The following is a 72,089-nucleotide window of genomic DNA, read 5'->3' on the forward strand; positions in this document are numbered from 1 at the left end:
TGTATTATATTCCTGAAACGATTGTTTGAGTTGCTGTTTGTGTGAATGAAAACCGCATCTGCACCTAATAAGTAGACGTAGTTGCGTGCATGGGAAGATTGCATGTTTAAATGTGATGGCTGTGCATATATAAGCTGTAAACTCTTTTCGTGGTACTTTGGTGACAATTAGGCTGTTTGTTACATAAAATAAACATATGTGCTTGAAAAGACTCTTTGAGTAGCTGTTTGTTTGATGAATGACAACCGCTACTAATGTAAACAAATGGCAGCACACATCAGAGGAAGATCGTGTTTGATGTATTGACTGTGCGTATAAGGGCTGTAAACTTTTTATTGTGGTACTTTGGTGACGAGTTGGATTTATGTATTTAAAATAAACTTATTCTGTGGTTTAAAAGACTGTATGAGTAGCTGTTTGAGCGAATATAAATTACAGACGCTTGACCAGAGCAGCCTGTGTCGGAGCGAAAGATGATTTGAATCTGGCAGCTTGTAGCATAACTGACTTTGCAGAAACACATGTGTGATGCTACTCTGCGGGGCACAGTTATTACCCGTCAAATATGTGTGACTGTACGTATGAAAGGGTTAACCACAAATAGTTCTAAACAAACATAACTCATATTGGAATTATATTCATTCATTCATTTTCTGAAGTGCTATACAAATAAATTTGACTTGACTTGAAATGCGACATGACAAGCACATTTTCTGAAGCAACCACGTCATTTCGTGTCACTGCTATGACACGTTCATCTCACATGTCAGCTTGCGTGTTTGGCTGAGCTTCCATGGAGGCTAATCACATTAGAATATATGTGTAAATGTAGGTACAAGTGTTAAATGTGTAGTTTTTTAAATGATGCGTTATAGTAAACTGGTTTCGATGTCAGAACATACCAGTGTGTGAGTAATAGTGCGAAAAATAAATGTTTATAAAGTCATAATCAGCCGTTGTAGTTTTGATTTGTGTGAAAGTGAATAAAATGCACAGTTATTGTAGAGCCTCTACTTTTAATTTCATCTGGAAACTGCAACAAAACATAGAACATGGCATGTAAAATTCAGTTTGCAAAAATGTAGTAATACTAATATGTATTTTATGAGACTAGGTTGCACAAAAACATGTAAGATGTAAACTTTAGACAATGACGACAGTTGGACCACTGATTTTTTTGAAAATGAATTCAAACCCTGTGGTGGTAGCAAGGTGATGCGGCCTTTACACCTCAGGATGTAAATTAATTTTCAGTAATTCAGTGATTGGAGTCTGCTAATACAGCGGTTACCTCATGTAGGACCCTATGATTTCCGTGATATGGAACACACAGATGGAGGTTTGAATCCGGTCAAAAAAGTGGCATTAGCTATAAAAATAGAAAATATATCTTAGTTCAGTAAGTCCTTACAATGCAAATGGTTGGTGAGCTGACTTTTGAAGCTCCAAAAAGAACAGACAGTCAGAAGAAACGTCATCCATACGACTCCAGCGGTTAAATTAATGTCTTCTAAAGTGACACGATCACTTTTGGTGTGAAAAATATCAATATTTAAGTACTTTTTAAATAAATAAATACTTACTTTTTGGGGTTTAATACTTAAATACTTTTTAAATACTTATGGTCAGCAGCGGTATGCGCGTGTGACATATTCACTTTGGCATGTGGGACATGCGAGAACTGACACAGGTGTGACAACTGAGTAGGAGGAACGCTGTACTGAAGCTTTGTTGGTTTTGGTTTAGATCTGCATTTATCTGTTTCTGTACTCAAAATGGTTCATTTGTGTGCTTATCCTGGATGTCTAAACCGAGAGAAGAACGTTAGATTACGTCAGTAACATGCCAACGCGAATACGTCACACAAGAGACCATGTGAACTGGAAGTGATTGTAAATAGATAAAAAGTACTTAAATATTGATCTTTCTCGCACCAGAAGCAATCGTATTGCTTTAGAAGACATTCATTTAACCGCTGGAGTCCTATAGATGACGTTTATGCTGACTGTCTATGATTTTTGGAGCTTGAAAAGTCTGATCACCATCCACTTGCATTTTAAGAACCTACTGAGCTAAGATATTTTTTCTATTTTTCTACAAATGTGTTCTGCTGAAGAAAGAAAGTCATATACATCTGTGACATCAGGGTGAGTAAATGATGAGAGAATTTAAATTTTTGGGTGAACTATCCCTTTAATGCACAATTAATCAAATGAAAATCGTGATATGTCCAGTGTGATTATTAAACCGCAAAAGACTGCCATTTAATAGAATAAATATATAATCTGCATGTGCTGAGCACTTCAAAATGAATGTGTGAAACCAGCCTCTCATACACTGAAAACACCTCATCATGGCCATCACGTGCAATCTATGTGTGTGTAATAGATGACAGAGAACAGAGGACTCTGAAGCACGCAGCACATACATACTATATATATTTAATTAAATCACAGCTTTCTGGGGTGTAATAATCACACAGGGCCATTTAGCGAACTGCTTATCTGGAGGTGAGAAACTACCGTCAAAAACACAGAAATGCCATAAAATTTAGATTTAAATGGACACGTAAAATTGGGGGAAAAAGACAATATATAACTACTATATAGTAATGTAATTTTTACTGTAATTAAATAATAATAATAATAATGTATTAAAGCAATATTTAACATTTAGGATGTTCTGTTGTGCCCTGGAAATATCCTGGAAATGTTTGTCTTTAGAAGTCATGAATCAGTTAAAGAAATACTGTAAATCTGTCTGACCACTGCAATTACAATTAATTTGATTATTATTATTATTTTCATAAATCATTAAAATCTTTCACCCATGTCGGGGCATGTAAAACTTACAGCTGCTCATGAGGTAAAGATTTCTATTAGAAATAGTTTCTACTGGCACTATGTGACAAGGAGGAGGGCGTGGCCAGGCCGTGAGGGTGCACGACCGGCGCTGAGTCAACTAATCAGCGGAAGAGGGAGATAAAGGGGAGCCGGAGACGTCAGTTTGAGAGAGAGAGAGAGAGAGAGAGAGAGAGAGAGAGACATGAGGTCGTACCGTGTGTGTGTTTATGTTTGTTTTATGTTGTTTTAAGTTCAGTTATGACATTTAAAGTTATGTTTACTGTTCAGCTGGTTCCCGCCTCCTCCTTGCCCAACCTTTACCTGTTACACACTACTATTCCATTCCATCTAATTCCACTCTGTCAAAATTACAATTAGAGAGACATGTTATGATCTCTGTGAGATTTTGTTCAGTTCTTAGAAGTAGAACTGATTTTGTATTTTTATGAATTTTACACTTACAAAATAGTTAATTAAGTTGGTTAAATACATTGACTGTTTTAGAAATCCATTACAGCTTAATTAAAAACCACTTACTTGGTTAGTCTGGGTAACTCCATGGTAGAGTGTGGGTGCTTCTCAAACGGAAGGCTGCAGCCTATTTAGGCTGTGTCCTTCCTTGACCAGTTAATCTGAGACTGTAGGCTAGACTCCTCCTCAGCATTCAGCGCTAGAATGAGACGGTCTAGTAGTAAGCATGGCAAACCATAAGAGTAGAACCATGTGATATTTTACTTTGTTTTGAAAACCCATATACTTCAGAAAATAAGAAATATGTCCTCAATCTCTTAATTATTTGAGAAAAAAATGTTATTCTCAAAGCTAGAGTCACTCCAAAAAAAAAAAAAGCCTTTATATACTACATTTTGCAACACTGATCTCAGAATTTATATTTGAACCCTTTCGAATATGAAACAAATGGAGCCTGAGACTTTTAAAGCTTTTAAAATTCATATAACTGCCTTTTATTAATTTTACTCATTTCTTATTTGTACTTTGTATCTTCTAATTTGTTGTTTTGTCTAAACTACTTGTATTTTTCTACATATTGTCATTGCTGCAAATGCAAATAAAAGCTTGAAGAGAGAGAAAAAAGTAAACTGCGTCATAAAGGTTTCCGCCTCTGTGGTCACACTGCTTTTTTTTTTTTATTTTTTTTTTTTATATGTAATTTGGGACATGTGCAAGGGATTGTGGGTGATTGAAGGCCACGAAGGATACACCTGATGCATCCTTCAAAATACGGCAAAGAAGGCTGTGAAATGAGGCTGCCTTCTAAAGCTGCGTTCCACTTCACTTATAACATCCACTTGCTAACTCCCCTAAGCACTTCCCCTTGGGGGAATCCCCGCCACCATTTTGGAAGTCCGTTCCACTTGTTAAGTGAGCGATGGAAGTTTCTGTTGACAGACCCTCAACCCCTCAATTTTGACCGAGGGAGCATTATGCTTCAGGCAGCTCCATATCCCACAATGCAACTCGATTGTGACGTGACAGCTGATTGAACTTCATCAACCCCACCAACACACAACTCTAATGTAGAATGGAAGTGAAGTTAGGTCAATTAAGATAATTTAATTGTAAAAAAGTTATATTGAGATTTAACAGCATAATACTTGTAGCTACCTTAAACTGTTCATCACACAGTTATAGCCTGTGTTCATTGTTATGTTAACATTTTTGCTTGTGTAAATCTTGATGAATTCTTTCTAACAATTCATTGTAATAAAAAAAAAAAATTAAACATATGAGATTTATACATAAGCCTCTGAAATCAATCTCCAAAAACATTGTTTTCTCAGATGCAAAAATAACTAAATAATTCCCCTAATTGACATCAGCCTTCAACATGTTCCAAGTGATCAAGGGTTAAGGGTGTTCCAGTTAAACCCACTGCACATGCAACATAACAGTGACGTACATCTGAGTCCATGAGACGGAGTGAAGTTTACGAGGCAGAAATCAGGGCTTGAGAAGGGTTATAATGGAAGTAAACGTATGCAGACAACAGGAAGGACACAAGTTTATGTTCTGCTGATTTAAGACAATACACTGGCAATATGTCGCATGACAACAAAGTTGAAATAGTGGATATAGCTGTACAAAGACAAGGTTAATAAAGTTCAAGTAGCCTACTGACAAAGTACTTTTACTGAAAAAAAGTTCACTTCTGTTGTAAGTGCCATTTTATATAATAAAAAAGAGTCAAAGTTATATTTTTTGTGGTAATAAACCTATTGGAACAAATATTGTTCTGATTGAGCTTAACTTGTATTTATCCTGGAACATTCCTTTAAAGGGGCTTTTTTCTAAGACTCATAAAAAAATTAAAAAAATAAAAATAATAATAATAATAATTATTAAAAAAAAATGCTTGGAAAGGTTTTATTTTAAGGCCTTTTAATCTAATAAAATGGTCATACATGGAATTTTCATTCTACTGATCAACAAACAAACAAAAAAAGCACGTTTTATAGATAAAATGTTTACAGATTTCAGAGCACATTCTGTTGGGTTGAAGTGGCTGTTTAGAAGGAATGTGTAAATGTGCAATACGTTTACTACAAGTTTCATGCATAACAGGAAGTCACATTTGAATATGCTTTAAGAGAAAACATCTGAATACTCTTTCTGTTCAACAAGCCTCTTACATTCCATTTTAGTGTCAAAAATTCCATCTCTTGTGATCAACCAAAAGGATGATCATGATGATTTGATGGGTTGCATGACTTTGATGGAAATATGAATTGACAAAGGAAAGGAAGCTTTTTGGGTTCTTTGAAATCTTCTTAAGTCATTGATGTATGCCTTTGTTTTGTCTACTCCATTTGAACAGTCAGAGGTCCCAGAGTCACCAATTCTCTAAACTGATTTATTTTAATTCAGCACTGAATATGAGTTTGTAAAAATAATAATAATAAAAAAAAATAATAATAATTTAATAAATAATAATAATAATAATAATAATAATAATAATAATCACATAATGCTGAGTTAAGGTTGCTCAAATTCTGTTTGATATAAAATTCATATTCTGTTAAAATATTTAAAGTCTGTGTCCGTGAAGGTATCACATGTCCTCGCCCAAAAGGAGTGGCTGCAAGAAGAGTCCAGCTGTACCCAGAATGCACACAAGGACAAACACCCACAGGAAGATCCTATCAATCACCATGGCAACATACTTCCAGTCATCCTGGACCTTTGAAGACAGGTTAGAAGAGCAAAACATTCAGAGTGTGAGAGTGCATGAAAAAGAAAGAAAAAATTTCACTCCAGCCATGAATTAAAGTCTTACTAAATAAGATGATTTTATTTTATTTTATTTTTTGCTAAAAGGAATAATTTGAAAATTCTGTAATGATTTACTCACCCTCATGTTGTTCCAAACTTGGATGAACTTAGTTACCATTTACTTTTCTTGAATGGAAAAAAGATGCAATGACATTAATTGGTGACTGAGGCTAACATTCTGCCCAACATCTCCTTTTGTGTTTCATGGGGGAAAAAAAGAGTCATACGGGTTTGTAACAACATAAGGATATAGTAAATAAAGACTCTTAATTTTTGGGTAAACAATCCCTTTAAGGCTATAGCTTAAGAACAATAAACAACACAGCAATGTTAAAAATAATTTGCAGAATGCAAATTCATTTAAACATAGGCAGTTACAATGTCCATTTTGCTAACACATAAAATAAATTCCCTCTCAGCTAATGTTGCTAACCGGATACGAAATAAACTCTTATGCCCACCAGCCACAGTGGGAAATTCTACCAGCCACTTTGATTTTTCAGTATAATAGATGTACTGTATAAATTAAACCTGCAGTTACGTTCACAATGCATGTAAAATACAAACTGCTCTGTAGAAAAAAGTGAACTAAATTCAGAGCACCTCCTGTGATGGTTTGAGATCATTTGGAGCATTCTCATAGATACACTATTCTTGCAAGCTGTTTTCAGACGACTGAAACTGTCACAGTCTGTCTCCCTTATGTTTCCTATGACTCTTATTTTGAAGTGTTTTCCCGGACTACATTTCCCAGTATGCACTGCCCTCATCACTGACATCTGTTCCTGATTGTTCTCACCTGTTTTCCATTCACTCATTAGCTCTTGTTTGTATAAATAACCTTTAGTTTTTGTATTCCTTTGTCAGTTCTTGTTTGTTGTTGTTTTGAGTTCCCATTTGTTGTTTTACTGTCATCATTTTTTATTAAAGCCTGCACATAGATCCTATGTCTCCTGTCTCATCTCAGCAACCATTCGTTACAGAAACTACGATGAAAAAGTGAGAACTCTTCACATGCGTGTGTTTTACGAGACATTAGCATGCGCTGCATAGTCCCTCTGAACAAACAGCGAATAAGACATGAGCATCGCTGGCTTTTCTTTTGCCAGTTCTACAAGATATAATAAAGTGTGCTTCTTCAACTGCGGGTCTTTGTGTCTATATGATACTTGTCATATATCATTTCTTGTCATATATCACTCTGAGACGTCTTAGAGGTTGCCTGCCACTGTTGCAGGTAGATGAGCAAAATTACCTGCCACTGTGCACAAAATAACTGTATTTGGTGGGTGGCGGTTTCTAATTTCATACCCTGGCTGATTATAAATACATGTATTCCATTAATAAATATGGTGTGAACTCTTTTACCTCCTTGGCCTCATTTTGTAATCGCATGTTTTCGGCAATGTACTTCACACTCTCGATGGCCTCTCTCACTTCGGGTGAGAGACTTGGCATACACAAAAACCCTCCTTCCAGGGATTCTGAGCTGGAGCAGGGACTCTCTCCACCTTCTCCTGTTCCCATAATGGCACCAGCTCTCCCCTCTAAGGACAGTTTGGTGCTGTGTTGCTTCCAGCAACATGAACATCGTCCTTCTCTACACAGGAAGCTGGACCCTCTCTTGGACATCTCACCCAGGTTGTTGAGCTCTGTGCATAGGAATTGATGAGGGTGTGGCGGCAGGCTTCCTGGGATACTGTGCTGCTTAGTGAGGTGTTGGGGAATGGACCCTGGAGCCTGAAGAATGCAAGATCGTGGAGGGGCTCCCACACAGCCCGGTCTCTCTGGGTCTTTCCCAGGCCGGGTCATGAACATGACCCGAGGGAGCATACTAAGGAAAACATGCCGTACCCAACATGGCATAGTGTGCGTTTTAGGGGTGCGGTAATGTACATTAAGTACAAAGACCGTAATAACGATGGAGAGAGTGATGAATATCATGGTGAAAAGAAGATATTCTCCAATCAGAGGGATGACGAGAGAGGTGGATGGGATTGTCTCCGTGATGACCAGGAGGAAAACAGTAAGGGAGAGGAGAACAGAAATACACAACGTCACCTTCTCACCACAATCAGAAGGGAGATAGAATACTAGAACAGTCAGGAAGGAGATGAGAAGACAGGGTATTATCATATTTATGGTATAGAAAAGAGGCAAGCGGCGAATGTAGAGAGAATAAGTAATATCCGTGTAGATCTCCTCACAACAGTTGTACTTGATATCATGCTTGTACCCAGGAGCATCAATTATTGTCCACTCTCCACTTTCCCAGAAATCCTTAAGGTTTATAGTGGAACCAATCAGCACCAGGTCGATTTTGGCCTTGTCATAAGTCCATGAGCCAAACTTCATAGTGCAGTTCTGGTAGTCGAAAGGGAAATAAGTAACATCGATCTTGCAAGAGCTCTTGAAGATGGCTGGTGGGATCCAGGTTACATCTCCATTGTAGCGTAGAAGAGCTTTAGTTTTATCATCCACCTGGAAGTCTCCAACTGCACTGTGGTTAAAAAAAAAGAACAGATCATGCATCATTTGTTTGAGTTCAGGAAAATGGACTGACAACGCTCAAATGTCCATAAGAGTGAAACAAGTGTCTATAGTTTAATGGAGCTGACCAGCAGACTTACTTGTTGTACAACACAATGTCTGGCTTCCAGATCTTGTTAGAGGGCACACGAATAAATTCCACCCCTCCAAAATCCTTGGGATCCCACCTGAGCTTATAATCATTCCATATCTATGAAAAATAGACATAGTTGAGAGGATATATATTCACACAATTGAATATAAAGCTTAACATGGGTTTCATGAGTTGGCCTGCCCACATACTCATTTGGTAATAAAGGGTAAACATATTTGGCATGCTGTCCACAAAGTAGGGGCTCTAGTCACTAGAATAAGGTAAGCGGTGGCTTATATATTCTTTGGGTTAATTGGCAGATTAGATGAGCAATCTACTCTTGTAGTTTAGTTTAAGAACTCCATATTATGAAAAATGCTTAAAGGGATAGTTCACCCTAAAATGAAATTTTTCTCATCATTTACTCACCCTCATGCAATCACTGAGGTGTATGACCTTCTTCCTTCAGCTGAACACAAGCAATGATTTTTAGAAGAGTATTTCAGCTCTGTATGTTCACACAATGCAAGTGAATAGTGGCCAGAACTCTGAAGCTCTAAATATCAAATAAAGGGATCAGAAAAGTAATCCATATGACTCAGTGGTTTAATCCATGTCTTTTGAAGTAATCCAATTGGTTTTGGGTTAAAACAGACCAAAATGTAATTCCTTTTTTACTATAAATCTTGACAGCAGTCTCCTTGGCGAGGGTGATTTCAAGTTTGATTACACTTCCAATAGCGCTATCTAATACTCTGTGCATGCAATAAGCACTAGGAAGTTTAATCAGCTTGAAATCATAATCATAGAGACTGCAATGGCAAGATATACAGTGAAAACGTTTTTTCTCACCCCAAACCGTTTGGATTGCTACAAACGACATCAATTAAACCACTGGAGTCTTATGGATTACTTTTATATGGATATATTTTATGCTTTTATGTGATATTTGGACATTCAGGGTTCTGGTCACCATTCACTTGCATTGTATGGACCTACAGAGCTGAGATATTATTCTAAAAATCTTTGTGTCCTGCAGAAGAAGTCATACATCTGGGATGGCATGATGGTGAGTAAATGACGACAGAATTTTTATTTTTGTGTAAACTATCCCTTTAATGTTAAATTACATTTGCAATTCAAAGATTACAGCAAGCACAAACACAAAGACTAAACAAATAGAGTTTGTTGTATCTTTCAAATACATTGGCACATGGCTTTAAGCCATGCTCTCATTTGTTATTCTCCAGGCTGTCTCAGGTTGAGTCTGGCCATGGAGTCTGCCCACAAACTGAAAAAAAACAAAACAAAAAAACACAGCAAGGCTCTGTTGTTGCAGAAATGAGAGATGACAGAGGACAGGAGTGACACAGAACAGGACAGATAGATCTGACTCTCCCTTCTTAATACTGTATATTTTAGGGAGACAATGTCACTTCAAGGGGCATAGATTATAACTATTGTCAATAGATCCAGATATGTTTCTGTTATCTAATGTCCATGTCAGTTGATTACTATTTTTTCTTTCACTTGCTGTCTAGGTTACTTGATTAGCCATTAAATCTGATTAATTGGCTAAACTTGATTAGGCTGTTGCCTTATCTTTTTTGTTTGTTTGTTTTTCTGGACAGCCTTCCTAAAAAATAGCCTGCACAGCATCACCTTCATAACACATTACAGTATAAGATATTGGTTTGCAATACTAATATTAATATAATTCTTGAGTGTTTCCAGTATATATATATATATATATATATATATATATATATATATATATATATATATATATATATATATATAATTTATTTTATTTATTTAAATGAGCCCTTTGTGCAGTGCTTTATGACTTGGAAGTTTTGTGATAATATATAATGGTTCTGAAGAATGTGAACTGATACCAAAAGAGATCATCATTATACCCATAAGAAAACACATAGCCCTAGATTTACCAAAAAAATTCCTTTAAACTGGTACACTGTAACAGGGCCTTATCTGAAGCATTTAATAGCAATGGCATGAAGTCCATACTGATTACCCCTTCTATTTCAGCTAGTGCATATGATTTGTGTATTTTTTAACTGCTTCTTTGTGGGGCTGTGATGGTGCTGACCATCGAAGCTTTAAATAAAAACAATTTTAGATGTATATTAGTGTACAGTAACTGGATTTTGTTGGACTTAATGTTGCCTATTGCACTGATGTCCTTCCATGGCCCAACCAGTAAACATGCTAAAAGATTACAGCTGCCCTTAGTGTCATATTAATGTTTATTGTTGAGCAACACTTAAGGGATAGTTCACTCAAAAATAATTCTGACTTGTGCGCGATACAACCGTAAGTTCTCGCAAGAACATGCAATTGCTCATGCGTCAAGCGCGAGGACATGTGAACGAGATTCTCTCATGAATGTGTATAGGAGTACTGGGTGTAAGTGAAGACTTTTGGTGAATAAGGACAGCATTTATGCTTTATTTCTCACCCAAAGCTATTATATCGCTTTAGAAGACATGGATTAAACCACTAGAGAGGATTACTTTTATGCTGCCCTTATGTTTTAGAGTTTGAAAGTTTAGGACCCCAATGACTTACATTATATTTGACAAAAACACATCCTACATCCTTCAAAATATATTTGTTTGTGTTCCTCAGAAGAAAGAAAGTCAGAAAGAGGTTGAGAAAGCATGAGGGTGAGTAAATAGTCTATTTTTTAGTCTAATTTTGGGAGAACTCCCTAAAAAGTCTTAAAATATCTCCCTTTAAACTCCCATTAAGGCTTCTCATATTGTTTCATCCCATCTATAGCTCCTTACCTATCCATATCATAATATATTATAAAGCTGCATGAAGATTTTTTTTTCAACAAGTAAAACACTGAAAACATAACACCATGTATATTTGACTCAAACAGTTAAATATACATGAAGAACACGTGTATTCCATTGATGTTCTATGAAATCCATATGCTGCACCAATTGTTTTAAACTGTTACGTCACAGATAAAAAGGTTAAGCGCTAAAGGTCTATAAACCTTGTTTTTGATAAAATGTATAAAAGGTTCACAAACATTCAGTGTTTGCAATTATCTAAATGAATCAGTAACCTTTGGACATGCATGAACAATGTATGAGCTTACATGTCGCAGCCAAAGATTGGTCTCCATAATCTGGTTCACCTCATCCTGTGGAAGGGACAGAGAGAGTCTGTGAGAGGGGCAGATAGATCACCTGTGGGGGAATACCACACTTTCCTAAATGAATATTTCAAAGCTTTAAGAAGAAACATGCTGTCATAAGTGATCATTCTCCAGGCATCAGTCTGAGGCAGGCCAGCGTCGACCTCCATGTCTCACAGACAGGCTGTGCTCCGATAGAGACTGAGGACCACCTGAGTCCTCTCGCCTAAAGGCACTCCATGAAGCACACAGGGACCTCTAGGGTGTTCGCAAATATACTAGCAAAACAGCTAGCTGTGTAGACTTGGCAGTTTTAGATTATCATTTGAAGTGCTATGTTTGAAGTTGAGGATTTTCTTGAATGCCAAAATGAATTGGACACTTACATCAAATAAACAATTTTGATTTGTTGAAACTAAATTACTTCATCCATTATACTTTAAATGTAATGTAAGTGAACACTTGTAAATGGTATTTGTCTCCAGTGCAATATAGTTTCATTACAACCACTAGTTTGTCAACAAGGGTCAGAAAGTGATGCTCATAGCACTGCTTGTATAAAACATGTTCATTATAAAGGCTCTGAACACATTCTACATGTTTTAGCAGTGAAAATGTTACAGTTGATAGTCAAAGATATAAAGCTCTAGATAGTTTCTTGTGAAACATTTTATTTGGCCTTTGAGATTCTGAGGGCCTTGTCTAGTATTTCAACAAATCTGAATGGAGATACAGATGAAAAATAAAAAGGTTTTCTGTTGAAAGCAAATTCATAGGTTGGCTATTTTGAGTGGTATTTCAGACTGCTAGTAAATAGATGCAAGAGAGAGAGAGATGGAGGTGTGTTCAAATACATTGCAAAGGATAGTTTTAATCCAATCTAAAGATGTTTGCAGAGAAAGAGGATGATTTTAGTACACGGTTTACTTCTTATTTAAAAATTCCTCTGCAAAATCATTCTCAAATTGTTACTTGTAATGGTCGCTTTTCTGTTTGATTTGTTATTTGTTTGTTTTAGACCAAAGTCTGCGCTTCCACACAAAAAAAGCATCAAATTACCTCCCTAAACTTTAAAGTGTTACAAATAGATATGGTTGGATGACTAATTCTACAGTATAGCAGATTTCTTTCTTGCTCACTCCATTCTTCCTTCCATCTAAACCCTGCAATCAGTTGAATTAAATGATACAAAGAAAACAAGCGAGAATGAATGGAAAAAAATATACAGTATTTATTAAAAGAGGAGTGAGAGGTTCTCAGCAGCTGGAGTGGGGGTGAGAAGTCACTGAAGAATAAAGGGAGAAGGATGGAGGGACATCAGAAGAAAAATGAAAATTTGCAATTTGGCAAATCATATGCGTACACAGTCATTCACACTGACAGATCCATTTATGTCTCAGAGGTCAGAGCTCAGAGAATCAGCCTGACTGTGCTGAGCCTTTGAAGCTACAGCCAATGAAGCTTAATCATGCTGGACTGAAATTCACATCTTCTTTGAAGATGACCCAGACTCATCATGCGGCTAATACATAACTGATAGAAACATGGAAAGTCTTGAATGGTGTTATGTGCATGTGATGTGTATATAAAGTACCTGGGCAAAAACAAAGCCACACACAAACATACACATGGCTAATTATCTAAATAAATAAGGGCATTCCCTAGACTTATATTGCTTTTATTTAAAGATAATTATAATTACTACAGACTAACCCGAGCCCTACCCCTAAAAGAAAACATTTTGCATTTTTAGAATAGAAAACAAACATTATTTACCTCATGTATTAATAATTTTTCCAAATGAGCATGTCCCCATATAGAGGTTTTGTCAAATTTATCTAACTTTTGGGGACAATTTTGTCCTCAATATATAGCTAATGAGACACAAATAGTTCCCCCTCTCTCTTTTTTACACACATTAAAGAAACAAGAAGGACAATAGGATCTGTCCCAACTGTACACAGTAACACTGAAATACCTCAATGACAATCTGGAGTCATACTCAATCATAAAATCCAATATAATCAAGCCAGGTATTAAATAATATCTGTCTTTGTTCCGCAGGCACTCACCACTTTGACGAGTTGTGACATGGAAACTTCAAACTGAACTATGACTGGGTCAGACACATTTTCCACTGGTCTGATGTACTGGTTATAACTGGAGAAGATCACAGAGAACAGCCTGTGCTCTGCTTCAGAACAAGTAACCCCTAAATCAGAAGGGATAACATATTTACAGACAATGCCTGACTGTGGTAACTTTTTACACACCATTTAGAAGCATAAATGCAAACATTAGAGGATAGTAAACTGGACAATTCATGTACTGTATATTACTCATACACTGGGATCTTCAGTTATACTTAATGAGAGAGGAACCTGTAATTAAACAGGTTTGACTATAAGCACCAGAGCATTAGGCTAATGTTTACAGTAATTACAGCTCACCATTCATCTGCACTCATTATCTGCATTTTGACAACTTTTCTTGGCATAGTATTGTTTTCGATAACCCTTGATAACCCTGAAGTCAAATGTCACCTTTGACTAAAATATTGTTTGAAAGATGTCTATGTCTTATATTCATCCAGAAGGAAAAGCACATAAAAAACAATTAATTTGTTGGCCTAAATACGTATATAACAAGCAGTGGGATTATGATTGCGCAAACATAAATAATCTTAATTTTATCTGTAAACCTACAGCTAATTAAAATGGATTATAAAATCAACTGTTTCATGTCTTGTTCTTTTTTCATTTTTATGCTGTTAGTATCTTTATTGCAATGAAAAGATTTGTGTTGGACATTGTGTTAAAAATAAGTATGTTGCATGTTTATAGTTTTTTTTTTTTTCTTCTGGAAAGACCAGAAAGAGTATATTTTATAGAATTCGTTCCCCCATTAATTCTGTCTGTACACTGAAGAAAAATAAATAAATATGGAATTTACCCCCAAAAAATGAGGCAGCAATTTGCACCTACTTTCTTTAAATAAATTATTTTTTTTATTTTTTATTTTTTTAGCATGCAATATAGATTAAGGGTATATTTTAACCAAAGTGTATGAATATTAATTAACATCCCCCAAAATCTTTTTTTTTTTTTTTCAGGGTACATATGGTAAATCATTTATTTATAAATATTATTTATAAATTGTCTGTCTTGCTCATTGCCCCCTTGAAAAGCTTAATATTAAAATTTCTCTGTATTGCTAAAACACTAAATCCCATTCTCCGAACCAAATGCTCAGTGGCCTAAACCCATTTGTCAAATCAATCACCCTTTTTGCAAAACTCTAAACACATTCTCACTCACTAAAACTCGCTGTCCTTTTCTGCATATCGCTGCCCCCTTCGGCATATCGCTGCGCCGTTTTGTGGCCCGTTCTGCATAAGGCGGCGGCCCATTTCAGTTTATCGCGGCCCATTCGGCCCGTTTCGCGGACGGCCCACCGGCCCACCCGGTTCTCCCAATGGCCAGTCCGCCCCTGATCGGCCCCAAAGTGGGGAAAATGCCCGGTATGCCAGATTACCAATCCAGCCCTGTGCACTTGTGTTGCAAAACGGTAAACACCGGCAGCAAAAGATAAACACAACTACAACACAGTTGTCATAGTTTACACACAACGACTCAAAATTGTTCACACTTGTTTCTAATGATGTGAAAACGTGATGCTGAGTCAAAATGAATCTCACATTGACTTTGATTTTGCAGCTGCACAAAATTTTTGAGTGAGTGTACAGTAATGTGTTTTTCATTTAGAGTGTTCTTAGTTCTGTATTTTTACAGTATTCAGGTGCTGAATATACATACATTCAATACTGTATTACTTGCAGTACTTACATTATACAATATATTCACTGTACTAATGTAAGTTGTGATTACTGTGCTTTCTTTGACAGTAATTGCAAAATGAGCTTACTATATGCAATACATTTTATATTCTGTAACTACATGCCCTGGACGCTGTGTTCTCCATTTTCTGATGTAGTGTCTAATGAAAGCTCTGTAGTGTTTATATATTGACTTGCTGTGTGTATGATCTGAAAGTATTGTTTGATTTTGAGCACAGAGGAAATGGTTTTGAGGCGATTGTTTGATTTTGCCAGAAGAGTCAGGGGTTTTGTGAATGTAGTTTGAAAATTTGGTTTGGTGTTTAAAATTGTGAGAAAATGGGTGAAGGCTTCAAGAAATGTGTTTTAGCAATTCGGAAAAACTGTAAATCATTTGTAAACAACATACAAAAATATTTCAGTAAATAGCAACAAGTAGCCGAAGCTTTGGGTCAGCCTACTACCAGTATTTTTCTACTTACCCGACAGGATAAAAATCAGAAATTGGCAGATGTAAAAAACTAGAAGAGCCCTGATTTGCATTATAAAATCCAGAGAATTCCTCTTGAATTAATCCAAAGGGGTCCAAACGGGGACGGAGGCAAGCGAGAGCGAACCGGTAAGCGACAGAGAGAAGCGCAAATGGGAATCATGCAGTGCGCGGATGGAGAGAGAGAGATAGATAGAGAGAGAGAGAGAGAGAGAGAGAGAGAGAGAGAGAGAGAGAGAGAGAGTAGGATTGAAATGAGCTTGTGGTCGTTTCGAAGAGCCCTCTGAGTTTAGGTTTGACCAACAGGGCAAATGTACTTGATTATATGCACCAGTAACAACGACATTCGTTGGAACAATTAACTAGCCTATAATTCAAAGGTAATCAATAGGCATGTCCTTAAACAGAAGATCTAAGAGAGCAAAAAAAAAAAAAAAAATAATAAAAATGTTAGTGGTAAACCAGCTGATTTAATTAGCATTATGAGAAAATATTTTTTTCCTATAGTTTTCCCCATGCACAATAAAGATACGCTCTAAGAATTCAGCACCTCGGACAGCGAATAGCTCTCCTTAAAGGTGCTGTAAGGGATTTTTTTCATGGGAAATTATGCCAAAAAAAAAAAAACCCTTAAAGATATTAACGAAATAAGTGTCCTGAGATATCTCACAGGTCTCTGTGACAGCTGTAGACTGTGTAAACAGAAAACAAAAATTTGACATTGAGGCTTTTCACCTGTCAATAATTTTACTGGTTCTCATTTGAAGCGGATCATTGAGGCTATGATTCATAATATTTGTCAGTTGAGGGCGCGATTGTGCCACTGTTGAGCCATAGGAACAAAAAATGTTGCTCTTCTGCTCCGTTTTGGTCTCAAAATTATCTTTTTAGGGCAGGGTTTAGGAATGAGGGGGCGTGGCTAATTCAAAGGCTCAGTCAAGCCAAAGCTTCAGAACACTAAAATAGCTTGCAGCAGCTTTAAACGATTAAGGGTTGTCAGATAGGACATCTACTTGCATTAAAAAACAATAAGACAATAAGAAACTGTTCATGAAAGCACATAATAATTATTTACTTTTACTAAAAAAAGACAACATTTAATATTGACTGAGAGTGGAGAGTTGGTACCTCAGAGCAAGGTCCAAATATTTGATTATATTTGTCTAAAAGCTGTTTACCTTGAGTAACTAAACATAGCTAAGGGCTGCACTGATGCGTTCACATGATCTAAAAGCATCCTGTAATTCACATAATTTAATCGGTTATTCAAAGCTTTTCAAAAGTATAATTTTATATGTTCTTCAAGAAATGAATAAATGCAAATTAAGAAAAAAAAAAAGTTATTCTGCTGGGATGTAACAACTTTCACTACAGTCGGCACTGTGGAAATGGGTAAACTAAAACCATGACACACTGCACTATGAATAAGAGTGATCGTTGTATTCTGGATTAGATCTTTCACGTATAAACTTTCAGATTTAGCAATTGCTGGATTCTCTATGTGAGAGAGAGAGCGAGAGAGAGAGAGAAATATTAATAGCATTCTATAACCAGCAGGTGGCACACCACATAAAATAATTTTGCTGTGTCACATTATGTGTTCCCATGAGTCCATTTCAGGTCAGCTGTGATTCTGTGAATGTAGAGTTGGCACTAAGATATGCGGAGGATTAAAAATGATTATTAGGAACAGCTGACAAACACTTGTTTACAAACATCTAACATGTGGCATTTAACAGAAGACTGATGAAAAAGAGCTTTAAAAAAAGGCCACCCTTCCTCTCAAACAAACTGAAATAACATATCCGGGCAAGTATAAGAAACTTTCAGTCAAGAGACAGTTATGTGTTTGCAAGATTAAGACTTTCTAAAACGGACATGAATAACTGCAGAGCAAATTATATACCACATATACTTTAAAATTCAATCGTTTACCTATCAAGATTAAAGTTTAAAAAGTTCTCAAGTTTGCTTGTCATTTTCTGGGTCAACTTATTTCTAATCTGTGGAAAAAGCTCTATATTACCTCTGGATTGCTATGATATATTACAATTTTGTTTCAGTGACTATGTATCTATCTGTATCAGCTTGTATCACAGTTTACAGCTGGTTTTACAGTATCACATTACAGTGGTGTTGCATGCTCAGATAATCAGTTGGAGCATGGTGTCTTTGAGTTGGATTATATAAAGTAGCAGTTCAGTCATTTGAAGCTGGTATTGGTGGCTCTGACTCGAGGGTAGACCTTCATAGCCTCACATTCCATCCTGTCTCGGTGGCTCTGTGCTGGGCTGTTGGACAGGAACAATCTGGTTCTGGAAAAGGGGCTGGAGGAAAAGTCCCAGGGTGCCCACCACACACACAATCACAAAGATCCACAGAAACAGTCGGTCCACCACCATGGCAACATACTTCCAGTCTTCAATGACCTATGGAGGGAGATGAATTGCAGAGATCATCAAAATGTTATTTTTTCTTACTTTAGGGGTGTTTGGAAAAAATACAATAATGCCCAGGCATGTTCTTGACAGGATTCATGAGATTTTCCCCATTACAAAATCTACTGACCTGTTAGCAGGCCAGTAATTGACAAGGGACAGTGTATTTATCTAAAAACAAAATGAAAAGTGCTCTGGGAGAATGGGTTCGAACACAGTGTAAATAACTTTCTGTTTAACAAGTGCTGAGCAACAGCTATTGACCATGTACCATCTTTCGAACTGCTGTCCACTGCACTTTTTGATAGCCACCATTAATCAGCACTGCTCCATCTCCTCCAACATTGATTTAAGGAAATGATCGATAGTCTTACAATGTGATTTGGCTAAGTGTAAATGTAACCTCCTCTTTATCTCACCTATTTCCAAATTGTGTGTCAACTGGAAAAGATGCTAAATGTTTTTGTTAGATTTAGATTTACATACAGGTGCATCTCAATAAATTAGAATGTTGTGGAAAAGTTCATTTATTTCAGTAATTCAACTCAAATTGTGAAACTCGTGTATTAAATAAATTCAATGCACACAGACTGAAGTAGTTTAAATCTTTGGTTCTTTTAATTGTGATGATTTTGGCTCACATTTAACAAAAACCCACCAATTCACTATCTCAAAAAATTAGAATATGGTGACATGCCAATCAGCTAATCAACTCAAAACACCTGCAAAGTTTTCCTGAGCCTTCAAAATGGTCTCTCAGTTTGGTTCACTAGGCTACACAATCATGGGGAAGACTGCTGATCTGACAGTTGTCCAGAAGGCAATCATTGACACCCTTCACAAGGAGGGTAAGCCACAAACATTCATTGCCAAAGAAGCTGGCTGTTCACAGAGTGCTGTATCCAAGCATGTTAACAGAAAGTTGAGTGGAAGGAAAAAGTGTGGAAGAAAAAGATGCTCAACCAACCAAGAGAACCGCAGCCTTATGAGGATTGTCAAGCAAAATCGATTCAAGAATTTGGGTGAACTTCACAAGGAATGGACTGAGGCTGGGGTCAAGGCATCAAGAGCCACCACACACAGACGTGTCAAGGAATTTGGCTACAGTTGTTGTATTCCTCTTGTTAAGCCACTCCTGAACCACAGACAACGTCAGAGGCGTCTTACCTGGGCTAAGGAGAAGAAGAACTGGACTGTTGTCCAGTGGTCCAAAGTCCTCTTTTCAGATGAGAGCAAGTTTTGTATTTCATTTGGAAACCAAGGTCCTAGAGTCTGGAGGAAGGGTGGAGAAGCTCATAGCCCAAGTTGCTTGAAGTCCAGTGTTAAGTTTCCACAGTCTGTGATGATTTGGGGTGCAATGTCATCTGCTGGTGTTGGTCCATTGTGTTTTTTGAAAACTAAAGTCACTGCACCCGTTTACCAAGAAATTTTGGAGCACTTCATGCTTCCTTCTGCTGACCAGCTTTTTAAAGATGCTGATTTCATTTTCCAGCAGGATTTGGCACCTGCCCACACTGCCAAAAGCACCAAAAGTTGGTTAAATGACCATGGTGTTGGTGTGCTTGACTGGCCAGCAAACTCACCAGACCTGAACCCCATAGAGAATCTATGGGGTATTGTCAAGAGGAAAATGAGAAACAAGAGACCAAAAAATGCAGATGAGCTGAAGGCCACTGTCAAAGAAACCTGGGCTTCCATACCACCTCGGCAGTGTCACAAACTGATCACCTCCATGCCACGCCAAATTGAGGCAGTAATTACAGCAAAAGGAGCCCCTACCAAGTATTGAGTACATATACAGTAAATGAACATACTTTCCAGAAGGCCAACAATTCACTAATAAATGTTTTTTTTTATTGGTCTTATGATGTATTCTAATTTTTTGAGATAGTGAATTGGTGGGTTTTTGTTAAATGTGAGCTAAAATCATCACAATTAAAAGAACCAAAGACTTAAACTACTTCAGTCTGTGTGCATTGAATTTATTTAATACACGAGTTTCACAATTTGTGTTGAATTACTGAAATAAATGAACTTTTCCACGACATTCTAATTTATTGAGATGCACCTGTATATCTAATATCAATAAGGTCCAGTTAATATCTTACTAGATTACTAGATACAGAAAGAATGATCTTATTCCATATCTTAATGTTCATGGTTATAGGCATTTTGGCAAAGTGAAACCATAAAAGTTCTATAAGACTTTGTGCCATTAATCGACTCAGGATTTTTTTAGGATGGCTTGAAACTACTTTAAAAGTGTGTTCACATATCTGACACAAGGCCAGATTCCAAGTCATTAATTACGCCAACTCTTGGATTGTACTGGTCTATGGTGATTCTGCTTTGATATCCAGTTTAGATTGAGAAGTTTAATATCTGAGAACTTTGCCTAAAGTACACTGTAAAAATTGAAAGTAATTTGAGGCACCTTTTGAGTTTCCTCAGATGCCACACCGGTGGAAACCTCTGTAGATCCTCCTGGCACACTTTCAGTTCTCTAAGAAACTTAGGTCACATCCACACTGAAGTTTGGAATCTCCACTTTCAATTTCTTAAATAACTTTTTTCAGGTTCAATAAAATTTAAGCATCGTTGACAGCATTGGTGGCATAATGTTGATTACCACAAAAATTATTTTGAATTGTCAAATTTTTTCTTTAAAACAATCTGGGTAACAGTGAGGCACTTACAATGAAAGTGAATGGGGCCAATCTGTAAATTTACTGTTTCAACAGTATGACCTATTCGTATGATATATTAGTGTGATAAAATTGTTCAGTAACCTTCTTTGTGTAAAGTTATATCCAATTTTACAACTTTGTTGCCATGATGAAGTAACACTGTAAAGTCCTAAAATGAAAAATATTGATTTAAACAACTTTACAACTCAAATATTCACCAGGTTTGGGAGGGTTACTTTTGAAATGTATTCCACTACAGATTACAGAATACATGCTGTAAAATGTAATTTGTAATGTATTTCGTTAGATTACTCAAGGTCAGTAACGTATTCAAAATACTTTGGATTACTTCTTCAGCACTGGTAGATTTTTTCACTTGTTTTGACTATAAAAACTCTGCCAGTACAGTAAGTCAAAATACACGTTAAAAATACATTCTCTGAAAAACCAAAATATCTTATGCAGTGTTATTTCTAAAACAAGATCAATCTAATTGATCTTGTTTTAAGGATTTGTAGATATTTTTACCTGAAAACAATACAAAATTATTATCAAGAACATGATTTTTGCCCTAATATCAAAGGTCTTACTAGAAAAAAAGAAATTATTATCCAACGTGAATTTTCTTGGTAAAAAATATGATCATGCCTGGTAACGTGCATGTAAAATGGCTAGAAATAGCATTTTAGCTTAGCGTAAAGCTGACAATTTACACAAGGTTTATATTTCTTCTGCTCCAAACTTAATTTAAACGTACTTCTCTGTCTGCTCGTATGAATGTAACACATCATAAGAAAGTGTTTCACCGCTGTTCAAATGCACTTTGGATCACATCATTTATATGTATAAATGTTTTCCATCTGAAAGGACTAAATATTAAATGAAACAAATGACAATTAAATGCAAAGTAATCTCTTCAGTAATGTAACTGTATTCTAATTACCAATGATTTAAATTGTAACTGTAGTGGAATACAGTTACTTATATTTTGTATTTTAAATACGTAACATGTATTCCGTTACTCCCCAGCACTGAATATTACATATGTTTTAACAGAAGAATTAATGTAAGTGCTATTGTAAAATTCTAAGCTTTATATTTCTGCCTTTAAGCCCTCCAAAAATTTACCACATTCACTTCTATTGTAAGTGCCTCACTGTAACTTCGGCTTCTGCTTTATTTGAAAAGGAGAGACGAGTCAAAAGTATTTAGTATTGAAAGGAATACAAGTTTATACAACTGGAAGTGTTCTTGTCAATATATTCTTTTAACGTCATCATTTTGCAAAGTATGCAGTTTTGGAGAGCGTTTTTGGAAAGTATATTTTCAGTGAAGAAAACGCTATTCTAGTGTGGATGAGATGCATGAACGTAGTAAAATCAATATGTTTTCAAATGAAAACAGATTAGTGTGGATGTGGCTTTACTTTTAAATTCCTGCAAAAACTTTAAAAACTGTCAACGGTTACTTCAGTTACCCCATCATAAGGGAAAGGCTTTGAGGCTCTTGAAAGTACATAGTTGGATATTTGACGCTTCTTTAAAAGGTGTCTGGAGGATCTCCAGAGCATTCCGCCTGAGTGGCATTTGAGGAACTCCAAATGGTGCCTCAAGTAATTTTTACAGTGATAAAGCAGATGTACCATGATTTCACTCACACTTTGGTCATCGTCATTCTCCATCATGTGATCAGCTACATAGCGAACCCCATCCACAGCCTCCTGAATATCAGCACCCCAGTCCAAGGCCCCCCTGCACCCCCTCAGGTCCTGAGTAGAGTTGTGGCCATTGGGCAGGAATTCTGTGGGCCGGATATCTCCTTTCCGAGAGCCATAGCTGAAGTTGAAAGGTGCTCCCCTGTTGTAGAAGTGTCCTGGTGAAGAGAGAGCAGAAGCTGACGATGCAGCCAGCAGTACAGAGGCAGAGTTGGATATTGTGGATTTGCGAGGAGCTGCATAACCGATGCCCAACAGTGACCTGGGGTCATGCGAACGCCTTTTCTGTAGCAGTCGTTGTCGAGCCGAGTTCCCTTGAGGCCTCTGCATGAAAAGCAATGCTGGAAGTTTGACCAGGAAGACCAGTTTCACCCAAGCCGGCATGGTGTGTGTACTGGGAGAGCGATGGTGCACGTTGAGCACACACACACTTGTGATGATGGAAAATGTTACCAACACCATGGTAAACATCAGGTACTTTCCAATCAGGGGTACATCCAAGGAAGTAGGTGGCACAATCTTAGAAATCAGAAGGAGGAAGACAGTGAGTGCGAGCAGAACAGAAATACATAGAGTCATCTTCTCGCCACAGTCTGAAGGCAGGTAGAAGACCAGGATGGCCAGTGAAGTGATGAGCACGCAGGGGATGATGAGATTTATGGTGTAGAAGAGCGGTTTGCGTTTGATTATAAAGTCATACGTCAAGTCAATATAAGTAGGGTCAAGACGGTTGACCGTCCTCCTCCCTGGAAGAGCTAAGATGTCCCATTCACCACTGGGAGTGAAGTCATCCATGCTGGCCACCTCCGATTTTAACACAAGGTCAATCTCAGTGTGATCGTACGTCCAGGAACGAAATTTAAGTGTGCAGTTCTGTTGGTCAAAGGGGAAGTGTTTGACCTCAATCTTACAGGCACTCTTATATATGGCAGGAGGGAGCCAGGCAATACTTCCATTAAAGAGAACGATGGCATTGGTGAAGACTGTTACCTCATATGTACCATCAGCGCTATGGAGCAGATAAAATATTCCATGTCACTATGACTGCAATGGCATTTCAAGCTATATGTGCCAACAGTGCACCCTCATGTTCAGGCCAAATTAATGGGCATTAAAAAGAAAAACACTTAACTTTGAAGTATCTAGTTGATATTTCATGACTTTACTGAATCTTATGAGAACGGATTATAAACAAAACTTGATAGTACACTTCAGCTGTCCTCCATGTTGTACAAAATTACTGTACATTACTAATATTTGGGGTATTAAAGACAATGAATAAATGCAATTTATTTTCACATACTCTCTGATTCTCTGACTGGTGTAAACAATGTACACTGTAAAAATGTTTTGTCAGGTAACCACACTATAAAAAGTGGCAACCTCCAATTGTAACCTCATGAAGCTATTTCTACCTAAACTAACCCTTAAAATTAGTTTTGTTGGTGCAACCTAATGTATTCAGGTCGATTCAGTGATGATAAATTATATTTTTGACTTGAATCAAATCAAACTAGTTAATTTTAATGTTTCCACATGAAGCACATGGATGCATTCGAAAACTAAGTCAGCTGACTTGGTGCCTTTCTGCCTAAACAATTAATGGCTTAACCAACAGTGTTTTTTTTTTTTTTTTTTTTTGTATGAATGGACCTCTCAAGGAAACTGGTCTCAGAAAGGCACTTTATTTTCATCCAACCTCCACATACAGCCTCTAAACGCAGTTAACGCGTAACATCTAACTTAGCTGGTTTCATTCAAGAATTGTTTTTTATTTAATCAGACTAAATTTACCTGACGAATTAGGTTACATCAACAAAAGTCATTTTTATGGGTCAAGTAGAAATAGATCATTGAGGTAACATTTACAGGTTACCACATTTTCAGTGTAGAGATTGTATTCATTTTTTTCCTTTATCGCATTTTTCAAACTGACCCCAAACAGAAACACTGTTACTAGTATAGATATTTTCTGAAAGTCACATTTCTGAAAACTGCATGTCTACTTTGTCTAAAAACAGAGGGAAAGCTAGAGTAAAATCTGTCAAATGGGTTTTGATTAGGTCAGACAAAATTATTAATATAATTTAAAGGGAAAATAAGAGGTTAATTTCAAAACTACCATTGTAATTTTTACATGTACACCATTTTATTTTTTTATTTATAAATTTGGACACACAAATGAAACAAAAGCAAGAAAATAAATAAAAATAAAACAATATGACCACCACTTCAATCACAGCATGCCCTGTCTGGGTTACTCTTATCAACATATTGTAAAACATGCATTTCACTCCACCTACTTGTTGTACAGCACAATATCAGGCAGCCAAATGTGTCTGGAGGGGATTCGGAGTTTGTCAATCCCCTCATACTCGGCTGGATCCCACGATAGTCGATAATCATTCCAGTTCTGCAGATAAAATTGCAATTGTCTTTTCATTTCAAATATGAGCTTTCCTGTGGTCAGACTATCCACAATTACACACTTTGTTAGCAGTCTAATGAATGGAAGTGAGTGGCACTGACTAATGGAGAGGACCTTAATTGTGTAATAATTGGAATGTGATGATCGTTCACACTTACCTGAGTGAGCCAGACGTTTGTCGTCATGATCTGTTCTCTTTCATTCTGGAAGCAATGAGAAACGCACACACAAACACTCAGGTAAGGTTACAATGCACATCGATTTTCAAGAATGAGAATGTAGACATTTTCAAATTATAGGGAACAGTTTTTAAGCAACATCAGGACATAATAATTGTGATTTGCCTTTTAGAATTGGGTGAATTTTAGACACCCTTTTAACAACATAGTAGTAAGCCATTTAAAGACTTTACAATACAACGCAACCTGCCATGCAACAAATTGATAACTGAAAAGGAAATTAAGATGGAAAATAGGGAACAATGAAGACTCATTCTCTTATTTTACTTAAACATTGAAATTTATTTGTCTGTGACACTTTCAAGCATTACAAATTGAATGGCACAATATTTTGTTTTATGTTACATTGATTCGTTTTTTAATTATTCCTTATAAAATGCATGTTAATGTAAATTGTTACAAATAATAAAAAATTACATAAATGTAAGCATTAGTATTCCATCACTAAATGAAAATGAAATATTTTGTTATTTTAGGTCTTTTGTAAGGTTTTTTAAGTGTTAAAAAACAACTAATGGTGAGGTGGGGGTGGGACTATCTGTCAGTCGACCAATGGCAGATAAGGGAGTGTTCTGGGAACCTTTTTTGAAAACAACCATTATTTTTGGGGTCAATTAATTGACAGTAGTGGCACAGAAATGACACACTTCACCTTTAAGTACTGTATATATATACCAGTTTTGCATACTCAGTTCAGGTTTGCCAAATGATGGTTGTGAAAAACAATTTTGCAGCAGTGTTCTTCTGTGGACACCAAGAGAGATGTCAGTTAAAACTGGAGGTTGTCCCCAGCTTCTCCCCGATCATTCTTTGACAAATTTTGCATTTTGATAAACATTTCTTCCCAACTGAGGTAAAATCACTTTAACCAAAACTAACAACATGGGGCACTGGCATGCTGATGTAATGTTAAAGTTGTCTGGCTAGCTAGTGAACGTTATTGTATTGGCTAAATTATGTTTTAAAGGTGCTGTAAGCAATTTCAGCCATTCTGTAACCTCCACAAGCTGAGCCGTTGGATTAGTTATGCCCCCTCTTTCCAAAACCCAACATTTTAACAAGTTAACAGTTGTAATAAGTCCTCTCCACTAAGTCAGAATGCACTCAATACTCGAGTCCAAGTCCGAGTCGTTAGTGTTTAAGATGAGTCACGAGTTACGAATATTGCAACCCAAGTCCAGCAGGTACAAGTCCATTGACAAAATAGTTTCCACTCACCACACTGATTAGCTGGGCCAGAGAAACCTGTAGGAGAACTGTCACTCTCTCTGTCCTGTTCAAAGCCGGCCTGATAAGCTTATTATAGCGCTCCTTACCAAGAAGCCAATTCATTAAGCGCTCCTCTGAGTCTGCACAGTCCCCACCTGCAGATGTGCAAAAAAGTTTATACCAGTAAGACTACAGTCATTATTATCTGAATCAGAGAGCCAACTTCAGCAATTAGTTTTGTTTCTCATCAAGATGGGGACAATATTCTGGTATATTGAACTATGATTTTCACTGGAAGGCAATTGTTGTTCATTACTAATAGCCTAAGTAAATCTTAAATACTGTAGGTACATAACCTTTAATGAGGAGGGATTTCTCTGTCAGTCCCTTGCTGACAGCTTAAGTTTCAAATTTTCATAGTTTTAAGATATCTACCATTCCTTCTCTGTCTGTGTTGATTGTACAAGCATAGCCCATCGTTTATTACCCTCCAAGAAGACTTATTGCTGAGTCAGCTCCAGAATTCACAATCAGATAGCCAGCTCTCATTTGGAATAATTAGTATGATATGGCTAAATCGTGAGATATCTGACAAATTTGCTTGCATAATAAACATTTACTTCCATAAAGAAAAATAAAGCAACAATATATGTTATCCGATTATTCCTAAGTCTTCTAACCCTAACCATAAAGTCTAACAATTTTACCCAAACCCTAAACCTAACATGATTTTAATAGGAAAATTACTGTTGTGTACCACAATAGAAAGAGAAACATTTATGTTTTGAACAGGCATTCTTACGATGTTTCTTAAGTTTAACCGCTAAACTTAGCCATGAAGTCGAACCCCATACCTAAACCCTATACCAGTGCATTGTGGAAGAAACATAACTGCCACCGGTTTGGTTTGGAACAAGATGAGGGAATCGTATTACATGTTCCTAAAATACATCAGTGATTTCTACTGTATAAATAAATATGGAATGAGTAACATAATGTGTTCACTGACGTTACCTTTCTTCAAATAAAGTGTTGGATATGATGCTAGCTAAAATGTGATGCCTGTATTATATCGATTAGAAATTCTGTTTGTTGAATGGTCGGTCTTATGGGTGTAACGATGCTGTTGGTAATGACGATGACAAAGACGATGATGAACATGAAATCCAATAAACCTTAACATAAACATGAAACAAAAACAAAACATGAATTTGACTTGACTTTTACATAGCATGACTATGAACCAACCTACATCAACAATATCTGACTAAGGACAATGGAAAACATGAGGGTTTAAATACATGGACATGGGAGAACACATGACAAAGATAACCAATAAACAGACAGAACTTATAACAAGATAATAAACCAATAAACCAATGAAAACAAGACACATGAACATGGAGGGAAAACATGAAATCACATGACTAGGGATACATGACATGAAACAGGAAATAACTTTCAAAATAAAAGACATGAAAAACATGAATCAACAAAATACACATGACAATGGGAATAAAAGTTGTACCTTTTATTATAAGCCAGGTCGTACGATCTCATAAGAATTATTAAGAGTTGTCATGAGACTGTGTGGAATGGCTGATTTAATATGGGGAAGGAGTTAAAATAATTGTGTCAGAAGACTTCCTTATACTTTTTTATCTGATGAAATGATGTGATAAAAGATTCACAAAATTACAATTCTCAAACTTTAATTTTTAAAGGAATAGTTCACCCCAGAAATTATCTGATCGCTTTGTGTGTAAAACAGATCAGTATTTAAGTACTTTTTACTATAATTGTTTACTTCTGGTCGCTCTCCAAAGCACATTCATGAGGGGACAAAGAAACAGCCTCTCGCATGATGTAAGCACGTTGACATGTTCACGCAAGAACTGCCATGATACAACTGGAACTGCAGCTCGGTTTATTTACAACAGAACACTGTTCACAAGCTTTATTGGTTTTGTTTTCATTTGAACATGCCAACGCACTTACATAACACGAGAGGCTGTGTGTACTCGATTCTCTCATGAACGCACATTGGAGAGTGACTGGAAATAAAAAATTATAGTGAAAAGGACTTAAATTTTGATCTGTTTCTCACCCAAAGTGATCTAATCACTTTAGAAGACATTCATTAACCACTGGAGTCGAATGGATTACTTTTACTATGACTGTCAGTGCTTTTTGGAGGTTTAAAGTGCTGATCACCATCCACTTGCAATGTATGGAGCTACAGAGATAAGATATTCTTCAAAAATCTTTGTTTGTGTTCTGCTGAAGAAAGTCATACACATCTGGGATGGGATTAGGGTGAGAATGATGAGAGAATTTAAGTCGCTCCAGTCTGTAAAAACTCCAGAAATTTAAATAATTACAGTTTTGATATGGTGGATATTGCTGTTTCTCTGATCAAGTAGTCTAACATACGGTGGCTCCTTCAAAGAACATTAATCATGAGTTCTTTGTAAGTGATTTTTAATCTATCTAAATAAATGTTGGCATTTCCCACTGTATTCTCTGAAATGAGAGGAAGTCCTGACACATGTTCATTCTCTCCCTACTGCAACAGATGTGTCAGGACAATACAAAGATTATTTTGTACCTTTATTCATTAATTACATAATTAATTAATTATATTTATTACATTTATTGGTTCATTCATACCAATTTTCTGGCCAAATCTCATAAAGCTCTGAGAAAGGCACTGTTCCGAATGGTCCCTACATACTGTAACTTGCTGCATGTGTGGGCTCTTCAGTATAAACCACATGGATGTATCACTGAGCCTTGGAGATTTAACTGCGATTAATTAATATTAATGAGCACTGATCTGTGTTAATTAGAGACACATAACTACACTGTAAGCACTCCCTCCATAATGCTGATTGAAGATATACAGGGCCTAAGAAATTAACACCAAACCCAAAGGAATAAACAGAGAGTATAGAACTTTGGCACAGCCTTGACTCAAGAAGATGGTATGTAGCACCAGCAGAAACTGTATGCAAATTGAAACACTTCAACTGAATAAGGCCAGTAGTTATCACTTGTGAACAAAGACTTGACATAGCATTGAGTGGCTGATAACACAAGTAGATGCACAGTCCCAAGCCCTTCACTAGCGACTACACTGATTTTTGATGTCTGAGGCAGCAAGTCCATGCAACACCTACTCAGCAAGTCTATGCAACATCTGCTATACTATAATGAAATATTAGCGAACTGCTGCTTGCAACAACAAAAAATTAAAATAATAATAATAATAAAATAATAATAATAATAATACAGGGCAACTTTTGAATTTAAAAATGGGACAAAAAAACAAAAGAACAACAACTGATCATTGGTTGTCATGTGCTGATGACAGGGTGACTAGCTGGCTGTAGTTGAAAATGGGTGTGAATTGATTCAAAATGTCATTGCAGTATGTAAATACAGATACATGTTATGCTGCTCATACTACAGTGACCTAATTGGGACCAATTGCTTCTTTCTAGCTTTTTGAGTCACCTTGAATCATGACTTCAAATCAGATGGGAATGCCCACTGTTCAATTAACAGTGGTCTCTGGTAAGGAAGAGAACTTTACCCAGCTCCCTGAAGCAGATGGTGCACAGTCAATATACTGGGAGATACCTGTCAAACACTGTTCTCCTTACCAGGAGGTGACGGACAGCACAGGATGAAAGAGGGTGATACTAATGACTGTTTCATCTTCCCATGAGCAACCACAGGGTACTATGTTTTACACAGCTTTAAGAAGTAATAACTGAAAATAATACTGGGTTTAGACTATAGGTGACAGTAATAATACTGAATGATTGATTGACTTATCATAGTGTGCTCAGATTACAGAACAAATTTAGCAAACATAAACAGTTCAGACCAAGGCTGAAACAACATTTTCATGATTAGGGATGGTGGTGGGGTGGAGGACAAACAGGGTTGGGAGGGTTACTTTTGAAATGTATTCCACTACAGATTACAGAATACATGCTGTAAAATGTCATTTGTAACATATTTCGTTAGATTACTCAAGGTCAGTAACGTATTCTAAATACTTTGGATTACTTCTTCAGCACTGGTAGATTTTTTTCACTTGTTTTGACTATAAAAACACTGACAGTACAGTAAGACAAAATACACATGTTAAAAAAACATTCTCTGAAAAACCTAAATATCTTATGCAGTGTTGTTTCTAAAACAAGATAAATCAAATTGATCTTGTTTGAAGGATTTTTAGATATTTTTTTACAGGAAAACAATACAAAAACTATTATCAAGAATATGATTTTTGCCCTAATATCAAAGGTCTTACTAGAAAAAAAGAAATTATGATCCAATGTGAATTTTCTTGATAAAAATATATGATCGTGCCTGATAACGTGCATGTAAAATGGCTAGAAATAGCATTTTAGCTTAGCGTAAAGATGGCAATTTACACAAGTTTTATTTCTATTTCTTCTGCTCCAAACATATTTCAAACTTACTTCTTTGTCTGCTCGTATGAATGTAACGCATCATAAGAAAGTATTTCACCGCTGTTCAAATGCACTTTGGATCACATCATTTATATGTATAAATGTTTTCCATCTGAAAGGACTAAATATTAAATGAAACAAATGAAAATAAAAGGCAAAGTAATCTCTTCAGTAATGTAACTGTATTCTAATTACCAATGATTGCAATTGTAACTGTAGTGGAATACAGTTACTTATATTTTGTATTTTAAATACGTAATCCCGTTACATGTATTCCGTTACTCCCCAACACTGAGGACAAATTCCTATAATGATTACAGCCCTGGTTCAAACCAACAACCATTGCCAAGGCTCAATGTTAAACCAGACCTCAATCCACACATTCTTTGTGGTTCCTTTCAAAAAGCAGCTAGTGTCATCATCGGCCCACTGTAAGAATGATTAAGTGTTTTGTTGACCACAGGCTGTCTTGTGCTTTAGAATAGGGACTGCACCCACACAAAGACATGGCCTCAAATGGCCAGTGAACAGTAAATGGACAAAAGTCTAAGGTGTAATGAATGAATGGCCCTCACTCTCTTATGCATCAGTGCCTCAGTAGTTGGTGTCACTGACATTTTAAATTGTTCAGTTGTAAAGGTTAGGTAACACATCCAGTCAAATCAAAAGAGAAGATTATTTAATGTGTAAGAAGTCTAGATAGAAGCCTTTAGTTAGGTGACATTTATCAACGGTTTGAGTTCTAATACGGGACAGCCCCGTCCCCGTGAAAACGGGACCCTGTTAAATAACTCGCAGTCTCAAAACAGTAATCAGGTTGTGATACAGTTTCACGACGGCAAAAGGCATTTCTAAATTTCAACCTTAAACTTTGCTTTTTCATTTACGATTTTTCCTGAAGCAATGCATGAAAGATCAAATAATAATAGTGGCGTAATAGTTATTTCACTTACTTTGGATTAGAGCAAAAATGCAAACGAGTATGGTCAGTATCCCTTTCATGGTCGAGCTTGTGTTCTCCATATCCATACGTCCTCTTCAGTCCCATTACGTCTCATACATCGCAGTACAAAACCAGCGACGCGCCTGACGCGAACTCAGTCCGCAGCGTTGTTAATTCAGTGGTGAGCACTCGCACCTGCCACCAAAGCCTGTCTCAGTCTCTCGTGCGAGCGTTAAAGCAGCGAAGTATCCGACTCCCCCTCCTCTTCTACCGGCCCACACACTCACTCACAGCCATGCGTTTCCTCTTCAACACTTCTGTTCCTCTAAGGGGAGACCGGGCTAGTTGTGACTCTAGGGAAGATTTCACAAGGTAGGTTTATTTTTGGAAAGTCAATTTCTGTATAAATAAGGTAAAATTCTGTTTAAAATGAAAGAAATAGTTAATCTGCTACACGTTGACTGTGACAACGTATGGCGGGTAAATTGTCAAAATGGGAACCTGCTATTAAGTAATTTATTCAGATAAATGTAAACCGTTAAACAATTATGAAGCACAACTCATTAAACTGCAAAAATGTCAACGATAACATACACAAATATCAAACCCATAGTCTTGAACAACAGAAAATGTAATGAACTGTGTACAATTCCAACATTCTTTTTCTCCCCTTTTCTCCCCAATTTGGAATGCCCAATTCCCAATGCGCTCTAAGGGGCAGTTTACACGACAACGTTTTCAACTAAAAACGGAAAATGTTTTATGCGTTTTGGCTGTTCGTTTACACGACAACAGTGTTTTTGGGCCTGAAAACGCAAACTTTTGAAAACGGGTTTCAAAGTGCAAGTTTTTGAAAACGATGCCATTATCGTCTCCGTGTAAACATACAAAATGGCAATTTGTGAAAACGATGACATCATGCTGACGCGTATTACGTGTTCAGTCTATAGGCATGCGCGTGAGTACTTCAAAACAACGCGCAAGACATTCAAAACTACAATGGTAGACTACAGGACTAAGTTTGTGCTGCTCAAGATTTATTTTGAGTTTATTGACGCTTCTCTAGCAAAGTGTAGATTTACTGCGTCACTACTATGACCAGCAATCGCCATCTTCATTGTTTGTATTCACCGCTCTGTGGAAGAATGCTTATGTGCGCAGGCACGTAGTGTTTCTTTACAAAGTGACATCGCCAACTACTGGCCTGGCATGCATAATACAGTGTTTTTAGTCGTTTTTGCGGATCCTTGTGAATGGGGATCGTTTTGACAACGTTGTCGTCTGTACGCGAAACTTTTTAAAAACGCAAAGGAAAAACGTTTCTGTTTTTAGTACATCGTTGTCGTGTAAACATACCCTAAGTCTTCGTGGTGGCGTAGTAACTCACCTCAATCCTGGAGACGGAGGACGAATCTCAGTTGCCTTGGCATCTGAGACCTTCAATCCATGCATCTCATCACATGGCTTGTTGAGCACATTACTGCAGAGACGTAGCGTGTGTGAAGGCTTCACACTATTCTCCGCGGTATCTGCACAACTCACCACACGCCCCACTGAGAGTGAGAAACACATTATAGCGACCACAGGGAGGTTACCCCATGTGACATTACCCCACCTTCCCTAGCAACCAGGCCAATTTGGTTGCTTAGGAGACCAGGTTGGAGTCACTCAGCATGCCCTGGATTTGAACTCGCGACTCCAGGGGTGGTAGTCAGCGTATTTACTCGCTGAGCTAGCTACCCAGGCCCTGACACAATTCCAACATTTAAAACACATGTTACAACCTGCCCAAAAACACAAAACATAACCTTTTGGTTAAAATACATATTAGTTAACCCTTGCCTGAATGTATCCCAGTGTGAATTATTGTGTTCCATTGTTTACCCTAGAACTATTATGAAAAATATGATAAGTAAATACCATATTATGGTTTTGCTACTCTTGAAATTTGGTATTGCCATGTTGCTAATACAATTCCTGTGTTTTCCTCATTTGCTTTGGATAAAAGCATGTGCTAAATGAATTTCAGTAAATGAAAATGTATTGGTTAGACTAATTCAATGCTATCTTTAAATACACAGTCATAATATGAACAAAGTAATATAAAGCAGAGACTATTTAGCAGAGACGGGTCACTTCAATTTAAATTAACTGGAGAAATTGGAACGCCCAACCAAGAAGCTCTAGCGCCCAATGGTCAACGGATGCAGAAAGGATGTCCCGCCTTACAGGTAAAAGAGCCAATCACCTTTTAGATACAGACATCGCCTGTCAATCAACTCACTAACGCGCATGCGCATTAGCTATACAAGCCTGGAAAATTGCATGTTTTAGCGTAATATGAGGTAAAGAAGCACATTTTATGATTCCATTATTATCAAATTGAATTGCTGATTTGAAATATGTTCTTTGATCGTAATCTTGACCAACTATTTTTACGATTTTGGTGTTCCCCCATTCAAGTAGATAGGAGCTGCACTGGCATGACTGGAAAAAGCCTCCCGAGAGCATTCCAAAAATGGCCGACAGTGGACTGACTTGCTAGAAAGACTTTGTGTAAAGTGTGTCTCTATAGTCTTGTCAAACATTTATGGTTTCAACTAGGGATAGGGTCGACTACTAACATTAATATTTTCAGAGGTGGTGGTTTTAATGGGAGATGCAATTCTCACATTTTGCTTGGTAATAGCTTGCTGTGCTTAACAGTGAATTATAGTCGGCACAGTAAAACCCTCTGCTAAAAATTTTCTCTTTAATGCTTTAAGTTTAGTCGATTTATTCACTGCTGCTGTTTCAGCCATTAAAAAGCGCTGCTTCAACAATACATTACAAGATGATATCTGTTGGACATTAGGCCTAAATCCTCTGCAGTGATTAACGTTTCAGTATTTGTGAGGGGTTGTGGAGATACTAAAGTCTGATTCTGCCTAGCTCTGCTTAAATAAATTGGTTGCAGGGAAAAAGGTTTAAACCACTTGATGTCATGAACTAGATGTGTACCCACATCATTATCTTGCAGTTCTGTGCTTTTGTATGCACAAGTGCTCTGGTTACACTAGGTATGTTAACATGCACTAATTTATGTAAATCTGAATAAATACAATCCAATTGCAGCATCTGAATGTACTGTTTATATGTCCCCTAAACTTTGCCATCCGATACAAATATTGTGCATTACATGTATTCTGAACAAAACTTCTGCGCACACGAAGAACGTCAGTCACTGCGTTCTGAAGAAGCGAGAAAGGCTGAGAAAGTGAGAATGGCACCAAAGTACGTAATTTGCCTTTTTGCTTTGTTGAGAGATCTAAAAAAATATGCCAGGAAAGCATTCTTCTTATGATACTCACTTTACTCGGCAAATGAAAACTTAGAAGCAGCGTCTAATACCCTGTCTGACTTAACCATATATTTGACTCATGACCATTCTTCCTCCAATATAACTGCAGACATCTCTGCTATGGATGGAAGTAAAGACATGTGGGTGTTGTCCCTTGTTGTTCTTAAAGGAGTTTACAGATGTGGAATGGAAACAAAATAATATTGACTTTAAGCAACAGCTGCAGATGGGACGATACACAAAAATCATTAAGCAATAATGACGGTGGAACGGAGCATTTAATAATTTAAGAAAAAAAGGTGTAAAAATCGGATAGCTTTCAGCCTAACCAGTAGGGGGTGCCAGTTGGGGACTAGCTCTCCACAGATGTCTGATCGGAGACAAGAAGATACAATTTAGGCTGTGTTCCACTTCACTTTTAACACCCACTTGCTAACTCCCCTAAGCACTTCCCCTCGGGGGAATCCCTACCCCATTCCAATCCCCATTTTGGAAGTCCATTCAACTTCGTTAAGTGAGCGAGGGAAGTTTCTGTTGACAGACCCTCAACCCCTCAATTTTGACAGAGGGAGTGAGCCTACTCTGATGTACACTTTAGGGAGCTCCATATCCCACAATGCAACTCAATTGTGATGTGACAGCTGATTGCACTTCATAAACCCCACCCCCACACAGCTCTAATGTATGATGGAAGTGAAGTTAGGTCAGTTAAGCAGTTTAGAAAAGTTATATTGAGATTTAACAGCATAATACTTGTAGCTACCTTAAACTGTTTATCGCACAGTTATAGCCTATTGTTCATTGTTATGTTAACATTTTAATTGGTGTAAATCTTAATTAATCCTTTCTGACAATTCATTCTAATGAAAAAAAATAATAATTAAACATACGAGATTTATACATAAGCCTCTGAAGCCTCATAAGCCTCTGAAATCAATCTCTGAAAACAATGTTTTCTCATGTGCAAAAACACTGTGTCCTCCAAGGATGCACCTCTATTCAAAGCCCTTGAGGATGCCATGCTCCTTGTAGAATGGGCTTGAACACCCGAAGGCGAAGGTAAACCGCACGCTTTGTAAGCACTTGAAACTGCATCAGTAAGACAATGATACAGTCTTTGCTTGGACACCAAAACACCCCTGTTGCAGCCACCAAAGCACACAAGCAACTGTTCTGACATACGCCACTGGCTAGTATGGTCAACATAAATTCACAGCACCCGAACTGGGCAAAGCATATGCAATCTTTCATGCTCCTCTGACTCAAATGGGGGAGGATAGAAAGCCTGAAAATTAATAGTCTGTGAGTGAAATGATGTAGAGACGACCCTGGGCAAATAGCCCAAACGAGGTCTTAACACCACTTTTAAACACTGTGGCGCAAAATCCATACAAAAGGTATGTATTGATTGACTGGGCATGAAAATCACCCACCCTTTTAAACGATGCCAATGCTACTAGAAGGGTCATTTTAAGAGTCAGAAACTTATCAGCGACTGTTGCCAAGGGCTCAAACGGAGCACCTGAGAGCACCTCTAAAACAACAGATAAATCCCATAAGGGAACGCAGACGGGACGAAAAGGTCTAAGCCCCACGCATAAAATGAGAGACAAGAGAATGTCTGCCGACAGAGGCTCCATTGATAAGTGCATGCTCAGCCGCTATAGTGGCAACATAGACTTTAAACATTGCCAGGGCTACCCCGGCCCCAAAACGCTCTTGCAACCCTGTACCGACAGGGCAGTGAACTGGATTTTCACCTCACGCTGTACACCAAGAAGCAAAAACACGTCCCTTCAACGTATAAAGCTTAGCATTCAGAATGGTATCAACCACAGCGGGGGATAAACCATCATTCAAAAGAGCACCCCATTGAGGTGCCATACCCATAACTTCCACAAGTCTGGCTAAGGGGTGCCAAATTCTGCCCCAAGCCTGAGACAGCATGTCTGTTCTGACTGGATTCTCTCAAGGCATTTACTCCAGGAGAGAGACAAGAGTTGAAAACCATACTTGAGATGGCCAAAATGGCACCACTAACAGAAGCCCAACCTGATCCTCTCGAACTCTCTGCATAACTGCATGCAGCAAACTGATCGGCGGGAACTCTTAAACACGCGTTGTCGCCACTGATGCCCCAACATATCGATGCCCAGCAGTGCCAGGGGCGAGAGGGAAAACCAAACCCCGTAGGCTGGACGACCCTCATATACAGCGCCCCAACCCGTGGAGGAGGTGTCTGTCGTTATAACTTTGCAGCGACACATTTTTCCCAACAGAACGGCCAACATCAAAAGGCGGGTCCATTTCCATGTTAACAGAGTTCGGTAGCACCCACACGTCAATTTGTAGGGACAGAACGCATGTGTCAGTGGTTGAAGTCCCTTTGTGGAGTTCATTCAGCACTGAAAAAGGTCTTGCATGCAACATGCCCATGGGAATGACAGCAGAAGCCGCGATCATGAGCCCCAAAAGCTTGTGAAATGTTCTCGCAGGGAGAACGTGTAACACTCTGAACATCGCTAGACACTGGCAAAATGACAGAATGCGAACTGGAGACAGATGCGCCTGCATTACTTGCGAATCCAGCTCCACACCTAGAAACAGAGTCTGTTGCCCTGGCAACAGTACACTCTTGTCTAGGTTACACACAGCCCTAGATCAAATGGCTGAGAATGACATCTTGATGTTGGGTGAGTGGGTAACACCAACCAATTGTTGAGTTTATTCAAAATGCAGAAGCCTTGAAGCCTCAATGGTGTCAAAGATGCATCCATGCATTTTGTGAAAGTGCATGGTGCCAGTGCAAGTCCGAACGGAAGGATGCAAAATTGATAAGCTTGCCCCCGAAAGCGAATCTGAGAAAGCGCCTGTGCTTCTTCACAATCTGGATATGGATATAAGCGTCCTTCAAATCTGTTGTCACAAACCAGTCCCCTGGCTGCACTTGTGACATTATTTGTTTCTGTGTCAGCATTCTGAATTGACATTTCATTAGAGCAAAATTCAAAAGTCTCAAAATCCAGAATGGGACGCAAGCCGCCATCTTTTTTTTTTTTTTTTTTTCGGGACCAGAAATTAACATCTGTAAAAGCTGCATTCTCTCTGAGAAGGGGGAATCTCCCCTTTTTCTAAAAGAGAGTGAATTTCCCGAATCAAAAATGAGCTTCCCAAACAGAAAAGTCTGTCGGATAAAACCCCATTGAAAACTGGTGGAGCCCACCTGAATTGAATTACAGAACCATGCTTTATCGTTGGAAGTACCCAGTCAAAAATGACCTACAGCTGCTGCCAAGCTGACAGATAGGATTAATGCATGGCTCTTGCCTGCAGTGTGACCTATAACCACTAGATGGCATGCTTGGCATACTTTTGGCAACTGCCCCAGAAACAGCGGCACAGCGGAGGGAAGCCTTTGCTCTTCAAATACTGTGGCTGGTTGAAGGGAATTTGTAAATGTTTTTGCCTTTATTATATTAAGCATAAATAATGGGCACCCTGGAATGTATCTACAACAGGGACGCTGACAGAATAAGATTTTTCCCTAGTATTTGAACAGGGAAAAGTGTATGAACATTGTGGGGAAATGTTTATTTGAGAGAACTGGTTCACCACAATGGCCCCAGCATTCTTTTTGGGGGGACAACATGTGGTGCTTATGTTCACTGTGTTTTTGTGTGTACTTGTGCCGATGAACATCGAATTCTGTTACGAATTCAGTCACTCTAAATGTATTTACAGCAGAGGACGCCAGATAAACCATCTTCCCTAGCATAGAACGAGAAAGAATGTGCGAACATGGAGGGGAATTGAGAGCAAGAAAGCTCACCACAACGCCCCAGCATTCTTATGGGTGGACAATGTGTGGTGTTTATGTTCACTGTGTGTTTTGTGTACACTTGTGCTCAACGAACATCGAATTCTGTTATGCATATCTCGAGACCCTTGGTCATGGAGATAGAGGCTGAATTTGGGAAGAATTTCAATTGTTTTTTATGTTCGCTCCCCAGCAAGCTGCAGGGGAAAAGTGAACCATATTCTAGTTGTCGGACGTTTGAGGTGCGTACAACGGCAAACTCTATTGTTACGACCTCTTAATTTGGTCTAGGGTTAGAAGAGGAAACATTGAGATTGGGATAAATTGGAGTGATGGTGGTGGTAAGAGACAATGCTAAACGAAGTAATGCCAAAAAGAAAAGTGGTGTATTATACATAAGTGAAAATAAGTGTAACAAGATATAATGATAATAATAATAAAGATAAACAATAAGCAATAATATATACAAATATGTATATTGGAATCAATATATTCTAAGTAATTAACCCAAGAGAAAAGGGACCCAAGTAATGCAAAAGGAAAGAAAAGAACAAAACAAAACAAAACTCAGATCTAACTGATGATTAAACCTCTAACCTAACTAACATGAAAATAAACAGAGAAGAAATCAAGTCTTCAGCGTCAAACGGCGTAACTTATCTACTCTAACTAACGAACACAAAACTTACAGAGTTTGTCGTTCACTTTCTTGCCTGGGGTGTCTATACATCGAGTTACCTAAATGTTGTACTATGTATGTCACATGACATCTTACCTGTCCACCTTTCTCTTGGGGAGAGAACAACATGCCATTGAAATCAGAAAACTAACAAAAAGGGAAAAGTAGTAATTCGATATCCCAAACGAAATGGCAAACCAAAAAGTGGTAGGGATTCAGATTGTCACAGAACAAACAATACTAGCGATAAGTGCGACACGAAAGAGCAACGAAACAGAGGAGCCAAGATGATGCTCGTTCATTTGGAGGCCTTTTAAATGCTGATGGGAAACTTGATTGGTAGCGGAGGAGTTGACGTCATACCGCTTGATGAAGATTGATATCTTCCCGAACCAATAGGAGTTAAGAGAGGTTGAACCTAATAAAATGACAGGTAGCGAGAGAGAGAGAGAGAGAGAGAGAGAAATACATAGGCACACCAACAGGAACGTAACACCGATACTGACCAAAGGGCAAAACAGGAGAGAAACGGATACGTTCGTATGGTCCAATTTCGCTCACTGAATGGGGGCTCATCATTCGTGACACAACAAGCCCATCAGGCTCGTGTGTAGACCTATTTATTTCATACATTGAGTTATATATTAGGGGCAGTGGTAGTTCAGCGGTTAAGGCTCTGGGTTACTGATCAGAAGGTCGGGGGTTCAAGCCCCAGCACTGCCAAGATGCCACTGTTGGGCCCTTGAGCAAGGCCCTTGACCTTATCTGCTCCAGGGGCGCTGTATCATAGCTGACCCTGCACTCTGACCCCAGCCTAGCTGGGATATGTGAAAAAGAAGAATTTCACCATATATGTGCAAATGTATAATGTGTGATAAATAAAGAAAATTATTAATTATTAATTATTATTATGCGTGCCCCGAGACCCTTGGTCGTGGAGGCAGAGGGAAAACTCAAGCTCAAAATATTCAATGCTTGTTCGCAGTGCAAATTACATGGGAAACTGAGCTAAACTGGTGGTTCGGGCTCACTGGCCCATGCATGATCCCCTCCGCCGTGAACAGTTTGCTTCGAACGGGGAGGGGAGAAAGAGAAATGCCAAGGTCGCTCCTCCATTGCCTTATACATGTGCATTCTCACAGAGAATTTGTTCTCATACAGAATTGTTTAATGGCTACGGCTCAAGACACACATGGTAACTCTTTTGCACTCTTTGTTGGTCAGAAAATGGCTGCCAAGCTAGGCCTCAGAACTTGTCCAACAAGACTTGTGCTTTTGCTCAGGGGGAGGGCGACAAACACGAGGAAGAAACCGATGTCCGTTCATGCTCTAAACTTCTCAGACACAAAGCCGAAATCCCAAACGGCTCCCGCACAGGGAGCTTCAAATCTCGAGGCCGTGTAACTGGAACAAGTGAGGATAATGCCTCATGGTGAGAAATTGCGAGCCTCGAAAAGCGTAGCTGTCCCTGTCGGACCCTTGTAATGTTTGGAAAAAAACACAATAAAATTGCTCTGAAAGCTATGCTGTATAAACAATGTCCTTACGTGTTTGCCACTCAAAAGGGAGGATTAATAGTCCTCGCTTCAACGTGAGTCGCTGGAAAAAATTGTGCACTGAAGAACAGAAAATCTGACTCCATGGCGCAAAGTGAGTGCTTTTATGGAGCCCGTGACACAGCTCCCTAGGGGTGTCGCTTAAGCACAACCAGCCAATAAACTGGCGTGATTGTATAAGGGCTTCAGACCACGTGACACTCAAGGTGTGTCCCAAGTTCCCATGAAAGGGAACAGCAAGGGAACGATGCTTGCAGTGTTAATAACTGTCAGAAGAAGAGTTTTACTCTTGTACTATTTAAATTGGCTATGTCTAAAACTTAGATATTATTATTAACAGGTTATCAATATTTTTGAGATTTATTCAAAGCCTGTAACTGACTAAGTGTAATTAATTTAAAAAAAAATTGAGTTTTGAGGAAGATGTTTAGGCTATTTATTGTGTTCCATTTGCATCATCTCTTGTAAAAGATATTCTAACATTTACTTTCCAAATCTGTCATGTATTATCGACTGTCACTTTGGCAAAGAAGAAATGCTTTAGAAATTATGGTTATGACTAAAGGAAGTGAGTGAAGTCGCGTACACGCAATGGAACACAGAACGCGGTATAGCTGCACCTGCTGCATAAAGTCCCTATTATAAATGACACACATGTTCTTTTTTGCTGTATGTGATGCCATTAAAGAACATATACAGTATGTGCTATGCAGAATATTCAGTGCGAGCCCGCATACCCTTAATAATGCTTGTTGTCATTGCTTTGTATAAATTAGGTTAGTATGAATCAAGAATGAATATATACATACACACCACTGCTCTGCACATGAGCGCAAGGTATTTCAAAATCCGATTGAGAAAGTAGTCAGATTCAAATGTTTAAATGGCTAATATTTTTCTTTTAAACTGTTTATTTTAGATCTACACCATCACTTTAATTCGGATGGAAATTATATTCGGATCCAGCTAAATCTGATCATTTTTGTGTTTATATAAAGGCTTTTCAATCCAGTTGAGCTATCAATCAGATTATAAACTGATTATTTGGTTGCATGTAATAGTGTTTGAAGCACCCAATCCTGCATTCAGGATGCGCATAAGCGGTTTTGTGCCACTCTGTATTGAAGCCTTTTTATTTCTTACTTCTCTTACTTTCATAGTTTTTTGCAATAAGATGTTACAGTTATTTAACCTATATTTTTGTTGAATAAACGTTAGTTCCCATGTTGATGTGGTGCACATAGCATCTGTATATTCCTCTGAAACTTGTCCTATCGGGGTCACATGAACATAGCAGAGCCTATAATTATACATTACTATCGTTAACATCCACTAGTTGACTAGTCTTTGAAACAACCAATCGACTAGTCAATTATGAAAATTGGTAGTTATGCACATCCCTAGTCTTAACCAAGTCTACTTCACACTTTAAATCTGTCCCACAAATCTTTCCCTGATCAGAGCTGATGTTTTACAATAATGATTGGGCACATGTTTGTGTGTTTTACTCTGAGTAGCATATGACATTGAGTGGTGTCAGGACAGGTCATGGCTCAGGGTTTTGAGGGCAGTGCACTCAGTCTGACCTCCATATATTATGCCTGTCTGTTTGCTTTATCACTTCCCTCCCTTTCCATTGCTCTCCCCCTGCTGTGAACACCTTTAATTTCTAGGTTCTGGAACAACAACCAAAACAGAGGAAACAACTGAATGCCAAAATCAAAAAGGATTGTAAAATAAAAATGGCACTTACTAAAATTTACCTGCAAACTTATAATATTTATAGGTAAAACTATACACACACAACCAGTCAGAAGTTTGGCGAACCTACTCATTCTGTATCATTACCATTTTCCACATTTTAGAATAATAGTAAAGTCATCAAAACTTTGAAATAACACAAATGGAAGTATAGGAATTATGTAGTGCTATGTATGCTGGATAGGATACTTGTTGACTGCTTTTTTCTGGTCCAACTCAACCATTTAAAGACGCAAGTGGCACGGCGACAGTAAACACCCATTTTGCACTGCACATGCTGGCACTACTCCTGCCAACAAGACAAATAAATGGTTTAGAACGTTTGTTATTCGACGCGTTCAGTGTAGGCAGCCTCAAGATGTAGCGGAGCGATGAAACATCACTCGCATCTGGTGTAGACAGATCTAAAGTTTTTTAAAAGATCACAATAAAAACAGATTCAGTCAAGTCATATTGCAGGGTGTAAGTGGTGCAGGTAGATTTCCTTTTTCTTTTCTTTTTTTGTAAATGTAATGATTTGGGCTAGAATCTAGAAATGTGGGGGGTACCTGGATGGTGTTGTTTAACATTAACCAATTTGTACTGTTTATTGTGTAACAGTTAGCATTTTACAGATAAAATCGTCTCAGTAAACATTTTCTTTTATTGTATGGAACAATGATGCAATGAAAGTAAATAGTGACTAATCTCACTGTGAATTCTGTGGCAATAGGTAAAAAATTCTTCAGTCAAAACCAGTCTGTTCTTTATGAAAGTCTAAACACTGCCCCCAGTGGCAGAAGTATAAAGTATTTTTGAACGTATGGCCATAAATATGTGGGGGAACCAGTGCTTGAAGTGGGGCGGTACGCAGTGGTATGCAGCACCTGCACTTCTATAATTTATTCTACAGAGTACTGGCAGTTTTTCTTGCATACCACCACTTCTCAGAGTCTCCCGGTACGATGTAATGTCTTTATTCAGTGTAAGTCAGTGATTTGATGTGGTCCGCCAATCACTTTATCTGACCTTCCAAATTATTTTGATGTAATCGCAGTAAACATCCAAACGCTCTCTGAGCAAAACTCAGTGGTGAATTTAACAACACTCAACACGTGCAACAGCATCAGTGCTCATCAAGCTATCCGTGGTCCAGTTCTGGAGGAGTGCGTGTGTTTAAACTTTTCTGGGCATAGTTCAGTTACACTCTTCTCCAAAACATAAACCAGCAACTTTTGGGTGACCACATGTTATCGCATCTGTGATGAGGAGGAGGGCGTGGCCGGGCCGTGAGGGTGCACGGCCGGCGCTGAGTCAATTAATCAGAAGTAGAGAGAGATAAAGGGGAGCCAGAGACACCAGTTCAGAAGAGAGAGACACATGCAGCCGCGTTGTGTGTGTTTATATTTGTTTAAGTTTGTTGTTTAAGTTCATTTATGCATTAAAAGTTTATGTTGATTGTTCAGCCGGTTCCCGCCTCGTCCTTGCCCATCCTTTACCTGTTACATTGGTGTCGAAACCCAGGAGGGAGGAGGGATGCACTGTCACGGAGTCCACGCCACTGCCATCCGCCAGGGGAGGAGCTGCGGCTGTCCACCGGGAGTCGGAAGAACTGCTGCCATCCGCCAGGAAGGGGAAGAGCCGTTCCATCCACCAGGGGTCGGAGGACTCGCTGCCGTCCACCCGGGGAGGAGCGGCTGTCGTCCGCCAGAGGGCGGAGGAGTGGCTGAGGACAAGGCGACGGCGTGTCCGGGGGACTGGCGAGCAAGTTTTTCTCTCTCTTTTCTCTCTCTATGTATCTCCCACTCACCCTTTCCCTCTGCCTTCTCCCTCCCTTCATCTCTCCCCAGGAGGTGGGGTGGACCATTGTCTGGCAGAACGGCTGGAAGGGCAGCGTCTCCCCTCCAGAGATGGGGGTGGGGGGGGTGTTGTAGGCCAGTCCGTATGGTGCCCTGGCCTGAATCGGACGGGGGAGGAGCTTGACGAGGAGGAGGGTGTGGCCGGGCCATGTGCTGAGTCAATTAATTAGCGGGAGAGAGAGATAAAGGGGAGACACACGTGGCTGCGCTGTGTGTGTTTATGTTTGTTTAAAGGAGACCTATTATTGCCCTTTTTACAAGATGTAATATAAGTCTCAGGTGTCCAAAATGTGTCTGTGAAGTTTCAGCTCAAAATACCCCACAGATCATTTATTATACCATGTTGTAATTGCCTCTTTTTGGGTGGAATCAAAAACACGCTGTTTTCGTGTGTGTCTCTTTAAATGCAAATGAGCTGCTGCTCCCTGCCCCCTTTCCGGAAGAGGACTGTGCCTTTACAGCTGGTGCTTCGGATACTACAGCAACAACAAATCAGAACCACTCATTCCACTTTTAGTACAACTCTCTTATGTTCACAGAAAACATACATAGTTTTCAAAAAGACAATCACTTTACTGTATTGTGCATAATAAAGGTGAGGTTATGAATTATACAGACAGTAAGCGTAAAAATAACGACATAGCTCTGGTCTCTGTGAATACAGTCAGAGACAATGGTAACTGACAGTAAGCGTTTTCAGGTTAAAAATTAAAAATAACGACATAGCTCTGTTCTCCGTGAATACAATCACAGACAATGGTAACTTTAGCTGCATTAGCCATGGAATCAACTAACAAGCACATTCGGAAAGGCGATTTGCAAACATTTACAAAATATAAAGTGCGATATCTTCAGGATATAAAGATGGAACACGAACAGTTGGTACTGATCCATGCATGAGAATCACTTTTTTGGAAAGTCCTACTTTATATTGACCCTCATTCACAAAGCAGTCCGGTGTAAAACGATTTGCGCAAACATACACAAATTTTGGTAGGTTTTGGGGCACTTTTGCTTCAAAAACAATATTGCCCACCGCGTCTTCAGTGGCTCTGATGCCGGGAGTACATGACGACTCTTATGTTCACTTTTACAGCCTACAACAGAACACTTATGACGCTTACAAGCTGAGACATTATTCTTCTCACCGTAGCTGCTCCAGCACGGAAAAAAATGGCGAACTGTGTGTAGATCACTCAGGGGAGGATCTATGATAATAGGGTGAAGTCCGTCACCAGTCGTGGGCGAGGCCTGCTCTAATGTGATGTCACGTTAGAGCAGAAACAAAACCAATCACTTTGAGACTCTGTTTTAGATTAATAGAAATATAAGAAAGAGGAGTGGGTGGACTTTTAACATTGTAGGGTGGTTGTGTACACACACTGCCGACTCAAATGTAAAAACACCATGTAAAAGTTAATTTTGCATAATAGGTCCCCTTTAAGTTCATTATTTAAATTCATTTATGCATTAAAAGTTTATGTTGATTGTTCAGCCGGTTCCTGCCTCCTCTTTGCCCATCCTTTACCTGTTACAGGGTCTTATTCACTCAATGTATTTATGCAAATTGCTTAGCATGCTGGGTGCATCCAAAACTACAGACAAAAAGCTGTTAAAGAAGTGATGTCAGCTCATATGCACAACCTTTTTTTCACAAGAGGCAAAACGATAATGAAAACTGAACCTTCATAGAAAATAGATAGGAAAATTTGCTCTTTTTCTCCATTCTTTTCTGTCATGCTCATAAAAAGATTATGTGAATTGTCACTGAAATTGCCTATGCATATATCCTGACAGTGTTTGGTTCTACATCGTTCTCAATCCTGAACATCATCAAATCAGTTTGTTCACCATTTCTAATGATTATTATCTGCGCAAGTATCTGGCTCCTGTGTGCAAATTAATGTGTGCAGGATAAGGAAGGCAAATGTTGCCCTCATTGAATGGGAGGATAATAAAAACTTAAAAAAGGAAAAACAGACATAATGCTCTTTTTCAGTTTTAGGTTACATTTATTTTGTGTAAAAAGACAGTTCTACATTAGATTGCCATTGTTCTCTTATGTGTGTTGATATTGACAAAGATACAGACTTTAGCAGATCTAAATATTCTTTCTTGGTTTTCATAAACAATAAACCCACATTGTATGTTTTTATTTTCAAAGTAAAGCAAATCAAAACCTACTTGTTAGTTGAGGTTGTGAGGTCATATTTGTTCTTTGGCCAGATCTTAAAGTACCCGTGAAGTACCTTGAGGCGCAAAGCATTATTCAGCGTGTTGACGTAATTCCTGAAACAGGAAGTTGGGGCAGGACATATAGAACGGCTTCTCCCTTTTTTTAAATAGCCAATAGCGTTTCATTTACCTCACAGCCAGTGCTAAGCCATACTTGAGTTGACAGCTAGTACCATGGACATGAGCTAGAGCAATAACAATATGTTGGATTCCATTGTGGAAGATTTTTCGCCACCTCCTTCACCTATTCCTGCTGACCTCGCAGAATCTTCAAGTGATAAAGAAAATGACCCAGCGGTTGTCTTTGGAGTCAGGCTGTTTTAATTTGAGCCAAGAACAGAGGATGATGGTTCTAATGAAGAGGCAGATGGTCATCACCGGGAGGGCATTGATGTGTTTCAATGGTATGCTGTCAAATAATTTGTATCTCTAAGCTATTGTCTGCATACTGTTGTAGTTATAGGCACCCATTTGGTTGAATGGGTATAGAATAGTACAGCAAACCTTCGACATTATCTTGTATAATATTGCAAGCCTACGACTTACATTGCTTTGGTTGCATTTTATCGTTTTAACATATAGCTACAATGTATTTGAAACCCCAATTTTTAAAAACATGATTTGATATTTGACAACTGTAGCTCATTGTTTTGAACAGGTGCACTTGTGGTTTCTGCCAGAATATTTCAACTGGTGCTGAGAGTTTATGATGTTGGGAGGTCAGGCAGGTTGTTGAAACTGCAGACAGGTTCCTGACTGGATGGTTCAGTGTTCAGTTTTGTGTACAGAACATGTTCATAAAAACTGACAAAAGTTCAGAGAAAAAAATAATATCAGATAGCGATTTCAGGCACAAATACCCAGGGTTTGAAGCAGTGTGCATTAATCCCTGGGTGCTGCAATTAGACTATGCAGTACTGCTTCAGTACCACAGTGTCAGTCTTCCAGAAGAATCCACAGAAGTGTAAGTAAATGAAAGGCATTCGTTCATGTATTGCATCTGTACATTTAAAACAAATTTGAATCAATTTTCTTTACAGTAGATATCTGTTGGTTTATGTTTTTCATGTCTTTTATTTTGAAAAGTTTAGTTCCTGTTTCATGTCATGTGGTTCCCTTGTCATGTGATTTCATGTTTCCCTCCAGGTTCATGTGTCTTGTTTTTGTTAGTTTATTGTTTGATTATCTTGTTATCAGTTCTGTCTGTTCATTGGTTCCCTCATCTTTGTTTTACCCCTTGTCCATGTATTTTAGCCCTCATGTTTACCATTGTCCTTTGTCAGGTATTGTGTTTGTGTTGCGCAGTCAAGTCAAGTCAAGTTCATGTTTATGTTTTGTTTAGTTCATGTTTATAGTTAGGGTTATTGGATATCACTTATGTAAATAAACTGCACTTGGGTTCATCTTTACATCATTACAATATCGATACACAGCCTACCAGTCTTTTGTGCATGGTGTTGGGAGAGAAGTGAGGGTGGTAATTCCATCATCCGGGACCCGGGCAGGCATTTCCTGAAAACTCTGGCGACTATGTTGGCTTTAAGTTACCCCCTCTAAAAGCTCATTAGTTTAATTTTATAACAGTATAAATAAAAAATAATTCAAATGAACACAGGTTTGAGTCATCAATTAATTTTAAATGAAATTTTAACAAAATGTGACAAATGACATGCCACATGAGGTCCTCTGGAACCTCAATCCTTTCTCTTTCCTTCTGGTATGGGCCTGGATTAACAGCCATTTCCTCTAGCAACTCTTGCAAAAGATCCCCATAGTCTTAAAAATAAAATGGAAAAATGTTAACACTTTACAATAAGGTTCCATTTGTTAACATTAGTTAACATAAACTATCAATGAACAATATCTGTACAGCATGTATTAATCGTAATGTTAATTTCAACATACAGTATACTAATATATTTTTAAAATTCAAAGTTGTCTATATTTTAACATAAGTTAATGCACTATGAACTAACACGAGCCAACAATGAACAATTGTATTTTTATGAACTAACATTAAAGATTAATGCTGAAAAAAATAAATAAATGGCACTGTTAGTTCATGATTCCTAATGCATGAATTAATGTTAACAAATGAAAACTTATTGTAAAATGGTACAGATGTCCATATTCAAGATTGATAATGGCCATACCCTAGTTACATTGAAAAATAAGGTGGAGACTGTAAGGCAAACTTCAGCTCCAAACCTAATCAAACCTACTAGCTAATTAAGCTCTTCAGGATTACTTAAAATCTGTAAAAGCAGAGTTGGAATAATTACATTCCTGGATTATATAGACCTGCTGTTATAATTATGCCATGTGTTAAATATTATGTTACACACAATTAATCCAAAATAAAAATATGACACTTACTGCTTTTTGGATCAGTCTTCACAAATGAGAAGGCGGAGTTTCGCATTCACTTCCCTATGTGTGTTGTGTGCTTCTCCATGGTCTGCATTCTCATTGTAGTACATACATGCTAAAAACAGCCTGCATTAAAAAAAGTTAACACTTTACAATAATGTTGTGTATATTAAGATTACTTTTAAAGGAATGGTTCACCCAAAAATTATAAATCACCATTTTCTCACTCTTATGTGATCTCAAACTCATATGACTTTATTCTGCAGAATTCATACAGTATATTTTGATGGAGATATGACGTGAAATGTATCCATGTAATGCAAGTGAATAGAGACCAAACTTGCTGATACGATCAGTTTTAGGTGAGAACAGACCAACCACTGGAGTTGTATGGATTACCTTTATGCTGCTTTTATATCCTTTTTAGAGCTTGAAAGATTGGTCCCCATTCACTTTTACTGTATGTATATGTATTCACATATCTCCATCAAAATATATTTGTTTGTATCCCACAGAAGTCATACACATTTGAGACAGCATCAGGGTAAGTAAATGATGAGAGAATTATTATTTTTTGTTGAACTATTCCTTACAAATCAGTATGTGTAATTCTGGATTAAGTTAATGTCAACATACTAATACATATTAACAGTGTTGGTCAAGTTACTCAAAAGTAGTAATACTAATTACTTCTCAAATTGTAAATAGGATTTAAATTATTTTCTAAACATATCACAGAAAAGTTTTGGTTTTTGTGCTTTAAGGAATATAAATATCTGTAATTACTTTGTAATCATGTTACACCCAACACTGAATATGCAAACATAGTAGAAAAAACCTAAAAAGTCAAAATGCAAATCCCAAAAGTGAGAACACAACATTCTTTGGTTCAAACTTGAGAATGAGGCTGTGAAAACCCTCAATCGATGACATCTGGTAGTGGGGACTGAGTCTTGAAATGTCTTTTGGCAAACGATCTTGCATCAGATGGCAAAATTTTTCACATGCTTTGGTACCTGAACATATCAAATTTAGCAGTATGTTCAATGGCAATGTTAGATTCAGTGTACACGCTACATTTGGCCATATTATATAGAAACTGTACAATCAAGTTGCTTCTAAAACTATGACAGTATTGTTAGAAATACACAGCACAATACTTAAAATAAAGGTTTTATATTATATTCTACCTTTGCTCCTATACATTTTTGCCGTCCTGACTTGAATGCCCATGTTGGCGGTGTTTTGCGCCAAGTCATACTGACATCTAACATCTCTAGTTGCTGGTTAACATATGGAGTTTAAAAAATTAATGTTAGAAAATGTATTGATTTTTATTCCATTTCATTTCATAATTGTCACACAAAAATACATACTCATACTCTGCCAATCGAAGGTAGCTTGCAAACCCTGTGGCGAATATCCCAAAATTGGTGAAGGAATCATCTGAAAAATTCCTGTCACAAAGCCGAGAGCTGGCACAAATACCTTGTTCTTCAAAATGCATGAACTCAAGCCATTTCCCTCTCAGCCAAATTACGGTTGCAAAATTGTATAAAATTTGCATTTTCAAACAGCCAAAGACACACCAACGACCCATGCTTGCTCATTTCTCTCACTCAACAATGAACAGTGACTTTGGCAAGGTGATTTATAAAGTAGGGGGTGGAACGCTTCAGATTCTTGAGAGCATTTGATTGGAAATCTGATGAAAATCTGACTGCAGATTTTAAATGCTTCTATCCTCTGAAAATGAATTTTGTCAACGTTTAGAAGTACACTAGCATATAGATGACCTTAAAGCTAATAGATATAGACAAAAAGCAGCAAAACTTTAATTTTAATTTAACAGGGTCTTTAAGAAGCAATTTACAGCCAGACCTTGAAAATGTTATTTAAATACAGTGCATCCGGAAAGTATTCACAGCGCTTCACTTTTTCCACATTTTGTTATGTTACAGCCTTATTCCAAAATGGATTAAATTCATTATTTTCCTCAAAATTCTACAAACAATACCCCATAATGACAACGTGAAAGAAGTTTGTTTGAAATCTTTGCAAATCTATTAAAAATAAAAAATGAAAAAAAAAAAAATAATCACATGTACATAAGTATTCACAGCCTTTGCGCAATACTTTGTTGAAGCACCTTTGGCACCAATGACAGCCTCAAGTCTTTTTGAGTATGATGCTACAAGCTTGGCACACCTATTTTTGGGCAGTTTCTCCCATTCTTCTTTGCAGGACCTCTCAAGCTCCATCAGGTTGGATGGGGAGCATTGGTGCACAGCCATTTTCAGATCTCTCCAGAGATGTTCAATTGGGTTCAAGTCTGGGCTCTGGCTGGGCCACTCAAGGACATTCACAGAGTTGTCCCGTAGCCACTCCTTTGTTATCTTGGCTGTGTGCTTAGGGTCGTTGTCCTGTTGGAAGATGAACCTTCGCCCCAGTCTGAGGTCCAGAGCGCTCTGGAGCACGTTTTCATCAAGGATGTCTCTGTACATTGCTGCATTCATCTTTCCCTCGATCCTGACTAGTCTCCCAGTTCCTGCCGCTGAAAAACATCCCCACAGCATGATGCTGCCACCACCATGCTTCACTGTAGGGATGGTATTGGCCAGGTGATGAGCGGTGCCTGGTTTGCTCCAGGCATGATGCTTGCCATTCAGGCCAAAGAGTTCAATCTTTGTTTCTCATGGTCTGAGAGTCCTTCAGGTGCCTTTTGGCAAACTCCAGGCGGGCTGTCATGTGCCTTTTACTGAGGAGTGGCTTCCGTCTGGCCACTCTACCATACAGGCCTGATTGGTGGAGTGCTGCAGAGATGGTTGTTCTTCTGGAAGGTTCTCCTCTCTCCACAGAGAAATGCCGGAGCTCTGTCAGAGTGACCATCGGGTTCTTGGTCACCTCCCTGACTAAGGCCCTTCTCCCCCGATCGCTCAGTTTGGCCAGGCGGCCAGCTCTAGGAAGAGTCCTGGTGGTTCCAAACTTCTTCCATTTATGGATGATGGAGGCCACTGTGCTCATTGGGACCTTCAGTGCTGCAGAAATTTTTCTGTACCCTTCCCCAGATCTGTGCCTCGATACAATCCTGTCTTGGAGGTCTATAGACAATTCCTTGGACTTCATGGCTTGGTTTGTGCTCTGACATGCACTGTTAACTGTGGGACCATATATAGACAGGTGTGTGCCGTTCCAAATCATGTCCAATCAACTGAATTTACCACAGGTGGATTCCAATCAAGTTGTAGAAACATCTCAAGGATGATCAGTGGACACAGGATGCACCTGAGCTCAATTTTGAGTGTCATGGCAAAGGCTGTGAATACTTATGTACATGTGATTTTTTTCGTTTTTTATTTGTAATAAATTTGCAAAGATTTCAAACAAACTTCTTTCACGTTGTCATTATGGGGTATTGTTTGTAGAATTTTGAGGAAAATAATGAATTGAATCAATTTTGGAATAAGGCTGTAACAACAAAATGTGGAAAAAGTGAAGCGCTGTGAATACTTTCCAGATGCACTGTACCTCTCTTAACGTAATTAAATACTATTTTCATGTAAATAAACACATTATTAACTGTTTTGTTTTTACATTTTAACATGTTAAAATAAAAGTGTTAGTTAAGATAAATACGGATAAAAAGTTTGACCCCTGTTCAGTTTATAAATCCCCAAGATTATTTATTTATTTTTACAGAAACATATGTTGCGAACAAAAACAGTCTCAGAGTATATTTGAAACAAGCTTAATACTAACAAGGAGAGTACCTACACTTGGCCTGTGCATTTTAAGTCTAGGCCTTCAGTGCGATTCATGCCATTAAGAAAACACAGTTTCCCAATGAATAAGACACTAATCATACATTACGTGGCAGTCAACTAATAATACCAATTGACATTTTAAAAACATGTCCACCCACGAAAGCCAGAATCAAGGAGGTCTAATACGAAGAAAAAGCTATCTAATATTGCGATTTAAATGTTGCTTACAATAAATTTTATTTTGTCAGGGTACACGGTTACTTTTCAAAACTTGATCCAACACTGAATGCTCAAGCAGCCTAAGTTACACTTAGAAAACTGCTGATGTTGCTATAACAATGCAAAAAGCACTTACCAATTTGCTTGAAGTGAAAATCAGCCCTCCTTTCCTGTTTAATTAATCAATCGCACGATCATGCAGAACATCTCAGGTTTTAAATCCATAAGGATCTCTTTCTCAACGGCAGTAACAGCAGTGATGACAGCCGACTCATCAGCATCTCTTTGCTTTCAAATTACGTACATCACTTAAATCGTGATTGTGTCACTCAAGGCCAGCTAGAAGGCCTGGACAGGGACATATCCTAAAGACTACACCCACCAATAACAAATCAATCAATCTTGTTGGCTGATGAATCGGATAATCTGACTTTAGATGCCTATTCATTTGCACTGTTGAGGAATTATGTGGAAATTCTGAAGGCCTGACGGGGTGGAGCTCAGACTCACGCACTGCTTCAGCTATGGAGCATGGCTTCGGGCATGTGATTTATGAAACAGTTGTCACACTTTGCTTGTAAGCATCGAGGAATAAATTCTGATTGGATAAACTTTTTGTTTTTTGCTATTCGTTTGTAGATTAATTAGGAGTGGAAAGCGATTGAAAATACATAGGCAAAAAGGTCAATGAGAATGAAAGCATAAGAATGAAAAATATTTATTTATTAGGCATGTTACGCCAGCAGAGAAAGCTTTGCTGGCCCTGAGAAATCGGCACTGTTGTAATGCAGTATGTATCACATAAATGTTTAATCTTAATATAGTGTACACAGTGAAATTAATCTACACATGGATTGAAGATACATTTTTAAATAACAGTTAATGTCATCAGATAATTACAATTTAGATGTTATAGTTACAAATTAGAAATATATAGATGAAACCAGCATGCATACACCTGAGTGAGAGACAATGGAAAATGGAAAGAGAGAGAAAGGGTAGAGAGAGTGATGCCATTGAGAGCTGTGAGATTGGCCTGATGGCTGGGCCAGTTGCCCAAGAGCAGAGTCCAGAGAAAAGAGTGAGACAATGAAAAAGAGAGGAAGAGAATAGAGCCCCCGAGCATAAGTTACAACCTTCTTTTATCCTTTTCTTGGCCATGTCACTAAAACTAGGCCTGATACAGTTAAACTGACCAATCAGCAAACCCCCACTGTACTCAAGTTGTAACCATTTGCAGACCCCAAATACACAAACACCAGTACAGCCAGTAGACTGAAAGATCACTATCAGCACCTTATGAAATGTAAGAGATATGTTTTCATAAGGAATTTGGGGTTGTAACACAGAAATTAGTTCCTTTGTTAATTTTCAACCCTTCAGTGTGATTACTTCCAGGTTTCAACAGTGGACAGGGACCCATGTCTATGGGGCTGCTGATGCAACGGGCTGTTAATCACACCACATGAAAAAGTAAACACATTTGAACTGATGCTAAAATTTCTGATGGGAGATGCCGCTGGTCAGTAAGCATTCTCTTTCTGTGTTCAGATCCATAAACTGACTCTATATCTGTCCATTTGGGGCTCTTAAAAGAAGCATTGTCTGTTACAATGGAGGTCAAATACAAATTTGTAATATATCTTTCTTTCTTTTTGTTCTTTTTTTTTTTCACTTTTACTTTTCTCTGCCACAGATCAGAGCCTGCAGATCACCTTATGTAATTTCTGCCAAATATCTCCTCTCCCTCTTTACTGTCTAATCAAGCCAACCCCTTCATTCAATCCTGTACTCTTTATAATCCAGATAGTTTACAGGGTCAGGCTGCTGGGTTTTTAAGGACACCCCCAAGGTCTTGTTTGCTATAAATATTTAAGTGTTTGTTGAGTGCAGAGAGATTAAACAACATATGTCCAGTCAACTCTGGCACCATCCAGCCTCAGAGATGCTGATTTATCTCTTCGCCACACCTTTAAGTATCATTATTGAATTAATGGGGGAGGGGATGAGCAAGATAGGCAAGATTGAAGCTGGATATGTGCAAACAACACCAGTTTAATTGGTCTGCATATACTGTATGGCATAAATCTCTCTCTCTCTCTGTTTCCTTCCCTCACTTTACCAAGTAATAATAAAGTCTTTTCAGACATTTGATAATAATACCCTAATCCACTGCACTGACATGAATTAAAGGGATAGATCACCCAAAAATAAAGAAATTATCTCATCATTTTACTCACCCTCATGCCATCCCAGTTGTTTATGTCTTTCTGTCTTCTGCAAAACACAAATTATGATTTTTAGAAGAATATTTCAGCTCTGTAGGTCCATACAATGAGGTGGATGGTGGCCAGAACTCTGAAGCTCCAAATATGACATAAATGCATCATAAAAGTAATCCATAAGACTTCAGTGGTTTAATTAATGTCCTCTGTAGCGATCCAATTGGTTTTGGGTGAGAACAGACCAAAATGTAACTCTTTTTTCACTCTAAATCTTGACAACAGTTTCCTTGGCAATCATGATTTCAAGCTCAATTAGACTTCCTATAGCGCCATGTAGCTGCACATGTGTCAAGTACTAGGAAGTGTAATCGACCTTGAAGTCATGATCCTGCCTAGAGGCTGCAATGGCAAGATGTACTGTGTAAATCTCGACTGATTGACTGTTAACTGTAGGCCAATGATTGGCTTATGTTCAATAACATGGGAATAAACGATATATTGGATTAAAAAAGCAATTTTTGTATTGTTTAATCAATGCTTTCCTCGTCTGCCACAATAATACTATGCATTTTAATTATCTGAGTTTTTTTTTTATATAATTATTTAAATATAACCATTTATAATTATTTAATCATATATTGAATTATTGTTATTTGAGGGGTTTTCTCAGCAAATATTTGTATATATGTTTAATTGTGATTAATGGAATTAATTAGTCGGCGTACCATGTAATTAATTAGATAAAACAATTTAATCGATTGACAGCCCTAGTAATATTTGGACCTTCAGAGTTCTGGCCACCTTTCACTTGCATTGTGAGGACCAACAGAGCTGAAATATTCTTCTAAAAATCCTCATTTGTGTTCTGTAGAAGAAAAATGACATACACATATGTGATGACATGATGGTGAGTAAATGATGATAGATTTTAAATTTTTGGGTGAACTATCCCTTTAAAGACAACTTTGTGACCGCACCTTTAGTAATATAATAATGTAAAATTGACATTAGTTAAAATCCACTGATTTTGAGGTGGTTTAGTCATTGTGTCGGGCCACAGATTTCCTGTCTTGATCTAGCTATTAAAAACTCCGAGAGTGTATACCCTTAGAGTTATGTTTTGGGTGAGAGTAAATGTAGCATAAATCCCATGCAGCCAATTTGAGTCAGTGAAAAGTGCCACATAATGGAGGTAGTTTATTAACCTCAGTGTAGAATGCTCTTCAACTGTACGTGATGGAGCTGCCATTGATTTTTAATTAAGAGAGCATGTTCTTAGATTAACAGTATGTGAGAAAACTACTGTGAGTTTGTGAACAATACTATGCATTTGTGTTTCCTAAGATGCAGTACATTTACATTACTATATGTTACCAATTTCTGAATATGTTTCTGTTATCTGTTATGTTTCTGCTATGAGTTATCTCTGTAAATAATCTTGTAAATGCACAAATTAAGCAGATTATAGAAATTTGGTGAGGAAAAATTAGGTGGAACTGGCTTTAAACAGGGGCATTTGGGTGGATGTTGTTGGAGAATAATGGACTGTATTGCTGTTATAGAGTGTTATGAGTTATGATGTTTGCCTAAAATGTAATCTCTCAGGGATGATGCACAGACTATGCAAGAGTGCAAGGTTCTCACCAAACCTGACAGATTGGAATAGATCTGGAATACCTGTAGTTTGTCTGTATTGCAGTTGACTGTCCCTGCTGTGTATTTGACCATGAAGTGGTAGTTCTGGGGCACTAGAATCCCTCATGATCCAGGAAAGTGATCAGAGTGAACTCATCCAAGAAGAAATGCAGCCTTCAAAGGCAGCTGGAAAGCATAATTACGAATTATGTGCACATGAATGCCCAAGCAAAGCCACATTTACTAGTGGGAAACACTCATGATAGTCATGATGATTTGTAGAGTTGTGTCGTTTGAAGAACATACATACAAGAAAGACGGTGGAAAGCAACTATGTAGTAGATGAATGGTTGTGTGCAGGTATTTTGATTTCAGTGCCCTATATAACCTTGTGGGACCCCAAGCACACATGCATGTACTTTGTATTTTGGCTTTGCTATACGCAACATATAATTTTCCTTTTCATGAGTAGGGTCTAAATTCCTCTGTTGTGCCCCCTGGAGTGAGTTATTTTTGCACGTGACAAAAGGGGTGGCATAATATTTTTTATATTTTATTTACATTTTCTTGTCATTAAAAATACTCTATATAATATAGTAAACATGTGAACTGTACTGTTTTTGTTTCATTTATTTAGTTTTTATAGCTGTAAAAAACAAATGAACAAATAATATCAGCTGTCCGGTTTGCCTATGCACTGTTTGACATCTCAGACATTGTGTGTGTGTGTGTGTGGGAGGGGGGGGGTTGCGGGTTTGGGTGGTTTACGAGGACATTTTTTAGGTTACAAACTGGTAATTACAAGGGTATTACGCTATAAATGTGGTTTATGAGGACATTTCCCCATATTTCAAATCACTTAAAAAACATACTGAACGATGTTTTTTTGAAAATGTAAAAATGGAGAACGTTTTTTGTGATGGTTAGGTTTAGGGGTGGCGTTAGGGGATAGAATCTATAGTTTGTACAGTATGAAAATATTTATGTCTATGGAGAGTCCTCATAAGGATAGCCGCACCAACGTGTGAGTGTGTGTGTGTGTGTGTGTGTGTGTGACAAGCGCTTATGTAAACTGACTTGATTGCGTGCATCAGATATCGTGTTCAATCAGCATGTTTTCACTGTGAGTATACAAGTTTTAAACTGTTATCATGGTGCTTTTGTGATAGTTTGGCTGTCTTTTCAGAAAACAAATGCATTATATGCCTGAAAAGACTGTTTGAGTTGCTGTTTGTGTGAATGAAAACCACATCTGCAACTAATCAGCAGACGTGGCTGCGTGCATGGGAAGATTATGTTTAGATGTGATGGCTGTGCATAAATAAGCTGTAAACTGTTATTGTGGTACTTTGGTGACAATTTGGCTGTTTTTTTACATAAAATAAATATATTATGTGCTTTAAAAGACTCTATGAGTAGCTGTTTGTTTGACGAATGACAACTGCTACTAATGTAAACAAATGGCAGCACGCATCGGAGGAAGATTGTGTTTGATGTATTGACTGTACATATAAGAGCTGTAAATTTTTTATCGTGCTACTTTGGTGACGAGTTGGATGTATGTATATAAAATAAACTTATTCTGTGGTTTAAAAGACTGTATGAGTAACGTTTTGAGCGAATATTAACTACAGATGCTTGACCAGAGCAGCCTGTGTTGGCAGCTTGTAACGTAAATGGCTGTTGCAGAAACAGATATGTGTGACGTTACTCTGCAGGGCCCAGTTATTAACCGTCACATATGTACCACACAGTATATGGACATCAATTTTTAGGAAAACTATTTGCTCTAGAAAGCAAATTTTTTTGCCATGTTTATTCGGTGCTACTAGTTACAAAACAAAAAGGGAAAATGCATACAGCACTCACGCTCGGGTCTCAGGAGGTTAATTTTATTAATTTTTATACAACGGAGCTGATGGTCAACTAATATAATGTTAATGACATATCCTTCAAGATCATGCAGATTATTGAATTATTTGTTAGAGACATTCATGTGCATTAAATTATGCTTATCCACTGGTCTAACAAAAACAAGTGCTTTTGCAATTGTTAATTGTTTATTTGCTGTGGATTGCTGCTATTGCTGGATAACTGATGGTGGTTGCAGGAAAATGAGCTGAAAATTTGCTGGTGCCCACGCAAACTGAATGGCATCACTTTTGGCGTAGGGACAGAGGGGCACCTGCCAATACCCCTATCAGTCAAGACACAAAGACGGAGCCAAGATGTAGTGTGCCCTGTCCATGAGTACCTTAATAGGAACAGCAGTTACAATTCCTTCATAAAAAAAATGTTTCCCTGAGCATTTTGCTGTGTCTGCAAGGGCGTAGATTTGGCTTGAACTTTGAGGGGGTTGCAACGTGAAGCATTTACATGTTTGCATTGATCATGGTATAAATATGGGGGGGGGGGTTACTTCCCCCTATCCCCCCTGGAATCTACGCCCCCGTGTGTCTGGGCAAAATATTCCTACGTTTTCTTTTTCTATCTGCAGGAATGAGCTTATTTACACATTATTATTACTTGTCAAATATACCACTGTGCCATTTGAATTTCTGCTGCCATTTTAGACCTGGAAAATTTCAGAGGTATCAGTCAATAAAATGTGTATTGTTTCCTCTGTTTTTCATCATTTATTTCTAATAGTCTAAGTTTATTTATAGAGTTTTTATTTTTATTAGATGATTTACTGTAGATTACAAATTGCCTAGTCCAACACTAACATCCTATTTTTCACAGAGTAAAAAGTCATAATTGTTACCTTAAGGAGCTATTTCTACCTGATCTAACCCTTAATAATTATTAGGTGTAACCACATGTATTTAGGTCAAATTACTGATGTTAAATCATGTTAAAATTTGACTTGAATAATACCTGTTAATTTAGATTTTACCACGTTGCACATATTTTTCCAGTGCAGTTTTACATTGATCAACATACAGGCACAAAAAAATCTATCCTATGTTTAGATTCACTTGCTGGGTGTTCATGTTTCTTACACCAGTATTTCCCAACTTTTTGTTGTCTTATTTACCCTCACAGCCCTGTCAGTAAAGCTCAAGTACCCTTCAAAACACCACAACTAAATGTGTTTCTATTAACTTATACTGTACAAGATGAAACATGTGATTTTGCCATGTGTGAGTTGGGACGGAGGGATTGCAGAAGCAGATGTGGAGTGTGATGGAAGAGAAATGACTAATCAAAGAACTGCTGCTGTAGCAGAGTTGTGTTGCCGTGTTGACTTTCAGGGGTAGATATATCAAATGGGCAGTTCATTACCTCAAGTGCTTGGCTGCTATAGCAGAGAGACAGCAGGCAAACAGTATACTGAGTTATTGATTCTACCCTGAGCATCTGCACTGGGAGAGGAGTACCCACATACAATACAGACTAGGCATACATGCACATCATTGGATAAGAGGGTCTAGATTGTCTCTGTTTGCATACAGAACTTTATGAACTGCCATTTAAATGGGATATTAGCTTGAAAACACGTTTTGATTTGCTAAACTGCAAACCACAATTTTATATATTCCATGGACTCCTGGTTATTTAAAAAAAAAAAATAAAAAAAAAATCTGCTTAAATTCAGTTGAGATCATCTAAAACCAAATTACATCACACTAAATGAATAAAATGTGCAGACTAAATAGGGAAGAATGTTTACACTTGACATTTGGTTCTGATGGACAATTGGACATGCTGATAGAAACACCATGGCCGAGTTCAAAATGGCATTCTACCGTACTTCTATTTCTATTTCTGCCATAGACATATAGTATATGACAGAAGTAGTAGGAGTAGTATGGGTAGTATGCCATTCCGAACCCAAGTCAGCTATGATATAAAGCTTGTAGTTAATAAAAATCACCAGAGGGAGGGTGTGACTTTTACCATTGTGATGCACTGTAAATAGATGCTGCACTGAAACGTTCCTGGAGACAGGGACTAAGTGTGGAGATTTGACCAGGTCAAGAGGTCCCTATGGGTCCATATATGATCTCTCACCTAATATTTTCAGAGGGTGACATGAGCTTCTAAATGTAAGGAAATTCATCCATCAAGGTGACACTGTGAGTGCTCATAGATTCTGAGTGACATCAAAGTAATTTCAATTACCTGTCATCTAGACGTGTGACAGGTGATATTTACATTAACCTTAAGTAAAATCTTGAAGACTGTATTTATGTGTGTAGCCTAACATGTTTTGGAAAACTGCTCATGATGATGGTATTCTGGATGAGTTCCTCTGAGAGCTACTGCTGAATAATTGTACACCATGACTGGATGAATAAAAGTAACTTGGGCAGAAGTCTTAAATGCAAATAGAATGCAATCTATAGCCCTTTTCGGACAGGATTAGTTTTCTAAACGATGTTTGAGTGACAATTACTATCATCTGACATCTGTGATTTCATGTACTGATTCGGACGGGACTAAGATCTCTGTGTTCATTACAGAGGTGGGAGTGTCACTTTTTTAGATGTGGGCATTATAGAAGGTTGAACACACTGAATTAATTTAAGTGATAAAATTTACTTTTCTGTTAAACTTTATATGTTTTAATTTAAAATAAAAAGAAAATCTTTTAAACATACATTTTAAATATATTTTTTATTTATTTAATTTTAAATTTTTTTATTTTTTAATTATACATTATAAATAACCTATTATATAATCATATTAAAATAAACTTCACATGAGTTTATAGAAGTGGTTGCTTATAATAAACCCACTGAAATAAGACTTAGTAGTGAATTATATAATTATAATATTATATAATTGAGATGAGAAATTAAGGTAACAGTAGGTAAAATCACAAAGTATGTCTGTGAAATGCAAATTTCCCTGACCTCCTCAGGGAAAACTAGTCCCATCTAAATAGGGATTTTGTTATAATAGGGAGTCCAGTTTGCTCAATGAATATTTGCCATTAATGTAATTTTACAACCTACATCATCAACAGCTGAATTTGTCACATGTTCTCTTGTGACCTATTGTTAAAGCTATGTAATTTCTATGCCACTAGTGTCACCAAATGGAACTAGAAAAAAATAATGCTTGTTTTCAAACAGGTTTTCACAACACCCTCAACTATCAACAATCTTCCATTGGTCAGACAAAAAGATAGCCCTGCCCCAAACTCACGCTATTAGTTGAGCCAGTGTTGTTCTGTTATTTTGATAACACCACAGAGACACAGTGTTTACACTTTTTAGGGAAATTAACCTGCCAATGGCTTACTTATAGATTTTCACTGCATATTTAGCTGTGATAGAAGAAAATATTTTAACACAAAATTACACAGTTCTGCTTTAAGCAATAAACAAGAAATTCACTGTGGCATTTACAGTTTTGGTTTCTCTGATTCCTTTGTTCTAAATTAAATGAAGCTTTTATAGACCAAATCAGTTCTATCATAGCTGAAAAAATCCAATTATAAAGTTCAAAATATTTAGGAATAAGGATGTTCTAGAAGCATGAAGCAGCCTTCCATTTTTCAGCATTGCATTTTATGTTCGTATTAACCACAATCATGCAGAACATTCCACATTAATAAAAGACTTTAAAATTTCTAATATGACCAATAAAATGTTTAAAAGTTAGCTAGATTCATAGAGGCAATTTATCTTTGTTGAAATGGTGACAAAATTGCTATATGGAGACAGTTAGTGCTGTATAAGTCCTTTTTTCCAAGGACTGGTATGATGGCAGCTGAGGTGAAAGACAGGGAATAGAAGCCTTAAAAACATAATATAAATTGTAATCATTTTTTAAGGGAAATATGCAAAAATGATTTATACAAGTGGGATATTCTCCTGGATTCACCTGATTTGCTTGTCCCTGCAACAGTATTTGTAGCAAGAAATCCTAGCCCTAACCCTTTCCCCAAAATCAGTGAGCAATCGTTGTAATGTGTTGCATTTAAAAATATAGGATTTAGTTCATGGAACATGTCTTATGTAAATCACTTTAAGGAAAGGGGACAACATATCAATAACAACCTGTACATGTTTTATAATGTTCATATCTGAGCTAAACATATTCTAACAACCTATCAGTTTCACTCCACCCCATACATAAAATATTAAGAAGGACATTTTTAGAACTTCTGAAGCTCAGATGCCTCAATGGTATCTGTGACTTTATAAGTCCAATGGAAAAGTAGCAGCCAATATTATAGGACAATAATATACACTATATTGCCAAAAGTATTCGCTCATCTGCCTTTAGACGCATATGAACTTAAGTGACATCCCATTCTTAATCCATAGGGTTTAATATGACGTCGGCCCACCCTTTGCAGCTATAACAGCTTCAACTCTTCTGGGAAGGCTTTCCACAAGGTTTAGGAGTGTGTTTATGGGAATTTTTGACCATTCTTCCAGAAGCGCATTTGTGAGGTCAGACACTGATGTTGGACGAGAAGGCCTGGCTCGCAGTCTTCGCTCTAATTCATCCCAAAGGTACTCTATCAGGTTGAGGTCAGGACTCTGTGCAGGCCAGTCAAGTTCTTCCACACCAAACTCGCTCATCCATGTCTTTATGGACCTTGCTTTGTGCACTGGTGCGCAGTCATGTTGGAACAGGAAGGGGCCATCCCCAAACTGTTCCCACAAAGTTGGGAGCATGGAATTGTCCAAAATCTCTTGGTATGCTGAAGCATTCAGAGTTCCTTTCACTGGAACTAAGGGGCCAAGCCCAGCTCCTGAAAAACAACCCCACACCATAATCCCCCCTCCACCAAACTTCACAGTTGGCACAATGCAGTCAGACAAGTACCGTTCTCCTGGCAACCGCCAAACCCAGACTCGTCCATCAGATTGCCAGTTGGAGAAGCATGATTCGTCACTCCAGAGAACGCTTCTCCACTGCTCTAGAGTCCAGTGGCGGCGTGCTTTACACCACTGCATCCGACGCTTTGCATTGCACTTGATGTATGGCTTGGATGCAGCTGCTCGGCCATGGAAACCCATTCCATGAGGCTCTCTACGCACTGTTCTTGAGCTAATCTGAAGGCCACATGAACTTTGGAGGTCTGTAGCAATTGACTCTGCAGAAAGTTGGCGACCTCTGCGCACTATGCGCCTCAGCATCCGCTGACCCCGCTCTGTCATTTTACGTGGCCTACCACTTCGTGGCTGAGTTGCTGTCATTCCCAATCGCTTCCACTTTGTTATACCACTGACAGTTGACTGTGGAATATTTAGTAGCGAGGAAATTTCATGACTGGACTTGTTGCACAGGTGGCATCCTATCACAGTACCATGCTGGAATTCACTGAGCTCCTGAGAGCGGCCCATTCTTTCACAAATGTTTGTAGAAGCAGTCTGCATGCCTAGGTGCTTCATTTTATACACCATGTTCCAATCACTTCCATGTGGCCATGGAAGTGATTGGAACACCTGAATTCAATTATTTGGATGGGTGAGCGAATACTTTTGGCAATATAGTGTATATTAAACTGAATTATATAATTACACTATCAATAATTTAATCTCATAATGTAAAACACTCATAAGGGAAATTGCAAGACAAAATAGTAAAGACAAAATCAAAATCTCAATCCCTGGTTTGTCGATGACCCTTCAAGCAGATGAAGAAGCAAATAATTTAATGAGAAAGTAGATTTACAGAGGAATAGTGTCCTCAGAGAATTTGAGTCAGTTGAACCTTGGATGAACTTGGGGGTTTGATGATGAGTCATCAGAGTTGAGATCCATGTGCAGCTTTAATAATGATAAACGTCGTAATACAGACAGGCAGAGTCAGTCACCAGCAACAGTAATAACAAAGGCAATCCAGAGTGGTAGAAAATAAACAGGCAAGAGGTCAGGGCAGGCAGCAGACAATCACAGGATATTTTCAGGTAAACAAGGCAGTAGTAATAGGCAGGCAGCAACGGGTCAAAACAGGGTAAACAGTTCAGGATCATACACAGATAGCGACCTCTGTGGTTGTGGGCATGGACAGAGTCTCGGGAGCGACCTCTGTGGCCGTGGACAGAGTCTCAGGAGCGACCTCTGTGGTCGTGGGCATGGACTGAGACTCTGGAACGACCTCTGTGATCGTGTGCGTAGATAGAGACTCGGGAACAACCTCTGTGGTCATGAACACTGGCAGAGACTTGGAAACGACCTCTGTGGTTGTGAACACTGGCAGAGACTTGGAAACGACCTCTGTGGTTGTGGGCATGGACTGAGACTCGGGAACAACCTCTGTGGTCGTGGGTGTAGACAGAGACTCGGGTATGACCTCTGTGGTCGTGGGCATGGACTGAGACTTGGGAACGACCTCTGTGATTGTGTGCGTAGACAGAGACTCGGGAACAACCTCTGTGGTTGTGAACACTGGCAGAGACTTGGAAACGACCTCTGTGGTCGTGGATGTGAGCAGAGACTTGGAAACGACCTCTGTGGTCGTGAACACTAGCAGAGAATTGGAAACGACCTCTGTGGTTGAGAACATTGGTAGAGACTTGGAAACGATCTCTGTGGTCATGAACACTGGCAGAGACTCGGAAACGACCTCTGTGGTCGTGTACATGGGCAGAGACTAGGAGATGACCTCTGTGGTTGTGAACATGAGCAGAGACTCGGAGACAATCTCTGTGGTCATGAACACTGGCAGAGACTTGGAAACTAAAGTTTTTCTCATCCTCCTCCAGGAGGCCGAAGTTGGCGGTGCAGGCTCTGGGACGGACGAGGCTGGCAATGCAGGCTCTGGGATGGGCGAAGCTTCCAGCTCATTGGCCATGGAGGGCGTAGGCTCGTTGGCCATGGCAGGCGTGGGCTCGTTGGCCGTGGCAGGCGTGAGCTCGTTGGCCGTGGCAGGTGTAGGCTCATTGGCCGTGGCAGGCATGGGCTCGTTGGCCTTGACAGGCGTGGGCGCTTTGGCCATGGCAGGCGTGGGCGCGTTGGCCATAGCAGGCGTGGGCACTTTGGCCGTGACAGGCATGGGCGCGTTGGCTCGTTGGCCGTGGTAGGCATAGGTGTTGGCTCGTTGGCCGTGGCAGGCGTGGGCATTGGCTCATTGGCCATGGCAGGCGTGGGCATCGGCTCATTGGCCGTGGCAGACAAGGGCACTGACAATTTGTGGGAAAGGGTCTTCGTGGCCCTACGCACCGATATCAGTGGCGGATAATTCAACTTGGAGACAAGGGCCGTGAAGGCCTTTGAGCAATTAGTCGTGGAAGGCTGGACTGTGGCATGGTGTGGAACAAACTCAAACGTGGCTGTAACATGACATGGAGCAGATTCAGATGTGGCTGTGACATGGCATGGAGCAGGCTGAGCCGTGTCTGTGACATGGCATGGAGCAGGATGATGCATTGCTGTGACATGGGATGGAGCAGGCTGAGGCGTGGCTGTGACATGGCATGGAGCAGGCTGAGGCGTGGCTGTGACATGGCATGGAGCAGGCTGAGGCGTGGCTGTGACATGGCATGGAGCAGGCTGAGATTTGACTGTGACATAGTATGGAGCAGGCTGAGGCGTGGATGTGACATGGCATGGAGCAGACTTAGATGTGGCGGACTTGGAAGTTGGAACCGGGATTGTGAGAGGAGGATCCTCTGCGGCGAGTGTGTCGAGTACTAGCCTCACATATACCTCCCACGTGTAGTCTCCGGAGTCTGGCAATTCCCTCCACGGCTGTGCTGTGAGTCCAATCCGGTATATGGATTACAGAGTAGCATCATCAAAACCAGTGTGGGCGGCAACTGTGGAAAAGAAATGGGAGTACTCCCTTATTGATAAGTTCGCCTGGCTTAGTTGAACAAAGAATGCTGCTAGATCCATGTTTCTGTGAATTGTTCTAGATGAGGCCGGGTGTGCCGCTGGGTTCGATGAAGGAGTTGAGACCTCGGTGGTTAGTTGAAAAAAGCCTCTGGATCAGTTTGTGGTGAAGTCTTCTGTAATGAAAATGAGTCATCAGAGTTGAGATCCATGTGCAGCTTTAATAATGATAAACGTCGTAATACAGACAGGCAGAGTCAATAACCAGCAACAGTAATAACAAAGGCAATCCAGAGTGGTAGAAAATAAACAGGCAAGAGGTCAGGGCAGGCGGCAGACAATCACAGGTTATTTCCAGGTAAACAAGGCAGTAGTAGTAGGCAGGCAGCAACGGGTCAAAACAGGTTAAACAGTCCAGGATCATACACAGATAATGCAAAAACTCAGAGAACGCTTAGAAATGTCAGCCAGGGCAAAGCAAGACTTCGCAATGATAGAGAGTGAGGGTGAGACTTAAATAGCTGAGTTAATGAGAAACAGCTGAGCAGGTAATCAGTGATAGGTACGGGGATTATGGGAAATGGAGTCCAGAGAGTTAAAGTCAATCCCCAGGTGATGGAGCCCCCTGGTGGTGAGCGGAAGGAACAACAAAGGCTGGATTCGTGACAGTCATAATTTACCCTCATGTTGTTCATGAATTTCCTGAATGGAACACAAAATTATTTTTTTCTTTAATAGAATGTTGGGGTTTGAAAGTCTTAGACACCATTCACTAACATTGCATCTTATTTCCATACAATGAAATTAAATGGTGACTGAGGCTGTCAATCCATAAATACCATTCCGCCTAAATATGTACCTTTGTTTTCCACAGAAGAAAGAAGGTCTGTATGTGTTTGGAACAACATGATTGTGTGGAAATGATGATAGAATTTTCATGTTTGGGTAAACTGTCACTTGAAGATAAGGGTTTTTGGGGGATTTTGGCTGTCCAAAGTACAGACAGGTTGTACGCTACAAATTACACCACAGACATTAATGTCTGCTGCAAATTTCTGTCAGTCTTGATCTTGACATTTTTAACTTGATCCAATTAGGGGATGGTATTAAAACTTGGCACTGAGACAGAGTTAGCTCAGGTAACGTCCTTCAGTTGAGTCAAATTGTGTTTTATCCTTCATGTCACTCTGAATGCTATATCTTGCCAATCTTGAGGTAAATTACTTGCCTGTTTCTTTAGATTCTGGAAGGTGTTCAATCTTAAAAAAGCCCATTTTGCCATGGTTGTTGTATAATTTGTCGATATGTCTAGCTGTTAATGTTAACAAGTTTGTTAAAACCGGCCTCAAACTTCATTTTCATCTCATTAGTATCTGCCCTGCAGTAAGTCACTGCATGGACTGTTGTTTAGTGCCCATCAGAAAATGCATGGAAAGCACTTTTTAAGAGTTAACGATACTAACAAAGAGTACCAAAAATTACCCGTTTTTTAGACATTGTACCATGCCAATCAATATCATTATTTTTTTTATTTTCAATGTACCATGGTATTCTTAAAAGTTCCTGGAGCATCGTGTAAATACCATTTACAGTAAAAAAGTAAAAAAAAAAAAAAAAAAAAAGGACATAAATATTGATCTGTTTCTCACCCACACCTATCATATCTCTTCAGAATATATGGATTTAACCACTGGAGTCTTAAGGAATTACTTTTATGCTTCCTTTATGCCATTTAGGACCTTCTGAGTTCGGATCACCATTCATTTGCATTGTGAGAACCATTAGAGTTGAAATATTCTTCTAAAAATCTTCATTTGTTTTCTGTAGAAAAAAAGAAAAAAGACATACACATTGTACAGATGGCATGGGGGTGAGTAAATGATAAAGAGAATTTTAATTTTTGGGTGATCTATCCCTTGAAGGGAATGTTCAGACATTTTACATATGGTCAAACACTACCATTGCCTCTGTCAAAGAAATGACAACACTTGGTATCGTCTGAACCACAGCACATCGCTTTCAGGGAGGTTGGTTCTGGTCATCATTTCTGATGGTTTTGTTAGATTCTCTTGAGGTTTGTGCTTGGCCCTGAGTGAGGTATGGAGTGAGCTGTGTCTGTTGCACAGGTAGAGTGAAATTAGATTTGTCATGCACTGCCAGGGCTCCAGATTACCAACTGCTTCTTGTTTTGAATCATTGTGGTAACCCTCTCTACTGCGGTTTGAATAATGGTGGAAAATGCTATCTTCCACACTGTAACTCTGAGTTTAGGCACCATATGTCCTTTTCCACTTGTCATTAATGGAGTTTTTTCCACCTGCAGAAATTCACAGAGAGAAAGAGATTGTGACATATTTCATCTCAAATTGGCTGTGTTTGTGTTGTGTCATGCAACATTATCGCGTTCAGACAGACAAATTGGTTGTCACTGAACCTTAAAAATGTGCTTGTAGATGTGTTAACAGCTAAATCTGGTTTTATTCAATTCAAACATTTTAATTAACATGACTAAATCCACTAAATTAACTCCAGTTACACCAATAGGCCTTATTCACAGCAGCGCCATCTTTGATTTTGACGTGAATGACAGTCAGACTGTGAGAGAAAGTGTGCAGTTTCTTTAATGGGCTGCGCTGCAGTTTAAAGTGTTTTTGCATTGTTCCATGGTCAAAACATTTTAAAAAATGGTACCAAGAAATTTCAGTAGACAAAAATCTCCAGACAACATGAGTTGTGGAAAATCAGATGGGATCTAAGAGTTTTATTCATCTTTATACCGTGCGTGCCATTTAAGAAATGGTAAGTCTATCCCTTACAGCCTCGTTTTCGTTCTAGTTAAAAATCAAAGATGGTGCTACTGTGAATAAGGTCTATGAAAGTAGTTTTTATGGATTAGATAAAGTAGAAATATGTAAAAAATAAGGTAATAAAATTGCACATGAACACTTTTTAAAGTGTGGAAACTTGTCACAGCATGCCTGGTTTAGACACAGAGTAAGGCTAAAATCCTGAAATCGCCTCTGAGAAAAACTCTCAAATGCTGTAAATACAATTTATGTAGATTATCTTTAGCCAAAAAGACCTATTAACTTTCAAGTACCTGTAACTGTTCCATGGGCCCTGATACAATATAGTGTGATCTCACATAGAAGCTTTGAGGGAAGTCAAGAGAACAGATGCACTTACCCATGTGTATGTGTGTATGTGTGTCTGTACGTATGTGTGTCTGTACGTATGTGTATAATTATTTTTTATTTTTTATTATCTATGTCTTGCTGCTGTTTTTGTATTGTTTTTGTATGGTTGTACACTGGAAGCTCCTATCACCAAGACAAATTCCTTGTATGTGTAAGCATACTTGGCAATAAAGCTCATTCTGATTCTGATTCTGATTCTGAGATGCACACAGTATGCAGCGTATCTAAAGCTCTTATTCCTGAAAGCAGAGAGGAGATACAGAACACATGCCACTTCTTAATCAGAGTCCAGCTGTCTCCAGAGAGCCTCATGCTGGCATAACTCACCATGCAATAGCATTGGCAGTGACTCATTCAGCAGCAGGAAGAGATCAGGACTGTAGAAAGAGTGTGTGTTGAAGAGAGAGGGATAAACAGCAAGAGAGAGAAAGAAAGTGGGAAGGGGAGAAAGAGAGGGAGAGAGGAAAGCAAGAGAGACAGAGAAGAAAGAGAAAGAAAATATAATTTTGGAACATTTCTTTTCTTTTGCTGAAGTGTGTAATTTCTGCATCACCAAACTGAATTGCAAAAATAATCACAGTTTTCAAACAGATTCCAGAAAACTCCCCTATAAACTATTGGCTGTACAAACAGATAGTCCCACCCTAAACTCTCACGCAATTGGTTGAGCCAGTGTTGCCGTATCAGGCTAGATGTGCCACTCAGAAAATAGATGAAAGTTTTGATAGTGCCACAGGGTTACACTAGTCCATTTTAGATGAAATCTACTTACAAATAGCTTATTTCTATTCGATTCTGCATATCAAGATGGCATACGGGAAAGAATTTTAACATCGATTCAGCATCTGCCGAATGAATACATGGAAAACTGACATCCCTGTCATATTGGTCCTAGGAGAGAGTATTACTGTATTATGTTTGAAAATGTATTTTGATTATATTGTATTACACTTTAAAGTCAAATTGTGATTAATTTCTGAGTGAAACAAGATATTCAATGTGAAAAAAAAATTGGGTGGAACTTGATTTTATCCACCAGTAATTGACTGGATTGTGAAAAGTCCCTATATGAATGGAAGGGTGGAGCTGAAAAAGAGAGCTTAGTAATGTAAGTTGCAAAGTAAAGTTGTTTCAGTCACTTACAAGTTGTTAAGTAAGGGATAATTTACAGTCAGACAGTTGTTATCACAAAATAAATCCAATCAGGACCTTGTATCACCGTGAAGGGGTTTATTTTGCTATAACAACCGGCTGACTGTACATTATCCTGCTTATGACATGGCTACTAACCAAATAAATAAATAAATGAAC

At 38.4% G+C, this 72,089-nt stretch overlaps 2 protein-coding genes across 3 annotated transcripts; both read right to left on the reverse strand.

Moving 5' to 3' along the window:
• Nucleotides 1-5,221: 5,221 nt before the first annotated feature.
• Nucleotides 5,222-16,390, reverse strand: LOC127416880 (neuronal acetylcholine receptor subunit alpha-3-like). 2 transcript variants are annotated; one of them, XM_051656467.1, is made up of 6 exons: nucleotides 16,247-16,390; nucleotides 14,002-14,141; nucleotides 11,891-11,935; nucleotides 8,765-8,874; nucleotides 7,503-8,634; nucleotides 5,222-6,042 (listed from the first exon to the last, which is right to left on the reverse strand). In XM_051656467.1, the coding sequence occupies exons 1-6, from the start codon at nucleotides 16,305-16,307 to the stop codon at nucleotides 5,914-5,916; spliced, it is 1,617 nt and encodes a 538-aa protein (XP_051512427.1). In that variant the 5' UTR covers nucleotides 16,308-16,390; the 3' UTR covers nucleotides 5,222-5,913. The 2 variants fall into 2 exon arrangements, with proteins under 2 accessions (XP_051512427.1, XP_051512428.1); XM_051656468.1 differs by having other exon boundaries at nucleotides 5,907-6,260.
• A 977-nt stretch (nucleotides 16,391-17,367) lies between these two features.
• Nucleotides 17,368-32,604, reverse strand: LOC127417348 (neuronal acetylcholine receptor subunit beta-4-like). The gene is made up of 6 exons (XM_051657322.1): nucleotides 32,410-32,604; nucleotides 26,979-27,124; nucleotides 25,680-25,724; nucleotides 25,397-25,506; nucleotides 23,037-24,102; nucleotides 17,368-18,683 (listed from the first exon to the last, which is right to left on the reverse strand). Exons 1-6 carry the CDS (start codon nucleotides 32,483-32,485, stop codon nucleotides 18,510-18,512), a joined length of 1,617 nt encoding a protein of 538 aa, XP_051513282.1. The 5' UTR covers nucleotides 32,486-32,604; the 3' UTR covers nucleotides 17,368-18,509.
• Between the last annotated feature and the right edge of the window lie 39,485 nt (nucleotides 32,605-72,089).

Source organism: Myxocyprinus asiaticus, chromosome 26 (assembly GCF_019703515.2).
Source record: "Myxocyprinus asiaticus isolate MX2 ecotype Aquarium Trade chromosome 26, UBuf_Myxa_2, whole genome shotgun sequence".
Lineage (NCBI taxonomy): Eukaryota > Metazoa > Chordata > Actinopteri > Cypriniformes > Catostomidae > Myxocyprinus > Myxocyprinus asiaticus.

Excerpts from the sequence above, each read along its gene's own strand:
- LOC127416880 (XM_051656467.1), bottom strand. The coding sequence starts at position 16,307 with ATGCAAATCAGGGCTCTTCTAGTTTTTTACATCTGCCAATTTCTGATT. Across the intron at positions 8,635-8,764 it reads GACATTGTGTTGTACAACAA|TGCAGTTGGAGACTTCCAGG; the intron begins GTAAGTCTGCTG and ends TTTTAACCACAG. Across the intron at positions 6,043-7,502 it reads TACAAAATGAGGCCAAGGAG|GTCCAGGATGACTGGAAGTA; the intron begins GTAAAAGAGTTC and ends CTGTCTTCAAAG.
- LOC127417348 (XM_051657322.1), bottom strand. The coding sequence starts at position 32,485 with ATGGATATGGAGAACACAAGCTCGACCATGAAAGGGATACTGACCATA. Across the intron at positions 27,125-32,409 it reads CATTTTTGCTCTAATCCAAA|GTGGGGACTGTGCAGACTCA; the intron begins GTAAGTGAAATA and ends GCACATCTGCAG. Across the intron at positions 18,684-23,036 it reads AGAATGACGATGACCAAAGT|GTCATTGAAGACTGGAAGTA; the intron begins GTGAGTGAAATC and ends CTCCCTCCATAG.